Source organism: Lagopus leucura, unplaced genomic scaffold (assembly GCF_019238085.1).
Source record: "Lagopus leucura isolate 7727_CA_CO unplaced genomic scaffold, USGS_WTPT01 Super-Scaffold_100009, whole genome shotgun sequence".
NCBI lineage: Eukaryota > Metazoa > Chordata > Aves > Galliformes > Phasianidae > Lagopus > Lagopus leucura.
The window spans coordinates 17,279,430-17,351,518 of record NW_024962266.1 but is presented as its reverse complement, the minus strand read 5'-3'; the positions used below and the strand labels follow the sequence as shown (position 1 = coordinate 17,351,518).

At 34.8% G+C, this 72,089-nt stretch overlaps 1 long non-coding RNA gene across 1 annotated transcript; it reads right to left on the bottom strand.

The window, feature by feature from the left end:
* Positions 1-40,958: 40,958 nt before the first annotated feature.
* Positions 40,959-44,841, bottom strand: LOC122181036. Its single transcript, XR_006179306.1, has 3 exons — positions 44,804-44,841; positions 44,419-44,522; positions 40,959-41,131 (listed from the first exon to the last, which is right to left on the bottom strand). It is a non-coding gene; the product is annotated as an uncharacterized LOC122181036 (long non-coding RNA).
* Positions 44,842-72,089: the final 27,248 nt, after the last annotated feature.

Here is a 72,089-nt window from a genome sequence, read left to right as displayed (position 1 = left end):
TGCAACTCAGAGTGGACAGACTGTAACTTCCTTTTTACCTGCTTGATTGAGTGATTTAGTACTCCCATGCATTTGTTCCAGTAAGTTCATTGTCAGTGAAGACCAGAGTTAAGGAAAAGAGCTGTCTCAGAAAAGCACGGAGCAGGAGTGTTCAGCATTGGTGAGGAAGGGGAAAAAACAATGAAAACCATATCAGTATGCATCAAGGCCAGAGACTGGGTTGCTAGAGGATGTAAATTACTTACATGTTGCCTGCAAATTAAAGTAAACATTTGTCTTCCTATTAAAATATAGAATTTCCCTTGAGTAGTAGCACTTTCTGTGAATTTGAAAGTGTCAGGAAATACTAAATGGAATTTCAAGACTTGTAGTAAACTCAGATACACTTTTTCAACTAGGAGCATCAATCCTGAAGTAGATGGCAACATGACAATTTATCCCAACTGAGGATTTTATCTTCCCATAGACAGCTAAATACAGTCATAACTTATGATTCTTTTGTTTCCTTCTTTCAGCTCATGCAATTATTTTAAAAACTTTGTGCTTTCAATACGGTATTGCTCCAAATCTGAAAGGAGTTTTCAAAATGATTAATTTTTTTCTTCAAGCAGAATTGTGATATGCATTTAATTTCATAAACTTAGATGACAAGAGAACAATAGACTAGCTTAAAATTACTTCAAGCATTTCTATCACTGAAAGTGTATGCTGAATAAAATATATAATTTTCAAATTTAATCTCTTGAACTCATATTTTTTATAATAACGAGTTTACTCATTGAAAATTAGATACTGTCTGTTTGAAAAAAAAAAAAAAAAAACACTCTCAGAACTTTATGAAATCATAAACTGGAAGTTTTACCCACTTAGTGAGACACATTCTTAGAATTAAGTCATTCAAATGTCTGAAGAACATTGTGGAGATATACAAGATATACAATGAATAGAATTACAAAGACACCCAACTAAGAAGTCTAAATAACATGGAGACTGGAATACCTGTTCCACTTCTACGCTCCCCTGTCTGGAAATCCACACTCACTTGCCTGTGACTTTAGCACAGTGAGTCAATAATGGCTGAAGTTAATAAGAGGCTACTTTTTCTAGACTAGTGGATAGCACCTTATTCCTTTATTGCCTTTTGCCCAGTATATCCACCTTGATATCATTTCTTTTCACAAAGAAATTCATAAAGATATCATTTCTTTTTCTCATTTTATAGGGGCTTTGCTTCAAACATAGAATAAAGAAAACACTCTAGATATTTCACCTTTTAAAAGGAATAGATTTTTTTCCCCCTTAATTCAAATATTCTACAGAATCACATGTAAGTATTTTTGATGTTACTTTGTAACTGATTTGCCTTATTGATATCCACAGACTAACCAATGTTCTGATGTTTAATAATTTTCTAATCCTATTGAATTATCTGCAAACCAGCTCACAATTTCCTATTTATTTGGACTTCTATATAATCAGTGAATATAAAGACGTTATAATTATGAAATAAACAAGAGAGTTTAGCTAAGCCGGTTACAATAACAAAAAGAGAATAGATAGAATGCTTACCCAGGTCCTAGGCTCGCTGCAAAACTCCAGAGGAGGGATCTCCAGAGGAGACCCTTTTCTACTGGTAGTCAGCTCTTAAATGGGTCTAAGAGAGGTGGAGCCAGGCTCCATCCCTTCTGGCAGCACAGGTGAATTGTCTTCACCTGTGTTCTCAGGGTTAACTCATTCCTCACCTCAGGTGATCAATCAGAGGTTCAGGCCATGATTCAGCAGTTCCCATACAACTTCATTTGAGAGCTACTAACTGGAAGTGCTAGAATGCATTGCAAAGATACTGTATTAGACAAAAATACCTCAAACCAGAAAAAAAATAACCCAAGAGAAGCTAGCATTTGCTCGGACTTTGCTTTTAGCATGCAAACTTTGTGTTTCCACAAGATGCAGGCATTTTATATTTCACTTTATGATAGCTGCAGCTGAAACACCTAGTAAAACAAATTACAACTGGAGATACTTATTGTCTCTTGCCTGTTTTCTTCATTAACATGTAATCTGCTGGATTTTCCTTCTTCCATATGGCAAATATCTTCAGTACTGTACTGTACTTTTGCCATTATACAGACATCTTAATTCTAAGAACTAATTCTATCTGTCATGATAGGAAGTAGCATTACAGAATAATGAATACTCTTATTTCCTCTAATTTTTAATAAAAAGTTTAAGCAGTTAAACTGTGCAATCCACGGGTATTCATTAATGACAGTGCATATTTTAATGGTGTATTTATTATGCAGCCATTCAGACAGAGCAGAAAAGATGTTCTGAGGATATTTTTTTATTCTTCAGTTTCAAAAGCTGTAGCCAAAATGTAAAAAGACCTCCTTTACACAGAGATGGTGTTCAGGGAATTTCCAGATGAGCTGCATTGTAAAATTGATGATGTCTCTTTTGCTACTTAAAAATGTCTTCCAAAAACATGGATAAATAGATACTCGGGCTTTTTGCTGGTAGAAAACAATACTGTTGAGAACCACTCCTCCCCTGTTTCCTGGTTGATGTTTTGGCTCAAGCAACCCTGAGAAGTGAACTGGAACACAATCCCTGTTCCTCTGTCACTGACGTACTAAAGTGACTGACCTGGCCACCACCTTTGACACCCTGGTGATCACCTCCTGTTGAATTTACTGGTTAGTTACAACATCCTCTACACTTTGAGTCTACACACTGTAGACTGGATTTGATGTGGTTCTTGCACTGCTGTTATTTATAATGCCAGCTCTTTCAGCTGATGTGGCTCTACTACATTCACCACACTTTGCATATCCTTGGTTACTGTTGCAAAAAGGAATGCAGGATTAGCCCTGACAAACAATTTAGACTCCACGGTGATTTAAGCCTAGGCATCTCTAAGGAAACTTTCCAAAGGTGCCCACAAAAGCTGATAAATTATTCATTGTGAATAATATTTATTCCTAATACTTTTTGCTGGTTGAAAATGACTTCTGAGCCAGGCCCTGTTGTTTTCCTGGATTATCTGCCAAGTAGCCAAAGAGATAAAGTCTCAGGCCCTACTTTTAGTGACAAGTAGTCTACTCAAGAATTTTTTCCCCTCCTGTAGCATGTGATCTCACACATGCCATCATTCAGGACAACTAATCAGATAGAAAACCAAATACACAAACACTTAAAAACAGGCAAAGAGGAAATGGTGAAAGCATGCAATGTACATCCACACATCCACACTGAAATTTTAAATCATCCTTATTTTTGTTGGCAAAACTTTTATGTTTCAGGATCTCCAAATTCAGACAAACGACATGCCACAAGTAACAACAAGTGAGCTTGTTGTTATTGTTCTTGCAAATTGTCAGAATTCGTCTGCATTTTTATTCATCCAGTGGGAGAGTACACTATGTTAGTGAAGTTTGCAACAAAGACAGCCTTAAGGAAATTCTGATCCTTCTCCACTGACTACACTGGTTACAACTCAGAGAGTGGTAATGACTTTTCAGCCACTTCCAATCTGGCTAATAAAACTCAATCCAATAATTCAGATGTGAAAAACTATCCTGTCATTATTACAAAATTCTTGAGTTCCTGCTCCCTCCTGGGACTACTCAAATATAGGTGCATTTTTGGTACCACAAAATGATAAATTGCAGACTACTCCTAGAGTTTAAACATTTCTGAGGGAGCAATTCTTCACTCCCTGCTGTTTACAAGGGAAATTCTGTCTACAAATAATACATTACATTAGCTGTCTTCTTTATCATAAAGCCATGTTGAATACTTGTAACATTTATAAAAAGACACCAACTGATTGCAAGATGAGTGTTACCCTTGAGCAAATTATGAACACATTTATTTCAGTCTTATGCATTTGAAACTAATTTTCTGGTAATATCAAAAGTGTTCATAGAATTAATTTCCTGTCAGTTCAGCAGTATTCAAGTGAATATTTTATGATTTTGCATTAGCTGTATTTGTCTAGAGTTGTGACATGATCGAGTCATTCTCTGAGGGAAACACATTAATAATTAAACTCTGTCCAATGTGGAGTGCTAAAGATGACAGCATAATTGTACATTTCAGAGACCATTTCACAAGGCAGAGAATGAGAATTGCCCTGCTACCATTTAAATGTCAATTTAGAATTTCGTTCTAAAATTAAAAGGGCATTGCAGAAAACAAAAAGAGAGGATAGAAAGACTGATGTCACATTTGGAACCTTGTCCCCTTTCTGCTTTCCCTTTCTTTTAAGAGGTGAGTTAAATGCAAATGGCTTTCCAAGAAAAAAAAAAAGAAGGGAGAAAGCAGATAAGTGATCATCTTTAAGATTATTCCTCCTTTCTTGTGGTAATATTATATCATCATCAGTTGTAACACTAGACATGTTGTGATGATAAATGCAACATGCATAGATAAGCTCTCAAGAAAATACTGCTTCTTAGCACTGAAAGCTTTGATTGGTTTCAGATCTCACACTTGACTCTTTTTTGCCCTAACAACTTCAACAGTGTTTTAAGATTTTGATATGCTTTCCAGGCAAATATCCACAGATAGATCACACTATTATTTCTTTTCTTTTCTTTTTCTTTTTCTTTTTTTTTTCTTTTCTTTTTTTTTTTTTTTTTTCAGCTTCTGAATGTAGAACATTATTAGATTTTAGCTAGGGTTTCTCCAAAATTTCTGAGGCATATATTTTGGAACTTAATCTTTCCCCATAAGAAGTATCTGTACTGTCTTGCATGGACAGCTGGGCTACAATGATGGATTGTGTGCTGACCACATATGAAAGATATGTCTCTACAAAATGGGGGGACATATCGATGTTTCCTTACAACTATTTTCCTTCCTCTCTTCCTCTACAACCTGTGGCTGACAGAATGCCAAAAAATCCCCATTTTGACTAGAACCCAGGTGATGCTTTCCCCACTTACTGCATATTTTGCCATATTATCTCTACAAAAATATGCCTAAATGAGTAAAAGTAGCCAGACAGACTCAGGCAATTAGGAATAACGGCAGGAACAATCTCTTTAATGTCCCTCTGCTTCAGGTCTCACAATGCCGTCTCTGTCTCAAACTTCCACTAATCTTGCCCCACCCTTTAAGAGCTCATTTATTTTGTGTACATGTTCTTTTCAGTTGACCCTCTCCTGACAAACTCTTAATTCATTTTCATGTAAGAACATTTCACAAATCACATCCACTTTCTACCATCTGTGTGTTCACTTGTTTGTGCTAAATCTTTTCCCTCACCCTTGTTTTCCAACTCATCCGTTTAGATTAAAAGCAGTTTAGGAAGTGCATTTGCTTCTCTGCCTATGTATCTCCTCTAGCACAATAGTTGCTATTTGGCCAATACCATAGGAAACATGATTGATCATAATAATTCATTTCATTTCATTTCATTTCATTTCATTTCATTTCATTTCATTTCATTTATTTCATTTCATTTCATTCAACACACTTAGACCTCTATGGTATAATTCAGGAATTATTTAGGGCAAACAGAAGCATTTAATGGATACTAAAACCATCCCTGTGTTTTAAAGGGCATGTTTCAATTTTTATTTTTTTATTTTTTATTTTTTTGCATACAAATGAAAAATAGGAGCATCTGATCTAAACAGCTTTCTGATTTCAAAATTTGATACTATTTTATGAACCATTTAATTGAAAAGAAAGTGAGCAGAAATTTCTATGATGCGAAACATGATTAATACCCTTTATTATTGTTTATGTGTGCCTGTAGCCAGGATCTCCCTAGAAATGCAGTTCTGAAGTACTACTCAATTTTTCATTGGCCAATGATGGCAGCAAACTAAGAGATTCTGACATTATTGTAGATTACTTTAGGAACAGGATAAAAGAGCCTCTGAATATGAAATTCACATGTAAAAAGCTAGCAATTTTGCACCAATCTCTCAACTTGTACATGTATGTACAAAGAAAAGTATATATTCATTACTAAAGATAGTGAATGTGTACAAGTACCTTAAGGGAGGGTATCAAGAGGATGCAGCCAGGCTGTGGTGCCTGGCAACAGGACAAGAGGCAATGGGCTCAAAATGAAACACAAGAAGTTCCATCTACGCATGAGAAGAAAACTTCATCATTGTGAGTGTGACTGAGCACTGGAACAGGTTGCCCAGAGATGTTGTGGAGATATCAAAAACACACCTGGATGTGATCTGGGATAATGTGCCCTAGTTGACCCTGCTTGAAGCAGGGGGATAGATTGGATGATTCCATGTAGTCCCTCAATCATTCTGTGATTCTCTAAATGCTGATGATGCATTCAGGTACCCAGGAAAAAAAGAAAAAGACCATATGAACAAGACAGTGAAGACTACCTATAAAGCTGTGGCATATGGAAACATGATTGGGTTAGGCCAACATATAGTAATGTCAATAAACAAATATTTCTGTGTTAGATAACTAAAATATTGCTGTTTCAAATAAGATTCCATGTCTGATTGTATAAGATAGTTAAATAACTCATAACATATGAAATAATCTATAACACATGGCTCATTTTTTCCTGATGTGTCTACACACTTATTTCAGTACAGATGTCTATGCTATGTAAATTCATGCAGTCACCAAAATACTTCTAAAATCTATGAAATTAGGCAAAGTAATAGATGTTGTTTCTAGAGAATATTTCATATGAAAATAAATAATTTCTGTTTGCAATGAACTTATTTAAGCTAAGATCCCCTTAGTCTAATGAAGTCTAATTACTTGATCAGAAAAGATAAGAAAAAAAATTAATCAATGTGCAACATACCTTTCATTTTTCTGAGCAGAGTTTCATCATGCTTCATACTAGCTTATGTTAGTCTAGTATTCAGATGTTGAAGCTAATAAAAATATTCAATTACTTTTTTGTTTTTTGTTGTGTTCTTTTTGTTTCCTTTTCAAATATATAATTTTATATAACATAAAAATAGACTTTTGAACTGTCATTCATTTGAAAGTGTGTAGAAAGGATCACACTTTGGGATCTGCTCTGTTAGCAAGCTGATAAATTGTTCTATTTTAAATCCAAGAGCAGATATTAAGGAATCTGATTGAGGTTTCATCAGATAGGATTCTTTTGCTTTGAAAGTATTTTAAACTGTCCCCCAAAATTCCTGAGGTAATTTTTCTAGTACTAATGCTCTAGAAGAGTGAGATAACATGATCCTATTGGTATGTGACACGTGGCACTTAAAATTCTACAATTTGTGAACAAAGAGTAATATTCACACCTGGAAAACCTGCGCTCACTAGATTTCTTTGAGCAAGCTGTGGCCCAAAGAGAAAATACTGAAAGCCTGTGAACCAAGTTTAGTAAATATTTATAAATCGTAAGTAGTCATCAGTAACTAAAATGTTAATAATAAAGCTAGAACAATTTCAAGCATTAGGCATGCACCTCTTGGGATTAATGCACTATTAAACCATTCTATGCAGTAAAAAGGACAGTAGCTGGGTTCCTGGTCTCCAGCTTAGTTCACAAGTTTTGATTGTAACTGAAGGAAGATCTATGGTAAAATCAAAAGAGGACTTTGTAAGACTCCACAGTATCTTTATAAAAGCAAGTATTTGTGGGTTTTATTATCCATGAATTTTCAGATTGGAAATAAAACCTCTGTGCAAACAGTGTAGTCCACTGGGAAAATGGAAACTGGCCATATTCTAGGTCAGCTATATATATAAAAACACTCCTTTACTTAAAATAAGAAGAAATGCTATGTCAGAAAAATGCGAAACTGAAATGAACTCAATGATATGCTTTGCAGCACTTGCAATCTAGTACACAAATTGCTGAGCCAGTTACATCAGCATGAATCTCAACATGGGTTTATCTTTTTTCAGTCAGTTACTTTTCCAGTAACTGCTGTTTACTTCATCTGTTTTTAGGTCCATACCAATCCTGCATTCTAGAGGAGAATCTTTTACTCGATTCACATGCAAGAGTTTATTTGCTTGTTCCAGAATTTAACTAATAAAAAATAAAAAATAAAATAAAAAAACAGAAAACACAAAAAGCCTACTTTACCTTTTGTGCAATTGAAACATTAATTAAATGCCATTCTGTGTAATGTCCATGTTGTAGATTTTTTTAGCTCTATCGATATTTTGATATTTTCTCCTTTTCCCTTTTTTTTTTCTACTGTACTCTAGAATTTAGTATACATAGGCTTTTTCATTTGCAGAATTCTATGTACATTGTTGCTGCATTCTTCAATCATAAAATTTGTCCTTGTATGTATAGCTAAAACTTTATTAATGCAAAGGGGAAAACATCTGCTATTATTAGTAACATCTAACACAGAGTGCAGATCTCCACATAGCCAAAGGAGACATGGCATCCCTAGATAGCAATTCAAGGCACTCAGGATCCTACTTTTCTCCGCTCATTATGTAAGAGTCTTAAAGTTCAGCATCAACAAATTAAATGTTCTATTCCATAAAATTAGTTTTTTTTAACAGAAAGGTATTATTTAAATACCGGTTTATATGTAGTATTTTTGCATGGAGAAACTATTACTTTTTGGATAATAGAAGGATATAAGTATCCTTTCAAATTAAATAATATCCTAAAATAGATTCATTTTTCTACGTAAATCAGGAAGCCTTACAAAACCAACAAACTGCTTGTCCAAAATACTGGCTATTTAGAAGAAATGAGTCCTGTAGGAATACATTCTGGATTTTTTGTTTCTGCTAATGACAATGATTATGATGAATAACTGTATTTGTTGTTCCTTTTTCTGCTGATTCTTCAGTTCTTGATAGACATATTGTAGCTACAGTTATTTCTGCTGGTCCAACTGCATAATATGAATAGAATCCATAGAGATACAAACAAGCTCTTCAGCAGCCAAGTGAAGAAACCTGTAATTTTACAAACAGAAAGCAAAATTGCTAGCAATCACCAAATACTGCAGGAGGTATATATCATAGCAGGCCACTTAGAAAAACCCAAACAAGACGCTTTGACTTGGAACAGGTTCTTTAAAAAAACATTTGAAAGCACGTTTAAAAAAAAAAAAAAAAAAAAAAAAGGGCCTTTTTTTCTTTCATTTTTTCTTTTCTTTCTTTTCCTTTTTTTTTTTTTTTTGAAGTTAATTGAAATAGCTAATAACTAGCTAATAGCTATTTAATTGAAATAACATTTTAAAGAAGCAAAAAAGAATATAAAAAAAACACAAAAGCACCAAAAAAAAAAAAAAAAAAACACACCCAAAAAACAACAACAAAAAAAAGCAAACCAGCAAACCAACCAAAAAAACCATAATTCAGGCAGAATCTTTGCTTTATTGGCATCACTGTTTCAGATGTAATTGAGATTGGTATCACAAATGGTTACTATTAGAGCCAAACTGAGTCATGTCTATCACTATTATCTTCCAGTAAGCAATTCCCAAATTTATCTTACAAGCCTTTTGTTAATACTCCAACTTTCTTGCAATGTATTTTATGGCACTTACCATTATAGGGCACTTTTTGGATCAGAGCTATCCTAAAATACTCTGAGCACAAAGCAAATATGACATAGAAAAACCTAATAAAGAAGGGGCAGTAATAAGCAAATATTTTTTATCTAAATTCCCATAGCTAAAAATCTTTCTATCTACAAATGATCCTTCTGATCAATGGAAGAAACTTAATAGATACCAGGGGTTTAAAGCAGGACATGTACGATGTCGTTTATAGGCAGCCTATTATCGTGAAGATCTAGCAAGACACTACGTGTAATAGTATTCTAGTCATTACTTAATAAACTTGTCCTGCAGCACAAAAGTCCATCATTATTGCTATTGATAGTTGTGATAATTTAGGGAATAAATTATAGTGAATTAATGACACAGAGTTAGACTGATAATATTACAGCATGTCTGCAAGTATGTCCAACTTGTGGACAAAGTTCCTAGTGAAAATCAGATTTAAGCACAGATCTCCTAATAAGTCTTAACAGGCTGGAATAGCCTTGGACATAAAGAATCCTGTCTGGAAGAGCTGATTTTCTCATTGTTGTCTGCAGTATGCTGATGTCTTTCCACATGTTAATTTCTAGGGACAGAAAAAAAAGCACTGGAAGTTTTGGTAAAGAAATACATGAACTGTGAGAATTTTAAAAAATAGGAGAAAAGATAATTTCATTTTCACAGCAGTGGAGAAGGACGTAGTTTGACTGTGGATCCAGGGTCAGAAATTTAAAAAATCAAGATTCAAAATGCAGGTTAAGAGTCAGAAGAAGGTCCACGAGGTCTTACATTCAAAGAATATCTCTTAGTGATCAGAAGATTGAGATGGGGCTTATTTTTGTTCTCTTTTTTGATATTTGAGATACACAACAAAAACCTACGATTCTGTCAGAAGCAAATATACGGAGGCCAATTGAGTATGAAATTGGCAAAACCAAAGGGAGATGAGCGCAGTGTGTTTGGGGACATCAGTATGACACACCAGGACAAATTTTTTTGTCGCTCTGAAGAGAGCCAGAGGATTCAGCCTGTTGCTGCATTCTGGCAAATATCTGGTGTGTAAAACTTAACAGAACTCATAAGATCAATGGGCAAAATTGTGGACATTTTAAAAATTTCTATAGAGTCCCTGTAATTTCAGTATTTAAATACTGAAGAATAGCACTTAGTATTAAACATTAATTCAATTAATATTTTAGAAAAGCAACATATTTGGGTAGTAAAGTAAACAGAAATGAAAACAAGGAATTGCTTTTCAGTATAGTTTTAGATACAATTTGTTACCTGGCTTCATACTTTCTAACAAAAATTAAAATGACATGCACCGTCTCCCTTGAAAACAGGTTCTCATCATTAACTGTACTGTTTTTTTCTTCACCACCTGTAGTCTGTGGCAATATTCTCTGTGAAATTAATTTTGAGACTAAACATCATTTGCAGCCTGGATATGTCTAAAATCTCTACTTTGTAGAATGTTATTTATTTCAGTGTATTTTGCTTTATTGTTTTCAAACTCTACATTTAGCGCAGGACAAGCACCTGAGAGATGTAAACTTCTCCTATTCAAATTATTTGTTGGTACACACAGAATGAAAATTAGCAACACCAAACACATGAAAAAATATCTCAGTGTGAGAAACATGCTGCCTGGTCCCATGCCCTGACCTAGCATGCTTCAATTCTCTGTAAAGAAACTGTTTGTACTGGAGCCTTCCCATGGGCTGGCACATAAATCTTAAAAATATCTTTGAAGCCCATCTGCTGTAGTGCTTCATTTTTAATGAAAATGGAAGGTGCCAACCATAAGTAGTTTTGATACACCAAGTCTCTCCCATAATGCCAGTCTGCTACGTCTCTGAGGATTCAATTTAAACAGGCAAATATTTCTAGAAGTTATTTGTAAGCTTATGATTAAATGTTCTTAGAGGTGAAGTAAAAATACTTAAAGACAAGACCCAATAATAGGCCATTTGAAAAATAAAGCTGTCAATGTAAAATTGTCAGCTCAGATATTTTCTCACCAGTGTGGTCTATTTGACTTTCCACACAATTTGGACAACAAATTTATTTAGAGATGAACATCCTCTCAAAGACCAATTGTCATTATTTTTCTTCTCTTCTCAGATGGAGCATGTATTTATTTCCTAAACAAGTTTTACCCAAGATGGACATAACAAGCGAGGTGTTAATGTTCAATAGATTTATTTTCCTGTGGGTTTTTGTGTGGTTTTATACCTTGCAGACAATGTAGTGAAGAAGCCAGCAAAAAATAGACAGTTATTAATACTTCTAATTTTGTACCAGACTCGCTTGTCAGTGAAAGTTAGTGTTTACTATGTATTTCAGTTACAATCCTTAAAAAACACTGAAAAGATTTTCAATAAATGTTTTACCTAGTTATGTGAAAAGTAAAACAAAAATGTCCAGATGCTTTACAGATTGGTCACCATAATGTAGCCATCATATTAATTGTAACTAAAGTAATGTTAAAAAAAAAATTCTAGAATATATTTGGAATAGCATTTCAGAATTTTGGATTTCATGCTCCCCAAATTAAAGAGCATGAGAATTAGAACTTCTGTAACCATTTGTCTCACGGAAGCAAGGAAATAATGCAAAGGTTGTATCTCAAATATTTAAATGAAGTTTTAAAATCCCAGAAGCAAAGTAAATCCAGGTATTATTGATGCATTAGTTGGGTCACTGAAATTATGATTCAGAGGAAATAGAGGTACTAAAGAGCTCTGGAACTGGGATTTTTTTTCAATACTGTCACAGAAGCGTTACATATTTATTACATTATCTGGAGTATGATTATTCAATAATCATTTGTATTCCTCCTATAAATCTGAGAAAAGCTCTCTGTACAAATGATTAGGGGATTAACTTTCCTTGTGAGTAGGTTCACATTATGCATGGTCAAAGTCATATCACAGACACACATGGAAAAAAACATTTCAAGGGTTATAATTACATTCACATGTTGGCTAATTGGGCCCTCAGGGACCTAGTTCCTAATTATAAGAAGGTAGGCAGGAAAATACCAGCAAAAAAGTATGTATAGAACAAGTATGAGATTAAATGGGTTCTGTTTGCTGTATAAAAGCCATTAAACTTGATAGAAAAGGAATGCAGTTACTTGCCAAGTATCTCTAAGCCATAAAGTTTTTTTTTATATTCTTATTGGAAAGAGATGGTAGGATGTTGTTTTGTTTTTGCAGAAGTCTGCAAACATCTACTGTAGCCTCAAGTAAAATTTCTTCATAATTGTAACTATATCAAATAGTGATTGATTTAGATGAGAGAGAAGGGGAGGGCGGGTGTGGAAAAACTTTTTACAGCAACTTTGATATCCAAAGGAGGTGAGAGAAATTTAAAGGAAGAGAGGAAGAAGAGAGTTTCATATTCACATGTATGTCACTGGGATCTATTAAACAGAAACGAAATGCTCTAAATATTAAAGATATTCTTTAATTAAAATTGCATAAGCTTTAATGATCCTGTTTATTAATTTACCTAAGGGCAGTGTTTATATCTCCCATAACTGAAAACTATATTTTATTACCTTGATTATACACAGGTAAAACATATAGCCTTTACTTTTTGTTGCATGTCTCTTGGGAGAAAGCCATACAGGAGTAAATTATAGAACTTTTACAATGTTGTAATTCATTTTATTTCACAAATGGTATCCTTTTGACGTATCTATAAAAGTCTCACTGTTTATAGTGTATGTTTATGTAATATTACATTACACCTTATAACAGAGAAACTGGCAGGAATCCTGAAGCTGAATAAGAACAAGAATGTCTTTATCTCTTAAAAATGTCATTTTAATTTTCCACTCCAGACAGTGCCATATAAGTAGAGACATAAGTTCCTGGTGGCTGTTATACCACAACCTTGTAACATTTTGAATTTAGTGCCTAATCAAATTGCTTTGCTTTCAGTACTCTTATCTTGATTTATATGAATGGGAATATGGTACCTTTGTAAGAATATCCAAGTGAATAAAGTATTTTGCAGCATTCTAAATGCAAATCCTGTTTTCTTATTTATTCTGTGGACAGAGTAATAACACCATTAAAAAGAATTTAAAATGAAATGCAGAAAAATTGAAATGACAATTTTAACATTCTAATGTTTTGAACAACCAACCTGATGTTTCACACACAGCGACAGCACAAAAATTCTGTAAACAAAATTAGGCTTTATGTGCCAAATCTTGCCTTTGTGGAGCTGAAATTAAATGCTTACCTGGAATAAATAAATAAACAAACAAACAAACAAATAAATAAATAGTGTTTAGTTTAGAGTTTGTCTGTAACTTCCAGAACAGAAATCATATAATGCTGTATTTCAAAGCAGTTATTAGACTACTGTATAAAGTTGAGTCTCACTTTCATGGTGCCTTTCAGTCAAATTTAAATTGTACATTTAAGTGTCTAGATCTGTCACTCATTATACTTTTGATTTTACCACACATTATTGAATGTATTTTTGGCTGGCCACAGGTATGTGTCTTCAAGGAACAGGAGGAAAAAAAGGTATTGATGTAGGAGTTAAATAGATCAGATGATTGAGCCTTTCATTTCAATGAGGGACGAGAGGGAATAATAATGATTATTGAAACTTTTGCAAGAAAACATTTCATTAGTCACATTCCTCCCATCCTAAACTAGCAAGTTTTTGTACAAGGACATAATTGGTGCAGGGCATCTAAAAGGCATCCTCTAACACAAAGGTAAGATTGAAGCTGTTGGCCAAGAGTTCTGGGAAGCGGAACAGTATTTCTCATTTAATCGAATACATACCAGGGCAGGAAGTCTTGCAAGAGTAGAAATCCTGGCATTGTTAATAATTTTTCCATCTTTAGATTTTTAGCCTAACCTATCTCAGATGATTCAAAGAACTGAAATGTCATTGTCATTACTTTTAGGCCATCTATATGTGCAGGAAAAAAAGAACAACCATTGTCTTCTCACCTAGTGTGTCTGACTGAAGAATTTCACCACATGCATGTTGATAGAGATGGTGGCCACAGGTTTGCAAATACTTAAAAGCTAAAAGGTCAATACTGCCACCTGCTCATAAAGCCGAGGAAATCAGTGGTGTTGCCAGTTTCCCTTATAGGAATGTGTGAATATAATACCTACCATGATGTATAAAGGAGCAGTCAGGAATATTTGGGGGGCTAAAACTGTTTTCCTATCAAGATGAAAAAGAATGGTTAAGTAGGATTCTTGATATAAGTTTCAAATACAAATGTTAGTGAGAGCAGGCAATGTGTTCCCTTACAAACTTTTTGAAAAAAAAATCAGAGGGTGAGAACTGCAAAGTGAGGTACATAACTATTAGAAATTGAACAAAATAGCTGTGGAAAAATCTTACAAGCTAACTTAGAAGGTTTCAGAAGAAAGGGGAGGAAATCTCAAATATTTATTAATAAACAATCAAGGCAGAAAATCTGATGGCAAAGTTGTTCAGAGACTTTCCAAATACAGTTTTCTGCAAGAAAACATTCAGTAGAATGCTATGAGGAAAGATTATAAATATTGACTAGAAAGTACATCTAGAAATAATCAAAACAGAATCAAATACACATCTTTATAATGAATCAATATATGATTCCTAATTTTCAGATATGGTACCTTAAGCACAAAGTTCTGGTTCTGTAATTTTATATGTATAATTATATGTATATGACAATTATGTGTATAACTGTCCCGCCAGAAAAAAAGAATTAAAAAAAAAAAAATAGCTGAAGACACCTGAATGGCTGAAATTTCCAAGGCATCATAAAGAAGGCAAACAAATAGTCAGTGTTCAAACACTGAGGAAGCTTAAATATCACAGAATGGCCAGGGTAGGAAGGGGCCTCAAGGATCATGAATTTCCAATATGCTGCAATGAAAAGCTGTCTATGGAGAAAATAATTCACAATACAGGGGCAAAAAGAAAAAAAAAAAATTCTGTGTAAAACAAGAAAGACGAGAAAATAGAACAAAAAAGTTCCATTCAAGTTTGGTGATTGCTCAGTAAGTGGCTCAGAACAGGTATTCCATGTAGGATTGATGATACAGAAACTCATACTGAGTAAATCATTACAGTATTAAAAATCTAACATCTAGACATTATTTTATTGCAAGTTATTTTGCAAATCAAGAATTACTGCTAAATAATAGGGTATCAATCAAGGTTTCAGGATTTTGTTTGTTTGTTTTGCTTTTTGTTGTTCTTCACAGAGCCCTGGAGATCAAAATTCATTTACTGAAGACCAATCAACTATCACAAGTTTTGAATCTAGCAGAAAACAGACACTCAGAGAAGTGTCTTGTTAAATTTCACCATTTTCAGATAGCTAAGGACAAGTATAATCTTTCAGATCACGTACTCAGGTTAATGTACTTTTCAGTTTCCTACCTGCACAGTAGACATAAAAGTATTTTTCTCCCAGTTATCCTATCATTTTTTTCTACATTCCAAGATTTCCACATATGTTTCTTACTTCATGGCTGTACAGATTCTAATGCTTATAGTGCTAACAGATTTAATTACAGATTTTCTGATCGCTGTTTGGCTGACTGCAAGGGATTGTCATGTTTATGCAGAACTATCTACATTACTATTTGAAAGTATAAGGCACTTGCATGGTCAAGCACTTTACTTTCAATGCATTCTTTTCCCCTGGAGGATAGAAGAATCTATAGGCAATTTCTTCTAACAGTACAGCATAGATAACTGTGATATGGTTAAACGTATTTCACTCTGAAAGTAATGCCTCCTATTTATATCCATGGAAACTGCAACAGACACAATAACTACAAACAACTCAATAACGCCATTTCATAGATAAATTTTCAGATACAAAACACTATTTTTTAATGCAGTCATCACCTGTATCTATTCATTTCCACCAATGTCAGTGGGAGTCTTTTTTGCCCATATAAAGGAATTCAATGATACCAATCCAGATTAAACTTGAAGAGCAGAAGTATTTCTTAATTAGCTTATGCAGATGTGATATTTTAACTATTACAAAAGAAAATTAGAAACTGCCTTGGGATTTTTTGTAATACAGACATCAGATACAAACTTTCAGTTGTTCTTGCCTGATTTTTTTGATGTTCATCACTTTTTAAAGACTGTTACAGCTTTAATTTAAAAGCAAGGTATGCATCTCCCTCTTAGCATTGCTTCTCAGGGACCAGAGACTCTTGAAGTTATTACAGAATTTGTTCCACTACATAGAGTCTGTCATCTACTGCAGGCCTTGAAGAAAGTGCAAATTCACAATCCTAAATTAATACTTACGTATCAAGAGGCAAATTTATATCTTTCACTGTGAAATAACTTATTTCTTCCATTAAAAGACTTTCACTAGATGTGCTGATGTAACCTGAATGCAGTCTGAATGTCATCACTGAATATGCAGTTCTATGAAACAAAACCACCTCAGCAAATGCTCAGTAAATAACAGGCCTGAAATACCACAAACCTGAATTATATTCATAAGCAATTTCCATTCTATTTGTTTAATACCTTGGTACAATACATTGAACAGCTCAGTAGTAAGAAGCTTTAGGGTATGAAAGTTTTGTCCTTCTGTCTCTGGGTTGTGAGATAACTCAATTATTCTGTTCTCATAATCTGAGTGATTAAAAACAGATGTATCAGTTCAGAGCTAAGTCTATGGTTAATTTTAAATGTTTCTTGATGTCAGGTTATTTTTCAATTTTTTGTTCTATATGTAGAGGACAAGCTATTATTCTGGTGTAGCCCATACCACGGGATCAGTTAATACAACCCTGATAGATCAGCTAAGATTTATATATTCATGCAAGACAGATTTACAGCAATATATTTAACAGAATTACATCTCCTGCTAGATGTCACTTAGTATCCAACCCCTTTAAAACATAAGAATACAGTACAACTATGAAAAGCATAATGGAATATTAGAGTTTCAGAAAGATGGACTTACTTCTAGCTATTTTCTGGTTTTCTGTTGAAATATTAATGAAATCCAAGCTTTCATATCAGTGATTTTTTTCATATTTTTAAGAAAAGAGAGAAAAAAATGTCTTTAAGGAGACTTTAACTGATACTACTGGATTTTTCCTTTTAAAGAATATAATAATCTGATTCTAAATTACTAATCCTGAGACTCCAAATATCAAGCAATACTCTAAGTATTCATTTTCAGCAGCAAATATGCTGTAGACTTTTCTGTTAAAGAAAATTCTCTAAAATATTAATATACAATACAACAAAATACAGCCACTTACATAATACTACCCTCCATCCTAATTGTCTCACATAGGATTTATTAAAAAAAAATATCTCAAAGCTCATAACTCACAGCTGACCTGAACCCTTTTATTACTCCACTCCCAATTAGTCTTAATGAGTACTTCATAAAACTAGTCTTAGGTAAGATTTGCTCTCTTTGTTTCAAAGGCATAGTGAAGTTGTTCAGGGATTTGCTTTATCAGTCTTAATACTACTTTTTTAATAGAAAGGGACGTTTCAATGTCCTGCTTATTTGTAAGTTTGTATGTTGTTCTATTTTTTTTCCTCCCAAGATAATAGAGCACAATATATAACTAATAACTGCAGCTTAAATTCTAGTAGAATATTATGTACAATGTGTTAACAGTATCCACTGTCACGTGTAGTTCAAGGTTTCTAAACTTATTTTACTATAGGTAAAAACTGAAGTAGAATGTTACATTCATATTGGTATTATTCCATAATTTAAAAAAAAAAAATTACGATTTTTTTCCTCTGTAGGATTTTTTTCATACTGTGTACATATGTTAATTAAGGTATTTTTTGCACATGCTTCAAGAAGAAATAAGGTGCTTTTTTTTGTTTATATTGGGCTAAAAGATAAACAGGTTCTATTTTGCTGGTGAAAGGAGTGTAAAATATCTAAGTACACCAGGTTGGTGTGGATCAGGTCTATTCATTGAGGACCAGAAAGATATCTGAAATATGCAGGGTTTTTTTTCCCTTCTTGCACAAGCGGAAAAATCAGGTTACAGAGCACATATCTCACATATTTTTCTGTAAGTACTATACAGTTCTGTAAGCACTGTAAAACTGTAAGTACTAAGAAGCCTGTTAATCATTAATAGTATGAGTTTCTGCTCACATTGTAGTCCAAGTTTTACCCATCCAAGTACTGTAGTAGATTTTCCCATAAGTGGTCTGTGTTCAGGCTTTCTCTTTTCTGGATTCTGTACAATACCTGCCCTTGAAGAAGTTGTATGTGGTCTCCTGGGAAAATGGGGGCAAGGAAAGAAAGTGGATATACTGAGAATATTGTTCTGAAGTCACAGCATGCAAAGATCTTTTTGCTTTTAAAACAAGGCACTGCTGACCTGACAGTTTTAATCTAACTTTAAAAGCAATAAAATTGGTCCCAGAATGCAAAGGATTCAAGCTGCTTTAAATTTGGCCTTAGTACATATTAGTACAGATGATCCTATCAGTTTATTAAAATTCAAAAGTCAGATATAGAAGGACACAAGTAATTCCATTCCTCTTAGCAGAAATATTCGAAGTGTGAAGGTAGCAAGATACAGAGGAAGTCTCTTCTGCCCTTAGGGAACTCTGCACAGTGACCCTTCCTGCCCAAAGAGATCTGACAACACGAAGTCCCAATTTCTACCCTTATCAGGAACAGCGGGGAAGCAAACTGATATCTTAAGGGAGTGCTGGCTTGTGCTTGCTACCCCCCAGTGTGTTTAGTGACTGCAGCCGCCAAGGCAGAACTGGTGTAATTAACATACTTCCCCTCTGAGGTGTGATGCTGAAATAGGAACAATGAAGCAAGAGGCATGGTATGATTAATGAAAAAACAAACAAACAAAAAAAAAAAAAACCAAAACTAAGCTCCAGAATTTGTTGATGCGGGCCTTCATGTGGCTGCATTATTAAATCCACATGTGTGTGTAAATACACATTTTAAATGCATAGTATCCTTTCAGTTCTTATGGCTTGTTATTCATATCATATTTAACACCAATTATAGTAGATTTTGTGTTTGTGTGTTTTGCTTAGTTTTCATACAGGTGTCATTACTTTGTAATTAGTAGGAAACCAACTATCTGACATTTCAATTTAAATCAGGCCTGCCATTCACTTTTAATAACATTCATGAATGTCTGAGGTAGAAGAAATTTATACACATTTTTAGGAAAACAATCAGTGTGAATTAGGAAATCCTTAGTCATGCTTTGTGATTCTTTTAGAAAAGAAGCAGTAATACACAGCTCAGTGTTTTTTTTTATTTGTTTACCTAAACATACATGAATATTAGAAATTTAGGAGAGCTCCTAAGGAAGTAGCATGTTTCTAAAACCCTTAGGCCTTCAAAATGACTTGTGACCTTGGCATTTCTCCATTTTGCTATATCTGTCTGTCCATCTCTGAATTCAACTAGAAAAATGAGTGTAGAAGTGATATAAAATTATTCAGTTCCTTATTCTTCCTGAAGAGAATCAGAAACAACTTAATTGTAATTCATTATATATATGTGATAAGTTTAAGTAAGGGAGTGAAAACTTTGAAGTCATGCATCTCCTCTCTTGCTTAGCTCTTTATTCTGATGTCCTAAACTAAAATCAGAGCATTATAGGATCAGTATAATTAAAACTTTATGAGATTTTCTGTTACTTTTCAAAGAGAATAATAATCTTATTTTCTTGCAATATAATCATTTTAATATTTTTAAAATTTTTAAATATTTAAATTAATGTTTAAATTCTTTTCAAATTTATTATAGTTACAGTTCCCAAAATTCGTCAGTTTTCTTGAAAAAAATCTCTACACCTAATGAGGATCTCAAGTGGTGAAATTCATAGCAGTCCCTTAAAATCACTGCCTATGCTCATAGTCACTATTGAGAAGAATATGAACACCTCCATAGTATCTATTTGCTAAACGACCATCAAATATTAATGCAAGTCCTTCATGAAACCTTGTTCAGTGCAACAGGAAAGTGGTAAATATCAACTAAAATATCACTAACACTAGTGCATTTACAGATGTATCAAATTCTGACAAAGTAGCTACATGATCCTTTCAATGAGGCCTTGATCCTACTTGAGGTAATTGTTGGCTTACAAGGAATTTCTACGTAGCAGTGTTTTAACTTGTGTGTGATTGTCCTTCCTCTTTCACTCTATCACTAAATGCAACATCTTCATAGGCAGGAAAAGTTTGACTATTTCTAAAATTCTTAGATTGCCTATTCCCTCGTGTCAAGAATTCAGAAATGCTTTTGTCAGCCAAGAACAAACTCAGTTCTTCAAATAGTGTGTTAGAAATGTCTTTTTTGCCTTCACTTCTGTAATATTACTGTTAACCTGATGCTGTGGTAAGTTGATTGCAGTCAAACTATAACAGAAATGAAAATCTTAGCAACACAGAAAATGATCAAATACACCTTATGGAGTTTAGCTACAATCGATTTTTGTTACTCATACTGATAAGGAAATATTAAGATGCTATGCATAATTTCTTCAAAACTTTGCGCCAGGGCTAACTTTAATAAGAAATTCAAAACTTAAGAGCTATTTCCTCCTGTTTCTTATAGTCCTGAAATCCTCAGCTGTTCCAGAAAAGCACACATTTCAGCCAGTTTGCTCCAATCACATAAAATGGTTTTCCTAGGTATTTGTTTACAGGTAACAAGAGAATTACTTAAAACAGATATCAGGTGTGTATATATTTTAAATTATTTTGGAAAGCACTGAAAGAAACACCTCAGAAACTCAGATCAAATTTGATCAATACAAACATTGTGTGGGGTGGCAGCACATTGTCTCAAGAAGATTGTCTCAATATCTTTATTTTCAATTCTATTAATGACCTGCAAATAAGTACTTCTGAACTTCCAAAAATGATAGGAAATCTCAGAATTTTCTGTAAGTTGGAATTTTTGTTAAGGTTCCATTTAAATTCAGTAGATTTCTCTGGAAACATTAGGTAAACAAATATAGGTTAGAAAGCTTTTCTCAGAGATCTTTAAATTTCATTGGATGAGGCATATATAGAGGTGAAAAAGTGTAAATATCTCTATTCCTCCTTTTTACATGGAAAACAGGCAAAGGCAAACTACTATAAAACACTGACCTAGTCTGATAACTGCAATGTTTTGAATGGAAAGTAAGAAAAGTATGAATAAAACATCAACAATCTTTTGGTATTATATACAAAAGAGAATCTGTTTTCTTTCATATGTAATTTACAAAATTGGACTACTTTTGTGAACAAAGTATTTTAAAAAATAATTTTGGATAAAACCTATTTACTGAATAGCCAGCCAGTTTCACAAAGAATGCATTTGTTCTCAGAAGGGGCAAAGAGAACGGAACAGACCAGATTAATACTTGGTATAGACAAGGTAAAACTAGATCCTGTGACACTTTTTTTCCCCTATTAACAGTAGTATGCTTACTTTTTTAAAATATCAGGTACAGAATAACAAAATAGCATTAAATACTATAAATACGTTTGGAAGTCTTCAGCAGTGTTGTTTGTCATGCTTTAGAGTAAAGATGCAATAGATTTTAAGCTATTCATCGCCTCTTTGTTGGTTGTTGGTTTTTTTTTTTGTTTGTTTTGGGTTTTTTTGTCTTTACAAATGTATGGCAACAAAGTGTATTGCAAAGAATGTACTGGAGTAAGAGTTATAAACTCTGAGCCTGGGGGCCATGTTTGCCAGAAAACATTTGCTGCTGTGAATTACTTTATGCTTCAGCAAGATTTCCTGAACCAAGGGCCTATCATTCTCCTCTAGTCTTTAAAATTTCAAAAGAGGAGCAGAGACAGTGGACAGTAAATCTAGACTAAAAGATGTATTTAAACAAAGAATTTACATCTCTGGCGTGCTGCATTTGGCAGTTTCACCCTGTTGGTAGAAATGTAGCAGAGACCACAAAAGCAATTTCTCAATAGCTACAATAATAATCTGTAGTTATAACTCTGTCATGGTTTTATGATTTTTGGTCATCAGTATTCCACACCATAACATCATGTAATGCACTGGGGGTGGGGTTTGATATCTGCCGAATGTTCGTCCATCGGAGAAGAACTACATTTCCCCAGGAGACTTTGCGGTCAGCAAGGGGATATAACTCCAAGCAAGGTCACCTGATTTTTCTTCTTCGCCTGCTCTTCGCTATCTGTGCTTCGCTGCCTGCGCTTCGCCATCTGCACTTCGCCGTCTGTACTTCAGTCACTCAACTGGACTGCACTTCTCACCCCAGCATTGTGGTGAGGTCTATACAATTCAAACAGACTCTCTCTCTCTCTCTCTCTCTCTCTCATTGTATTTTACTAATACTATATTTAGTAAAATCATTTGTTCCACCTCAGATCAGTGCTGTTGTTTTCAAGTATTTTGGGTCCCCTGCTTCCCCTTTCCCAGAGGCGCGGATCCGCAGATCCCTCCGCCCTGCTGGTCACGGAAGTGGGCCGGACCAGCCCATAAACCGTTCACAAACTCTGATCTAGCTGTTCAGTTAGAGCCATTGCAGTTGAATTGAAAAGCTCTAGTAGATATATGAGACCACCACTCAGTAAGTATATCCTATTTACAGAAGAAACATGTGTATATCAATGTGATACCTCACTTGATATTAACAGAAAAATCTACATATGGAGACTTGATCATCTGAGAAAAATTACAAAACCTCCTCCCCTATTAAGAAATAGAGGAAAATAATCATAAAAATGTTGTTTAATAGCTTTTCAAATAAACTCATTCTATTTTTCTCTGAAATCTTATGTCACAGTCATATTAAACAATATTATTTTTCAAAGTTTCATACTATGCAAAAATATCTTTTTTATAAAAACAACTGGATGTGGAGTGGTTTGATGCCAGAAAAAAAAGGCTATTTTAGAGTATGCCAATTTTGAAAAATACTAGGTTAAATTTTTGTAAAAAATGACTAATAATATTTGTGCAAAGAAACAGAAGCTGAACTTTATCTCCATAAACTTGTTAATGATGTAGCTGTTTGGTAGACAGCTCTATGGGTCAACAGAACCCGTGGGCTTGTGCTATGCTTGATGGCTCCTTGATCTGCCAGCACAGAATCACAAAGGTTGGAAGGGACCTCTGAAGATTCTGGTACAACCCCATTGCTAAAGCAGGTTCTCTAGAGTAGGTTGAAGAAGAAAGCATCTTCTTCATGGTTTTTAATATCTGCAGAGGAAACTTTGCAACACCTTATAATATTTATTAGCATTGATAAGATCCCCTCTCAGTCTCCTCTTCTGCAGGCTGAACAGCCCCAGGTCTCTCAGCCTTTCCCCATATGGGAGATGCTCCAGGCTCCTGGACTCTCACTAGTTGTTCCTTATCTTTCATGAAAAGAGAAGCCCAAAACTGGACACAGTACTCCAGGTGTGACCTCACCAGGTCAGAGTAGAGGAGGATTACCTCCCTCAACCTGCTGGCTATTCTCTTTTTAATGCATACCAGAACACCATATTGTATTCTTAGCCACAAGGGCACACTGATAGCTCACAATCTGTTGGCCACCAAAACACCTAGGTTCTTTTCCGCAGAGCTTTTTTTCCACCAGGTCAGCCCCTAACCTGAACTGAGATCTGTGTTTTTGCCTCGCAGCTGAAGGACTCTATGCTTTCCCTCACTGAACTTCATCAGGCTTCTTTCTGCCCAACTCTTATTGAATGGCAGCAAGACCTGGCGTATCAGCTGCTCCTTCCAACTATATACCATCAACAAACTTGCTGAGGGAGGGCTTTATCTCTTTAGCCAGGTCATTGGTGGAGATCATAGAATCATAGAATCACAAGGTTGGAAACAACCTACAAGATCATCTAGTCCAACCGTCTCCTCATCACCACCATTGCCACCACAAGCACTAAACCATATCATGCAGCACGTCATCCAGACGCCTCTTGAACACTGCCAGGGATGGTGTCTCCACCACCTCCCTGGGCAGCCATTCCAGTGCCTGACCACTCTCTAAGAGAAAAAGTTCCTCCTTATGTCCAATCTAAACTATGTCCAATCTGATACAACTTGCGGCCATTACCCCGTGTCCTGCTCGTTGCGTGGGAGATGGTGAACAAGAGTGGATTCAACACCCACGCCTGGAAACACCATCAACTACAGGCTTCCAAGTGGACTCTGTGTACAAGTACAATCTGATCAAATATCTGATCAAATATACGCTAGCAGTGTACAGAACAAATAGCATCTTCCAGTATTTTAAAGTCCAGCAGTGCAGCTTTTTTCATTTTTCTGGGAGTATTTCTCAGATATCTGTACTGGCCAATAACATTCAGGTTTCAGTGTCTGGCAAGAGCCAGGCTGGGCTTTTAGACTAAGGGAAAAAAAAATCCAAACAAAGTTGGAGCTACAAAATGTTATCTTGTCTGTCTTAACCAGACAAAAAGACTAATGTCTGAGCTGAGCCAAAGCATTCAGGGAAAGTGTATGCTCTGCTTATTGAGCCTGTGTTAAGTTAAGATGCAGAACCACTGTGTTGTCAACAGAAACCTATCTATGTACAATAAGAGCTCTGTATTTGCTAATAAAATTGACATCATATTACAGTGAACTTCATGTGATATCAGTGCATTTGTCTGCTGTAGTATCTCTGTGCCACTTCCTAGCTCACTGATCACCTGCTTGGATATGTGACTCAATCACAAACGCTTATAAATAAATAACAAGTGAATGTATAACAAGTGAATGTGTCAATTTGATAAACAATTGGAATAAAAAAAGTTGAGCTTTGTGAATTTTTAATCTGAAATATGAAGTACTACACATTCTGATGATAAATACTGATAAAACATCAAAATTGCTTTCCACATAACCTACATGGGCCACTCCAAAAGTAAGGTCTCCTATTTTATTCTGTTGACCAATGACATCAGAATAAGATGTTTGTGGTGTGCCTGTAAAGGTTGAAGCTTCCTGTTAATATTCTATTACATTTTGTTCCTCTGCAACTGATGGCAGCAGAGAGACAGTCTCACAACATGGGGCCTGACGTGGAAGTGCAGACGAAGCAAAGGTGTGTCACTGAATTCTTCCATGTGGAAGAAATAGCACCCACTGACATTCACTCTTATTTGCTGAAGGTTTATGGAGACTAAACAGCGAATGTGAGCACCTTGAGGAGGTGGGTGGTAAAACACCATGAAATGATAGGTCACCTCCACTGACAGTTTTTACAAATGTGTCATGCAGTGTCTTGTTCATTGCTGGCAAAAATGCATAGCTAATGGTGGCAATTCTTTTGTAGCTGAAAATTGGCCCTATCAAAGAATATTCTTGAGCTTTTTGTAGTTTTTATCTATGGTAGTTTTCATGGAAACAAATAGGAGGCATTATTGTAAAATATCTTTAAAGCAAATCTAAATTGAATAACTTACAGTATTTAAAACTAAGAGCGATAAAGTTATCTTAGTTACTCATAGTTAAGAATATCCAACTGCTCTCAGAAAAAAGTTAATTCTACTGTTCCTGGCCACTGAGAATGCCTTCTGGGTTTCTGAAGCAGAACAGCTTTCTTTAGAAGGATAGGGTGCTCACAGCAAACATCTTGTGGAAAGAATTGGTTTGAAGAAATCTTTTACAGGACTGTTTGCTCAGCATTAGTCACAGACTCCTCTGAGAGCTGATGAATGCAGCTCCTTTCTATCACCCCAATAACACTTTATATTTACAAAAGCAATGCTAGACCTACAAAATTAAGTCATTTAAACATTGCTCCCCAGGATTTAAAGGGTTAAATGGCTCCAGCTGATTCCAACTAAGCACACAAGGTTTTTTTTTTGTTTGTTTTTTTTTTTTTTTTTTTTTTTTAACTCTGTTACACATGTTCTACATATACTTAAATGTGCCTTGGAATTTGATAGTTTCTTTGTATGGGAAGAATTAAATCACTTTGGCTCTAAGCAATCAAGAACTGAATAGCACAAGAGAAAATACTTGAAATCTCCTAATCCCTAAGAGGAGTTATGGTAGAAAGTATTGGATCAACTTCATTTCTGAAGGGTCAATAATACTCAAAGGAAAGACAAGTGGTACAATCTAATGAATGTTTAAAACTCCTTATGTAATTAATAGTTTCAAGTGCTACCTTCTGTGTTTTTTGTTAGATTTATTAACTTTTCAAAAAAATTCTTTCCTGTCTCACATTTAAATGATATTTTTAATCAACATTTTCCTAACTATGATTTCCATTTGAATTAACATTTTTTTAATTTGAACACATTTGAATATATATACTTGAATGAATACCCCATCTGTATTTTATAAACAGAAATCTGACCTTCCATTGCAACTGCAAAGAACCCTTCTGAATCCAGGAAAAAAAAAAAAAAAAACAACTAGAATTAAACGAGTCTGGAAGGGATCTTGAGAGGTCACCTCCTCCATTCCCTCTGCCCCAAGGCAGAATCAGCTATACCTAAACCATTCTTGACAGATGTTTGTCTAACCTGTTTTTTAAAACTGTCTGTGACAGAAATCTTACATACTCCCCAAGCAATCTATTCTAATTCTTAACTCTACTTCTGGTTTGAAAGGTTTTTTTTTTTTTGTCCTGTCTTTGGCTTTTTCTGTAGTATCTAATTTAAATCTTCATTGTTATAAGTTTTTTTTTTGTTTGTTTTTTTGTTTTTTTTTTTGTCCTGTCCACCATGGTTATAGAAGGAAGAGTTTATTCCCTTGCTCTTTGCAGTAGAATTTTGCATAGTTGCAAACTGTTGCAGGAGAGGAGGAATTTGGAGTACTAAAAATAGCCTCCAGCAGTGTAAGTGACCAGTAGGGGAGAAAATGCATACAAACGTTGGATGCATTGGAACAGAGCCCAAAGAAGCAGTTGAGCCATAATGATTTGAAAATTTGGCTAGACAAAAGCAAACTTGAATAAAAATCACATACGTGATTCATATTGGATACCCACAAAAGATATGCATGATTTCTAGCATACTGTATTACAAGCTATCTAGTTTAGCAGTAATTACTTGTAAACACTGGTGTAAAAGCTTTAAGAATCGAACTGTAGTTTCTTTAAGAATGTTGCTTTAGTGTTTGGGACGGGAAGATAAATTTTCCCCAGTTGCCAAGAATTATAGAAGCTAAAAACAAAGCTAAAAAATGTATGAGCTTGAGGCAAAAGGTGGAAATTAAAGTGGCTCTAAATTCTAAAGTAATGTAGGTTAGTCAGTTGAAATTCAGGCAACTAATACCTTCAGAAAAACAGCATTAAAAGTAAGGAACTGTTCTGCAAAGGTTGATTTGATTGCATCCTAAGGACAAGAATAAATAAAAAAACTTTAGGAAAATATCCACAAACCAATAATAAAAGAACAACCACATAGTTAAAAGCAAACAACAAAACCACATACACGAAAGTATATTATATGCAAAAAGAGTCTTGGAGAATTTTTGAACTCTTACCACAAGTATTACACTCAAGATAACATTTACCACATTGTAAATAGATAAAAGCTGGGCTTAACAGCACTTCAAGAAATTTGCTATAGAAACGTGTGAAGTTTGAGAGACAATTTCAGAACATGGGAAAGCAAAAACTGTAACTGTACCTAAAATACAACCTATGTTGCTTTCTGCTAATGCAGACAAATTAGCAGGAAACTAGTGGAAATGAAAACCAGCATATCTTCGAAGACAATTCAATTGAATACCTTGATTATATTTCAGATACATCAGCTTTTAATGCCAAGGCTCCTATTTAAGGTAAGTTATATATATTAAGTTATATTATACGACAAAGTTATTTCATATTCTTGAAGTCAACAATGATATTTATTTTGCATATTGCAATAATCATTCTGATTGAAGGAAAAGAAAAATAATTCTTTGTAACAGCACTTAATTACTATACTGACTGCTTTTCTACTTTCTACTGTTTCATCTTCTTACAAGGTGAGTAAAATTTAAATATTCGTTTAAATAATCTCCACGCGTATTCCTTACCATCTAAATCTAAAATATTATTAAACATAAATTATAAGGCTAAAACTTTCAACTTGTAGAAATCTCCAGGGTAAGTCATGACACTGTGCTCTGTTCATTCTTTTTTGCAAACAAATCTAAATGTTTTTTGACAAAATATAAATTTGTGAAGTATCTATATATAAGAGAACATTAAGCAGTCAGCCATCTTAAAATTTTATTTTCTTCTTGAACCTAAATTTCATTCAATAATGTTAAATTCCTGTCAGCATCCTTCCTTTGACATAGAAAAGCATAGCAGAGTGTGATGTTTGATGGTTTTCAATCTTCTGTGTATTCTCTTTATTTTCCACAAGTTCCATATGGGAGGATTTAGAAGAATTTGGATGAATCTAGCTTGCGTGTCCTGTGGTTACTGTGTACAGAATCTACCTGCGTCTGCTGGAAGGGAAAAGAGGGCCTCACTACCTCCCAATGTGTCTCTGCAGAAAGCTATGCAGGCACCTTGATTATGCTACCTTCCTGTAGATATGATGAATTTTCATTGGAAATGAGTCACTTTCATGGTGCACACAGTGTGCATTCCAATGCGTCATATTATCAACTTCTATATAACAGAGCTGGCCAGACACGAAGATATGTATATATTTTAATTTACAATAAAAATAGCTCTCAACAGAGGCCTGGTACTTTCAAGTCAACATACTTAAGGGTTATAGACCAAATATGGAATAAGACATTCTGAGAAGTGAAAATGAATACTGCTTTGACTAATTCTGTTTTTTTTTTTTGTTTTGTTTTGTTTTTTGTTTTTTTTTGTTTTTTTTTTTCTCCTCCAATCTGTATGGTAATAGGATTTACAAATAGATATCAAGGCAAGAACAGAGATCAAAAGTATTGATTTATCCAGTGCAGTAGAACACAAAAGCCATAAAGAGTACAGTGAATATAGAATACAGAGAGATAAAAGAGCTATTACAATAAGTAAACTGATAGCAAAGGACAAACAGGAAAAAAATCACTGCTTTACCATCGTGTCTTAATGGGATGATTGCACTCACTAGCTTTTCTAAATACCGATTTTCACTTACATTAAGCCTTGGGAGTATTCATCAAAAATTGCTTCCAGTAATTAGAATTTTGTGAAGAATTAGAAGACTAACGGTACAGAGCAGCAAGGAAAACAAAATTCTAAAGATTCATTCATGAGTGTTCACAAGCTGAAATATGAACTCAATAAGCAGTCATCTCCTTGGCAGTGTCTCAACACAAGCTACTCTAATAAATCACTGCACTGGAAATGTGAATGTATTTCTACTAACTGGCCAAAAAGATCCCTACTTAATTTATGAATTGAATACATTTTTCTTCCAAATATTCTACTTTCAAGACATTTTCCCCATGAATTTCATGCATCCATATTCACAAATAAGGAGAAAACAAAAAAGTGCAAGAGGATTTTCACATTTTACAAGTTTTATAGTATAGCATGAAAACTCATTTTGCATATTCACATTATACTTGTGGATTAAAGAGTAAAGCTAACAATCTGCTCCTGTACCACACAGGTTCTTTGAAAAGTAGGATTAAATAATTTTTATTTTTATTCTTAACTTCCCACCATTGAGATTTTTAGTTCAGGGGATGAGAGCTATTATTTGTTCTGACAGGAAAGTAAACCCCTGGAAACAGCATGTGTAAGTGGATTTACTGAATGATAGATGAGTGAGGTAAAATATTCTTCTGGTTGGAAACTTATTTACCTTTTGATAATCTGATGATCTGGCATTTTCTAATTCTAGCTGGGGTTCCACATGTTACTGGTAGAAAGGAGCAAACTAAACATGAAAATAAAGGTACAACAGTAAAACAAACAAACAAACAAACAAAAACAAACAAAAAAAAAAAAAACAAAAAAGAACCCTCACTATAGTCTTACAACTTAATGTCTTTACTAACATTGAAAAACAACATAATTGTTAATTTGTGACTATAAACATGCAAATAATTAAACTTTTTTTCCTCCAACAGCATTTTTGTAAAGTTCATCGACGGAGAAAAGAAAAAGCTGTTAAACTAACTGCCTGGGTACCTGAGTGATGCTAGTACAATTTTTACTGTGTGAACTCTAGGATCAACGACTGCTTTCCATCTCCTCATCTGTCAGTTCCCTTCTCTGATTTGCCTTGACCCAAGTGTTTTTGTTTGCTTTTCTTAGTGCATTTGGAATGCTGCATGAGGTGTTTCATTCTGCAGGGCCCAGCAGCCTGTGATGTGTGCTGCTGGAAGTCCACAGTAACACACAAAGGGGTTTTGACAAAAAGGATTGGAACTTGGGAATACTGGCAAGTCATAGTATTTTCTAGGCTTGGGAACCCCAGTGGCATCCTGGACTGCAAGGACACCATGCACAGGCTGAGAACTGTCTTTGCACAAGGCAGGTGACAGCTGTGTGTCTTCAGGCTTCACTCCTGCACACAGGGTCACGTGTAGCACAGCCAGAAGCAAGATCTGAGAAATCCCTAAAGAGAAATATTTAGCTGCCTCCAAGCCAACACTGTGATAAAGCAGTCCTATTATTTGGTAGCATCTCTCTTTTAAAGGGCAAACTTTGTGTTTAACCTTTACTGTAATATTTCATATGGTAGTCTACTTTTGCAAGTGAGAGAAAAAAATTCACTGCACTCTGCCAAATAATCGGCTAGGAAGGAAGAAAAGGGATATAGCTGGTGATGCAGTTATCAGAAGCAGCGAACTGCTAAGGCTGTCCATGCTTTTACAGATCTCATTCCCAAACTTATTCTAGATGAGGATTTTGGCAGCTTTGCAGAGCAGTTTATGCTTCATGTCAGCAAGATGACATGGATTGTAGATTTCCTGCTCTACAAAGATTAATAGGTTTTAAACTTTAGGTGAAGCATGTTCCAACAGGATGCTTGTACAAAAAGCAAGCTGTAACCTGTATTTTGAGCAATATTAATCCTGCACTCTTATATGCTCACTACTTCATCCCAGTAATGAAGATAACCTGCTTCTCTTGTGGCACGGAATTAGATCTTCCCAGTGTTTATAAAGATAGCAAAGGACCCTTTCAAAAGCTCAGCAACATTAACATCAGTATCTCTATTTTGATGCTCTTAGAAGCTTATGGATGGAGGTCAGCTAAGGAAGACTGGCAAACTCCCACCAGTTCTCAGCTGGCACAAATTCTACTTCGGCAACATTTATCAAAATAGGTTCAAACAAAGAAACTTGCATATTTACCTAAGTTGCTTTCACTTCTTTTTGCTTTGACTGACAATCTGGAGGGACAAGCTGCCCAGGCTTACACATTCCCATTTAATATAATGCTGTTAGAAGTGTACTTGTTATGAATCTGTTCTCATAAATTGCATTTACTAATTTATGTGCTGATGTGTTTTGGAGCCTGGAAGTCATGACTGCTTCAGCACTATCCTGTGATGGACAGGAAATAAATGCTTCTCTTTATGCTGATGGATTCTGTGAGTTGGAGCCGGACAAATTTAAATCAATTTGTGATAAAGACATTGTATACCAACACATGATCTGGAGTATGCATAAATATAGAAGAGAAACAATTAAGGACCAGCTGGGAATACTGACAAAGAACTCTGAAGTAGTAGGCTTTCAAGCCATCAAAACTGCAGGATTAGTGGGTTAGGGCTAAATACGAATCCTTGTGGGTTATATTTGAACTCTTGGGAACTATTTCAATTCCAAACAGTTTACATCTTTTATAAAACATATATAAGCTAATACACTAAGCTTCACATGTGTGCACTGATGAGGGCACAAGAGAACCCTCTGTCTTCAGGTAAAAATTAAAGACAGTCCAGAAGGCACCAAGCTGGCACTTTTTGCACTTACAAAACAAAGAAGAAAAGGGGTTAGAAAGGGAACAGCCTTGAGCCCAATCTCTCTACTAATCTACAAACTAGCCTTGGCAAACAGTGAGGAAAGACAACTGCACCCAAGAGAGCATAATTCCCTTTCAGGGCCTTTCTTTGTTCTTATGTGTCAGAAATTTTGCCAACTTTATTACAGAAAATATGCTTATAATACTTAAAAGATTAAAAAAAAAAGAGTATTGACCATTTTAAGGAACTTCAAAGTTCCTATTTTGGGGTTCCTATAATTTTTCTGGCTTTCAGCACCATAGACATATGCATTAGAAATCTGTCTACATAACAGATAATCAAATTTGTTAAGATATGTGTCCTGTGGGGCCTCCAGATACTGTTGCAGCCTGCAGCAGGTTTTTCCTCACCTGCATCATCTATGGTTGCTCCTTCATGGGCTGTAGTACTAGTTATAGCAATGCAGTACTACTCATGGAGATATTCCTTTAGGGAGGCCAGTAAATGTTCTTGGTACAGTCATAGGAAGTCACAGGGTTTTAGGCCATCAGGTGCATCTGGACGCTTGAGATTATGGGGAAGCTTGGCTGCAAGACAAACAGCATGAGATAGGGATTGTGCACTATAGAAAAACCTTTGCTTTTTACATGTTTCCTATTCCACAGGTTATTTATGTATTCCTGAGGCATACCTGAAGTGTATCTGAATATCTGAAGTAGGTATACTCTCCCAGAGCCAAGAAAAGATAAGTATTGACTCATAGTTTCTAGAGCTGACACTGATTCCTGGAGCCCACAGACGTGGAAGCTATGGCCATGCCCTCTGTACAGCTTCTCTACAGAGGGAAGAAGAATCAGATCATTTCATTCAGGGCAAGTAAATCCTCAGATCACGGGAAAAAGTGCGCAGAGCCCTGCCAATATTGTGTGCTCATCCTGGTGATGCGCCTCTGCAATCTGGGAAATACATGCTTTCAAAAATAATTAAACTACACCATAAAGAGAAATTTTTACAGTCTTCCTCTTCAGTTTTTCTGCAACCATTCCCAGACAAAAGAGTCAGGGCTGCAAGGGCAGCTGCTGAAGGGGGCTTGAGGAAGTACTGTGTCACCAGTGAGCAGTCACCCATGCAAAGTGGCAGTATCTGTGATAGCACTTCATAAGTTCTCTGTCTCCTACCTCTGTAACACCACTTCTGCCTATGGTGATGCTCCCAATTGTAACCTCCACGTTATGATCTGTGAGGAAGTTGTGGGGAAGCACAGGGGACCTCAATAAAGGTAAGTCATGAAAGAAAAAGGTCTAAGCAGAAGTAAGGAGGGTGGAAAGAGACCTGAGTGCACTGACTTTTGCTTGTCTGAGCATCATCTTTCATCTAGGCTGGTGTCTGACAACCTCCAGTTAGGAATGAGGCATCTGGAACATGTAAGTGTTAAAGGTGCTGTTTTTCCTTGGTCGTATGCATCCCAGCTATGTTCAGAGCTCGCACAGAAGTGGCTTCCAGCCTAACTCAGTCTAGCCCTTCTCTAATACTGTTTTATTTTCTTTCTCCCTTCTGCACCCAAGCTACCTGCTTTACTTCTGGCTGCAAAATCTAGCAACCCTTTTGTCACTTGCCTAGTCATTACTGTGGGTAAAGGTTTATTACTGGCTTTAGACTGCTTCACATCAAGACTTCTAGCAGTTTTGAAACACAGAATTGGAATATCATCCTTCAACAAGTTACACAGGCACCGCTGCTGCATAACTAGCAACTAAATCAGCCTCAGTTACCCTGGACCAGAATCTGATCTCTATTATTCCTCTGCAAATCTGGAGGTGGCTGGAGAATTAAACAGAACAATTCTCTGTATAAACCCAAACCAGAATTCAGTACTTTATGCTCCACCAAACAGATACAATTGCACTACACCTTTTCTACTTTCTTACATGTATTTACATTTAAGGATGTCAGGAGAAAATACCATCAACAGACACATTCTGGCAGATTTCTAAAAGCATGCAACACTATAAAATATTTATTTTAGAGAGTGAGATACTTAATTGTACTCAGACACCTCTGGAATCCACTCTCATTCATTTCTGTACAAAAAGCAAACAGACAAAAGTCTGGCTGACAGCTTGCCAACACACTAATTAACTTTCAGCTGCAGCACTCTCAGTCAGACTTCGCTCACAACCTATACACCCTGCCAGGAAGCACAGCAACGAAATGCAACTTTAAAATATAGAGCTGGACAGAAAATAGAGAAGGACTTGATAGGAAATGAAAGTGTTCCACGTGTGGACATGGGTTGTACCTTCTTATTATTTAAGGAACGACTTTTCTGTAGATCACTCATGGTTTGAGAATACAATATTAATTACACCTCCTTAATTCTGGAACTTCAAAGATCCTTGTCCAAACATGCTAGTCTCCCTTTTATTATTTTCCTATCACCTATATTTCCAAGTCTACCTTGGGAAGCTGAATACAGCATAGATGGAAACATAGTTTCTGGTATTTTAGAGACAAAACTTGGCTGAGAAACTCTTACAGAGCTGCCACTTTCAAATGCTTTTTCAAGTGACATTCATATTTTTTTTTCCTCTCTCTTATGCTCTGCACACTATTCAAACTTTACTGTAAGACACAAAAAGTGAGTTTATGGGAAAAAGATTCTAAATGTAAATTACAAAATTAATTAATATTTGTCCTCCTTTGTCTTTAACCAAAATTAGCCCTCTCCCTCCCCCACATCTGCTCTGTCTCTGGTCTCTTTCCCCCTCCCATCTGCTCATGCTCTCTCTTCCCTCCTCCCCCATCTGCTTGAACATCCCTAACCCTCCAGGGATCCCTTTTCTTCTGTTTGACTCCCTGCCTGTCTCCCAGCTGGGCTTTCCTTTGCTATCTGAAAACAAAATGATAAAAACAAATGTTTGTGATGGAGAAAGCAACATGTATACTATTGTAAATGAATTCCCCCAAACTTTTTTCTACAGTGTGCGCACACGCGCACACACAAATATAGAAATTTCTTCCTGAGTTATCAAGCAGAATCATAACCTACCATTTCTGAGACAGAGAGCTGGGGCTCCATTAATGGATTCTGTTGAGGGATTGATTAGACAAACACTCCAAGTGTCTCACTCAGAGTGGGAAGCTTTATTCTTTTGTCTCATTACCATGCCCATCATCAGCTGTGGCAACTATCAAAAGCATCTCCCTAGTATTTGGTCAGACAGTCCTTTTGCCATCACTTCTGGCAAACTCAGCTAATCTGGCTTTGATAGCTGCAGGTTCAAGTAAAGATGATGCTTCAATTGATATCAAGTTGCAAAGGTCTTTGAAAACACTGCATTTTCCTCACTATCCATTTTACTTGGATCCATTGATTACCCTGAAGTTACATTGGCATGAAAGCAGTACAACAGAGTAGAGAGTAATTTCAGGAATAAGACAACTAATTATTTCATTGTTACTGAGTCTTTTCTCATATACGGTGTAATCAGTGTAGCAGACAACATCATTGCTTGGCACTTGCTAAGACAAATCCTGCAAAGCATTGCAGTATTTTCAGGTATGCATCCATGGAGCACATTTCAGCAACATCATTTCAGGAAATGTTTGTGTTGCAGCTTAAAGCAGTATTTTATTTTGACCAGTCTTTCCAAGGACGTATTAATGTGCTATACGATTAGAGGAAAGTTCTGTAAGGAATTACTGTACTGTATTGCAGAAATCAGCCTTGAATTGCTTCTCCTGGAGAATTGTCACTTATATTTAACAGAATAAATAAACATATTGTTGCAGGTTGTCTAGCTACAGAGCCACTGCCTCACTTCCCAAGCCAAAGTGATGTCAGTAGGAGTATTTTTTGAAGCATGCAGAATTGAACAAATTGGTATCAAACAAACCAGAAGCAAAAAGGAAAGGGCTGAATATCTTGCCATAGTACTGTGGTCCATTTTATTTTTAGTTTGAACCTTAGAAAATCTTAAACCTCCCCTTCAAATTACATCATTTTAAATTGCTTTATTGATAAGCTTTTTCAAAAAACTTACATGATAGATGAATTGCATATGATAAGTTCTGCATCTGTCAAATTTCTGGCTAGCCAAGATTTAAAAGTTCAGCAGGAGCTGAGAAAAAAGGTGTTGTTGCACACAGTCTCCTATGCTCCAATGTTACTCTTCATTCAGGAAGAGGACGACATACTTTCATAGAAAAGCCAAATAAAAACTACATTTATTGGGAAAAAATTGGTCTGCTAGGTCCACGCTATCTTCGGGGATTGCAACTGTGCATTTTCAGAGAACATATACCAAATAGGTAAGTAGAAGAAAAGACTTTTTTAGCAATAAGGATACCAATTTTTATTGTTATTAAACTGATTTTCCCTGAATTAGAAAGATAAAAATCCTTCCTAAGAAAGAAGTCCATGAATAATGATTTTTTTTTTTTTAACTTCCTGCTTCTCTAGCAAAGACAGGAAATATGAAATTCCTGCATGCTTAACAAACTTGTACATATCTTTCACGCATAAGAGAACAGGATTATGGAGTACGCACAATGTTTTCCACTTTTAACACAAGTTTAACTACTTCTGTTTTCATATGGATTTGCAAGTTTTTCCATGAATATCTGAAGAGACACTTTATGGATAAAGTGAATAGGACAGAGAGAAAGAAATCTAAACTAACCTGCATATTACTTACAAAATATTGTAAGAGCAATTTTAATATCTCAAAAATCCTGTAACAATTTAAAATATTTAGTGATTCCTTACACCTTCTTAAAGAAGTCAGTGTTTCTTCCCTCATTCGATATATAAAAGAAAAAAATATATATATATATGCTGATTGAGTCTCCCAGGAATTGTTCTAACTCTCATTTAAATAGATTGGGCCTGATTGGTTACAAGTGATTACACAGAAAAATCTAGAAATAGGTCCCAGTTTACACTATTATTAGTCCTACACTTTCACATAAGGCAGATATTCTAACAGAGGCTCTGAGTCGAAACAAGATTTATTCTGACAATGAAAACTGTTATAGTAAAATATCATGAGGTGAATTTTCAGAATAGAAATCAATCTGGCCTTAAAAGAGAAATGTATTTTTAAACACTAATTTTAAGAATTCATCTGTTTTTTAATAGATAATGAGTTCAATAAACCCAGACAAGATGAATATACACAATTTTTAAAAACGGCATAAAGAAAGAAGAAAAATTTAACTATATGAAGAACTAATGAGGATACAACATGAGAATTGTTCCATTATTTCATTTATTACGTCTTTTGTTTGAATAAACAAAACCACAATATTTCCCAGTATAAAAGAACAATAATCTAAATACAATCAAATGTGACTAGAAAGATTTTTTTCACTGCAGATGGATGGCAGATTTCAGTTCTACATGAGTTAGAACATCCTGTTAGGATTCTGAAACCTTAGCCAGCACTGCAAAAAACTATCCTCTGTTTTTCTATACTGAAATGGTCTCAGTATTTTGAACAGTTAGTGTTAGCATCCATGTTATTATCACCATGCAAATGTAAAGGTACTGTCATTTGTAAGTGTTCTCTGCTTTCAAACAATAAGGTATCTTCAAGTATGTATATCACTAATGCTTGATTTGCTGGTATTTTCACTTCATAATTTTATAGCAAAAAAAATGCTATATAATGTAATTAATAGGATGAGCTTGGAAGAGGGGGAGATAGCTGCTTATTAAGTCTTTAATGATTAGCAATCTTTGGCCTTAACTCCAGAATTTCGTGACAATGAACTTAAATGTTAATTCATAGTTTATAACAGGATATCAGTTTGACACTTCAAGAATCCATCAATTTTAATGAAGTACTGAATCTAAACAATCCATAAAATTTGCCATAGGAGAATGAAGTAGTGATGCTAATAGTTACTGTTTTAGAACTATATTTAAATGACAGAAGATTGAGTTTTGTACTTGATGTAAGAAAGTCAAGAGATTAAACCCGCATATATTTGTCTATGCTGCTGTTAAATAAGTAAGTAGAGCTCATTTACTTGCATAACCTGATATAGCTCTAGTCTATTTACCAACAGCAATATAACCACTGAGGTAGAGAGCTAAGTACAGGCTCAAAATCCAGCTGGGAACATGGGCAGGTCTTTTTGCTCGTTCATATTCATGCAAGTTGAAACATTGCTTTTGACAACCGTGGAGATATATCTAAACATTGTAAAACTTCAGATAAATTCAACCACATCAAAGAAATGAGATTCCTGTCATCTATAGTTGATACTGCTGGATTCAGCAGTAAGACTTTTTTCTAAACTTGGTCTTACTATATAGGGTAACAAACAATAAACCAATCATTACATGTTACACAATCAACCATGCATCACAACAAAGCTGCTAGTCAAAAATTCACACAAGTAATGTAAGGATGCGTCTGCTTAAAAGAGCTGGAAAGGTAGCTGCTTTGGGTATTAAAATATTGTGTCTCTCGTTCCATCTATCAACACTGGAAAAAGGATATTTAAATAAGTCAAATAAAAATATAAATTAAGTCCTTGAAGAAAGCATTTGAACATTGGCATGATGTTACGTACATCAAGGGAGTACAAAACAAACCTTGCAACAGTTCTGTGACCCACATTTTCTTGTTTCCTCAATGATGATGCTTTCTTAAGTGCATCAGTGTCAGGAGCGGAGATTTTTCCCTACAGTTCTTTAATTTTGCATATTAGATGAGATAAAAAACCAATGTGTTTGTATTTGGTTGGTTGGTTTTTGTTTCATTTTAATCTGCTTTTAATTACAGCTGTTTCATTATTTTCTTAATTTATGAAAAACCAAAAACAAATAGCCTCATGCCATAAAACTAGTTTATGACTGATGTTTCAGTTTATGAATGACAGATTTTTTTTTTATGGTGGAATGGCAGACACACTTAGTGATCCTTTGATGTTTACAGTTAAAAAACATTTCTGAATAAAATTTAAGGTGTCTGCTCATTGACACTCCAGAACTCAAAACAAAGTTGCAGTAAATTATTCATTGTGAATTATTTGTTCAGCTCCATTCACTATACCTTTGGTTAACTTGATTACTACTAAACAGACTTTTCTGAAATATAATATATTCAAGGACTGAATCAAAAATAGGAAGGTAACCTCCACTGATACCATGAAATCTAGGAGGGCTTGAATTACAAATTCTTAATCATCTCTTTGCATGGATCATATACTTTTTTCTTCCTCTAAATTTTGTGTTTTCATTTCTTTTTAAAAATGTGTATATAAGTCAATGTCAGCAATCAGTGAACTAACTTACAAAAAGAATTTAAAACCTCCTGATTTTATGAAATAAAGATCCCTTCTAACTCTTAATTTTCTGAGTATGAGGTAAAGGTTTCTCTCTGCATTTTCAAACAGTAAATATAATAATGTTTTAACTTTCAGCTGAAAGTACATATTAGACAGCTCTGCCACAAGAATCAGAAAACTCAGAGCTTTGGAGGTTATTACAGTTGTTGACTGCACAATACCCCTATTTCTCACATTTTAAAGAATAATTGCTTTCTTGTAGGAGCAACAAGGCTCTTTCTAATTAACTTATATGCATTTTAAAGGAAAACTAGAAGTTCTTTTTGAAAGGAGCCAAGATATCTCCATATGGAAAGCCTGCAGCAGCTGGTGGCAACCTAGTTCAAGATGCTGCATTTAAACCTGTGGTTGTCTGTCATTGTCTTAAGGCTGACAGATCTGTCAGGAGTCAAACTTTTTTTTTTTTTTTTTTTAAAGTCAGTTGTTTTGTCTCTGTCCTGTAAGATTTCCTCCCCATGTATATAATATAACAAGAGAAGACAACATTCTGAAGGTGACTCAAAATAGCAATTAAGAATAGTTTAATATTTTTCTCTTTAAGCCATGTTCAAACACATTGATTTCTTACAGTCACTGGCAGAAATGGAACTTTTACAATTTAGTGAGCCACTGGAATGCTGTTTACTGTAGGTTGCCTACAACACTTTATAGACCAGAGAAAAAGACAGACACCAATCCTGAATTCTATATGCCCTTCCAAACACACTTTGAGTGGAAAAAAAAAACAACCAGTCCAAGAAAGAGCAGAAAACTTTTGTTCAATGTTCCATGTACTCAAGCTCTTTAATTTTAATATTTTTGAAAAATATTATAAAATGCTGTCATGTGATGATCTGACTTTTGCTAATAGATTGTATATATGCATTTTTAAGAGCACTGGTATTAAGACTTATTAAATAAGCAGATCATTATTAATAAAAGATCATTAAGGTTTGAAAAGACCTCCAAGGTTATCCAGTCCATCTGTCCACCTACAACCAATATTGCCCACTAACCATATCCCTCAGTACTACATCTACCAGATCCTTAAATACCTCCAGGGATGGTGACTCCATCATTTCCCTGGGCAGCCTGTGCCCAGTCACTCTGAGAAAGAAATTCTTCCTAACATCTAACCTGAGAAAATTATGACTAAATATGTCCATTAGCCACAGTTCCTTTTTCTTTTTTTTTTTGATCTTGTATTAAATGCAGAGGTTGGTGGCCCTGCATGTGGCGGGGGGGGGGGGGGGGGGGGGGGACATTCATGATCTTTGAGGTCCCTTCCAACCTGGACCATCCCATGTGTGATTCTATGCTGAGAAGTTCCAGATGGGACACTGCTCCCAGTTTGAATGCACCTGAGAAATGCTTTTCCAAGCTGACACAGAGAGAGGATGAGATCTGCATTTCCTCGATCATACAAGCAGCCCCTGGAAGAGATATGTTGAAGGATCAGTAAAACAAGTGTGTTTGCTAAACTGCTTCGGCAGGTGCTGTTGATCAGTATTAACTTAATCATGGCTGTTTCTTGAGGGCTGCTGAAATCACTGTGTTCCTTCCTGAGCCTGCAACCTGCTGGGAGTGACTCTGTCTCTGTGTGGGGCTGGCTGTGCTCCTGCCTTCTGCTCTGGGCAATGCAGTTTGCACCATGACCCTGCTACTAATCCAGTGAAATAGTTTGTCACTTTGGCTTCTGAGTAATCAAGAAAAGATGAGCATGCATTTTCTGCCTAAGGTACATACTGTATAAGAATGTGTTCATATTGTTCACTAAGACTGCTTATTTAAAAAGTATATAAGCATCTTTTGCTTCTAGGTTTTGGGGCTTTTTTTCCACTTGATAAAGATTTTGTAGAAGCATTAACAAAGCTGCTGTCAGTTACTGACTGAATCTGTGTTTTACATTCTGTTTCCAACTTGGCACAAATCCTAAAATTAATAAAATGATGTGGTACTCCTCCTAGTAATTAAAGCAAGATGATTATTCTACAGTGATAATCCTCTTAAATAGTGAGGCATATAAAAAAAGGAAGGATAATTCTTTGGTTAACAATGAGTATATTGGTAAATAAAAAAATAAATTAGTTTTGAATTGATAAACAGGTAATCCTGTTTGTTTTAGTCAGAATAATGAATTACCATTCAGGTAACAAATGAGCATTTGGTTTGTGACCCTGAAGATATAAAGTGGAATTCAGATAGTCCATGTGTTCTGAAATGACTGTTTTATCGACTTGCTGATTCTGAGCCTAAAGCATGTAGCTGAGGATAACAATCTGTTTCATCCTTCTGACTTCATATGTTCTGATAAATACTAAATAAATAAAGGGGTAGAAAATATTTCATTTGGAAATCTGCTTTTCTTTTGAACTCCTAAAACTTGTAGTAGAGCTGACTACACTATAAATGTTACACAGATCATGGATATTTTTTTTTTTTTTGCAAATGTATATTTGATGCTTGTTTTTATCTTACGTGAGCAGAACAGCTTTCTTAACACAAGCAAAATTACCTCTAGCACAGAGGCAATCAGCCTTAGGCATGAATATGTCTCAGCAGCCCTCTGGTAGAGAAGGAGATGAAGATGCCACTGTGGCATGTCAAGTATACGCATGCATCCTGCCACTTGGTTTTAGCTAGGAAAAGTGTGGCAGAGAGAGTATTAAAGGACTTAGATCCATTCACCCAGCTCATGCAGCTCACAATGTTTAGGCTGGTCGTTGTGGGGGCATTAAGAAATTTCCCTCTGCTTCATGTGTAAACAAGATGGCAGAAGTTAAGATAGATGGGTAACAGGCAAGTGTTGTTTGGCAACAGCAGTATTCTAATTACCAATCGTACTGAGAAACAGGTGAAAAATTCATATTCAAACTAACATAGCAGGAGCTTTACTACAGAACTAAAGAGAATAAGTTTATCCCTAGCATAGCATTGCCTACCTAAGCTTTAAAACTTTTCCTCTTCAACATAAAAAAAAAAAGCAGAGATAACTGCTACTTTCTTACAGCTCTATTTTGAAAGTAAAAGGCAATACAGTGGGAGAGAGTCAAACTGTCACCTGGAAATCTACACTTACATATCTATCATTTCTGTGTAGCTATTCTTTCTCCTTTGCTTATCTCAGATTACTGCTTTTGGAGCAAATGAACACATTTGTTCTATCCATTCTCAGCTGAAAAATCACACCTAGACTTTATTCATACAACTCTAGAATATGTTAGGGTACATTATTCGAACAACAATGTTCAAGTTCACACAAAGCAAGAACAGATAACCTAAGAAACCATAACCTAGAAAATCTCCTGAATGCTGAAAGATCTTATTATAATTCCTTATGCTGTTCCTCACTTCTGAGCAGATGTTTCTTCAAAAGTGTGAGTGTGGTTTGAACACAGAAATGGACATACCGTCTCTCAACAGGACTGACTTAATCCAATTTCTGATGCTATTAGCACTGACAGCTTTTAGAGGAGCAGCTGTAGTTTTGATTTGTGTTCTCAAAGAATTTGCTCTATCAAGGAACATTTCCAAGTATGACAGGACACACAAAGCCTTCACAAAAGGGATCCCTTATGTAGCATAAAATGATAGGATCAAGGGATTACAGGTGTTCGACACATTTCTATTTTAAAACAATATACAACTTCCTGGATTCTTAACTACATTTTGTCTATTCCAATCAGTCATAAACTCTTGAAAACATTCTCAGAAAGGTAAGTAGGGGGAACTTCATAGGTGAACTGCTAAGGGAGCAATTAGATTGATCAACTTTGTATAAGTAATTTAGTTCTGTATTTAGATTCTGGCAAAGAGTATAGAGGGCTTAAATGTTTCCATTAACACTTCGCTATATGCATTAAAGACTAAAAAGCTACTGCTTATTTCTTTAACTAAGTAAACTTGACAATTATATTGAAAATTACAGTGTATCAATGGTAATTCCTAAACCAGAGAAGAAGAATAGTCTTAATAGGGTACATCACTAGCAGCTCCGTGTGATCACTCTTAAAAAGATAAATCATAAAGCTGGTACAGTAGTATGACTTACAGGTCAGTGATAGGAGGCCTTGGAGATAAGTTATCTTCTTCATAGAAATCTTTCAGGGAATACCATGTCACTATTACAGTGCAATAAATACAAACTGAACTCGTGTCAAGACCTAGTATAGAGATTTTTACTGTATAGAGGTTATAAGCAGTAGTGCTTACAACATCATTATCTTATGGTCTTCGGGAATACCAACCTCTAAACAGTTTACATTATTCCAATTCTCTTCACTGAAGATATATAAATAATACTAAGAGGCTTTGTTCAATTGATCCAGAATCAAATGGGAATAATTTATGAGATTATTTCTTTACCCTTCAAGTGAAGGGCTGCTCAGAGACCTATTTGGCCACATTTACATTAACTTGCACTGGAAGTCAATTGAGATACTACCATGAATTTATAGTAAAACTGGGTTTACTTACTAGAGATTGACATAGTTCCCCAGGTTCTGGAAACCAGAAACTGTTTTTAACTGCCTCTTTGTGCAACCTTGAAAAATTCATGTTTTCATGATCTCAAGAATTTTTTTGTTTTCCTACTCCAAAATAAGGCAGTAAGACTCTCAGGCAGGCAAACACTAGAAACTAAGTTTAAAGAACCATGAGTCTAGATGAAGTGAACTACAAAAGTACTTCCCAGAACTTTTTGACACACTTGTGTTCTCACCTTATTCTGTCACTCAGTGTGACAAATCCAAGACTGGTTTGTGGATCTGGACATGATAACATCTTGGACATACTTCCTTACTGAACCCAGAGAGGTGTTTGCTTCTAATAAGAGAAAATTTACTTTAGCCTTTCCCAGAGCACAACACATCTTTTCTTCACTTACATTTCGCTGTTAGCAACAAGGCTAAAAATTGATGAGACAATCTGTCTTCTAGACAACTAAGACCAGCCATCAGACAAAATTTGCAATAGCAGTAACAGACATAGCAGATAGAAAAAAAATATATACAAAAACAATACCTTAAAAAAAAAAAAAAAAAACACACACACACAGGCACTGTAGAGCAGTAGCAAGCAATAAAGGAAAAAATAAATTGGCTCACCCAACAACCACTGACAACTTCAGAGAAGTACAACTTCCATCTGGAAAAACACTGCTTTTTTAGCTGCTAATCCTTAAATGAGGTTGAGAAGAGGTGGATCCAGGCTCTTTACCTTCTGATCATTCAGGTGTATTGCTTGCACCTGAGCTCACTGGGTTAGCCACACCTTCCCACCTGGTGCTCAAGAATTGGTTTAGGCTGTGACCTGGCAATTCCACTGCACAAGAGAGAGCAAGCAAGGCATTGCAGGATTTAAGGCCTAGTATTTTATCTGGTAAACTGTCATAAAGGATGAACGCAATGTATAAGACAGTATACTAAAAAGTAATTGTAACTTTGAGGTTAATTTTTTTTTTTTTTTTTAAACTAAGGTCAATATGAAAAAAAATAAAATACTTTGCCCAAAATACACATTCTGATTTGTTAGAATGTTATTTCCAACTCTTTGATGTTATTCCAGAATTGCTGTTTTTCATTTTGAATGCTTCTTTGTAAAATTTTGGCATATTGTCTGTCTATAGGTTTAGTTACAGTAACAGATCACAGGCTAGAATGACAGTAAAATTGCAGTCTCAAAATAAAAGAAAGTCCACCCCATGCCCAGAAGAAATTATTTTTCCTGGATGAATGCTTCAGCAGACTTCCCAGTGGTACCTCCTCAGGCTGCTACTGCCTGCTAGCACGCTGAACTTGTCAAGTGCTATTGGGAAATGTCATAGATTTCTTTGACTTCTCCTTGTTCGGATCCTCAACAGGAGAAGATGCTTCATCTAAGATTAAACAGTTGTTCCATATAAAATATCTTAATTACTAGAAAAAACAAAATAAAAACAAAACCAAAAAAAACTTGTGATTTGCCATGGAAACTACGTTGACAGCTAGTGAAACGATGTTTAACATGTAGTATGACTGAATCCCTTGCTCCTATTCTGATCAAGATGGAAAGTTTGATGTGAGACATAACTGTAGAATATCTCTTAGAAAATCCTTTTACATGACAGCCTTGTTAAATATCTTGTTTTGTGGTACATTCTAAAGGTTTTAAGTTAACTTTTCGGCTTTTTTATTTCATGTTAAGAGTTTCAGAAGGAAGAGAAAATAAGCAGTCTGTGAAGCTCCAGATCTCCTTATTCACTAAATAGGTGTATGTGATAATTAGTTAATTTGCTTGTAATTCTGAATATGGGAAGCTGATATATCAACCAGAACTGTACAAAACAGAATGACATATTATATATACATATATATATATAACATATAACATCAGAAAATACAAAACCAAATAATAACAAAATAAGAGAAAAGAGAATTTTCAGAATAATAATTAAATAAATAAGTTTAAGGATGAATCTGTCATGAGCCAGGTTCAAATCAGATATCAAAGACTTACATATGTATTTTATGCTAGCAAATGTGCTTAGAAATGAAATGTATCTATAAGAGTAAATATCAAAAATGATTCTATTAGCATATATGAATAGGAGCAGATCTATAGAGAGCAACACTGTTAAATATGAGCATTCACACTAAACAGAGTATCAATATCTTCACTCTATCTTCTGCTGAGGTTTTCTCTTGGAGAAATTCAGAACATGTACCCTAAAACATCCCTTATGTGGTTTTTCTTGTCTGACTACTCCTGGAGATACTGCTTCAGAAATTTAATCTCAATCCAGATTAATATGATGATACACTTTTTGTGTTTGCAAAAAACCACTAAAATAGACACTGTGATACCTTTATTTTCCAGTATTGTCAGTTACTGATATCTGAGGCTCAAAATATAAAGCCCTCAGACTGAAGGGTTTGGGAATATTGTCATTTTTTATTATTTTTAATTCTTAGTGTTTTTCTCTTATTCTTTTAAATATTATGTGAATTATATGCTCAGTGTTAAGCAGTAATTTCATATATCATGAGTATTTGTATGAGTAGAACATGATCTGTGGGAATTAAGTTCAAAATACTAGAATGAATGAAGTCACTGAGATTAATTCCCAAGAAAAGGAGAAAATTCTGATACTGAAACAGCCTTAAAATAGTTTATGGTACTATCCTTACCAAGCACAGTTGCCTAAATTAGTTACTATGCTAAATGTAAAAAAAAATAGGATACCTATTTAAGCATAACTAGTGTAATGCTATGGATGTGCTACCAAAATGTCTCAGAAGAGCATCTGGAGGATGCTTGTGGGGAGCATATGTATGAGCTTGAAGAAGCATATGTATGAAGTGAATTTTTTTGCAGAACAGATGTCAGATATGTTGAACTGTGATACAATGTAGATCGTTTTATTGGCTTCCTTGTAAGGGACAGTTTTTAAAAGAACACTGACTAATCTCTTTTACTTTCTTGTACATCATCAAGGGAGAGAGATAAGTCAGTGACCAACTTCTTGAAGGGATGAAGAACTCCTTCGAGGTGAAGGGAGGCCAAGAGAAAAAGGCCACTTTCCTTGAGGCAAGGTAATAAGAGGGGGGGGGGGGCATCCAATCATGGGTTTGGAGGACTTTTTTTTTTAAGCTCTTGACAACGGAGCCCTTGACATTTCTCTTTTTCCTTTCTGAGGCCCTGCCTCCCGGAGGGGAAAAAAGAGGATGAAAAAACTCATAGGAAATGTAAGTGATCTTTATTGACCTGTGACTTTTGTGTAACCATGGCCTCTGGCATGTGACTCGATGTGCATTTCTTGTCAAAACAGGTAAGGGAATTGTGTGCTGCCCTGAAGGAATGTATAGTGTGTGTCTGTACAGTGCTGAAAGGCATAAGATTGATGTGAGGGCTGAGGTGAGAAGAGGAGGATACAAGAAAATGTGAGAGGAAAGAGTGATTATAAAATCAGTTATTTTTTGTTTCCTCAGTACTGACAGCTGATAGAGGATTCTCAGAGTTATTGAGGTATTCTTTTTGTTTTGTTTTGTTTTTCTAACCCAATATTATTCTTGTTTTATCACTCAGTGTGTGGTGTGTTTTAGCAGTGGTGATGGTTGCAGTAGGTCACATCTGCCTGTGCAGATTTTTACGAGTGCAGCATGTAGTTCATCATTGCATCTTGTTCATCACTGGCACAAATGCATGGCCAATGGTAGTGACTATGCTGAAAAATGGTGTTTTCTACCTGAGAATTTGCTCTATCAAACAGTGTTCTTACGTTGTTTGTATCTGTTGCAGTTTCCATGGAAATATGTAGGAGGCATTACTTCCAGAGTGACCGATGTAAATATCTGAGTTACACTATACCTTTTGGATTGAAGAAAGAATGAGAAGAGAGCATTTGAAGGAGGATTTTAGGAACTAACTTGAAAAAATGAAGCATATGAATAACATTAACACAGGAGTTTTATTGACCTTTTGACCCTTTTGAACGAGTATTCTGTGCACTACTTTCTGAGATTAGTTGACACATTTACAGACCTTGTCAAAGAGAAAAGGAAAGAATGAGAGTGGTGGGAGGGGAAGACAGTTCACTGGTCCCTGATGTAATACCATCATCCAATCCCTTTGTGGTTACTTTCTCTGGTCTCACTTCATAGAAACATTTCACAGAAAAAGACAATTTCTCCTTGTGTTTCAAGCTGACTCCTGCTCCCTTGCATCAGATTTACCTAACTGTTTCATCCTGGGAGCAGCAAGATCAGACCTGAGAGCTCATGTCAGCAGCAGCAGTCTCTCTGCCAGATGTGCCTATGGGGCAGAGAACAAAGTGTTTGCAAGCTTGCAGGGGCTTGTTTTCCATCTCTCAAAAATGCTCACTTCCGAATAGCTGACACTAGCAGCTCTACTAAAGTGTCCCACAGAACAATCTATCTGAATTGTAAAATATCCCATAAAACTGCTTTGTTCCCACTGGTATTGCCCTCTGCCCCAGAATTCAAACCTAATTTGAGGAACACTTTGAGGAATGGAAATTCAAAGGAAGTTTCAGCACAAATATATTGAAGACTGATTTATAAATCACAAAGGGTGCCCTGCTTCAGTGCTCACCCCACCTTACAGAGTAAGGCACTCTGGGTTTTGTGCCTGTATACTTCATGAGCACATGCTGCATTAGGTGCTTCAAGGTAAGGTATGCAAAAGGCAAGGAAAAAGGAAAAAAGAAAAAGAAGGGAAAAGAAAAGGAAAAAGAAAAAGAAGTTATAATAAAAAAAGTTATAAAAAAAAGAGGGCTCAGGTGTGAGTACTGCACATAAGAGCCTGTAAATCCCTCTCTTCCAGGTAGGATGTACAACTGATAGGCATGTACTGCAGTTTGGTGAATAACCCACACCACACTTTTCTCACTAGAGTGAGAAATACTTAGGGATGTTGTTCATTTATACTTAGTGAATACTCAGGGATGGCTGTTCACTTTACAAAATTAGTAGGAGCTTTTACCTATATTAACAATCAGGCTTGATTCCATGGGTTGAAACTGGGATTTGGTGTTAGATCTCCCACTTCTCATTTAAGTGTACTAAGTATTGGCTTACTTGGAATTCCGTCTCTCAGAATTTCTCTCCTATTATAACTATTCCATTTTTTGTGTAAACAATAAAATATTAATTAAGCTAGAGGAAAAAGAAAGGAGGCAAGATTAACTCCATAGCCTAGTGATTAGGGCAATCATGTGGGAAAGTCAGATTCACGTCCTTCTTCACTCAATTATTTATACCAAATGGAATAGTGTCAGCTGGAGAGAGTGAAAGATTTACCTCTGACCACGCTATAGCCTAATGGTTACAGTAGACTCTGAGGAGGTTGACAAACCAGACTTAAATCCCTTTGTCAGTCAGAACAAGGGAGGGTTATGAACCTGGTTCCACAGGAACTAGCTACTAAGCTGTATTGCCTGATATTTTAGGTTTGTTTATTAGGTTACTTTGGGAAGTGTTCGTATAGATAGGAACCAGAGGAATGTTTGGGTTTGTATGAGTGTGATGTGTAGTGGTGTTTTTTTGTTTTTGGTTTTGTTTTGCTTTTGTTGTTGTTGTTGTTTTCACTATTTTAATATAACTGCTGACTAGGAGGTCTTGTCATACGGTGTTTATATTATATGGTAGATAGACCTGTTTGTTTGATCCAGGAACAAAGGAATTTCAGAGAAAAGGGCAAACATGCTCAAGAATAGCTAGTGACAGTCTGGCAGGGAGGTATTTTGTAACACAGTGCTTTCTATCCACTGTCATGTAGGTACATTATGGCAGAAGAGGTAAGGAACCTAATACTTCCAGAGAAGGAAGTTCCAAAGAAGAGACATACAGGTTTGGCCTTAGTCCATCTTATATAGGTCATTCTGAAAGTAGTGCCTCCTATTTATTTGAATTACAAATTCAGATTTGTAATTACAACAGATACAAAGAAAATGAGAACACTATTTGATAGAGTAAATTTTCAGGTACAAAATACTATTTTTCAACATAGTCACCATCATTACTTTTGGGGCAGCCATTGTAATTTGTCTAAGAGAAAAATGCTATATGACCTTAAAGAAAGCTGATTTTTGACTTTCAAAGTTTTTCCTCCAGACTATCAAATCTTTGGAGATCATGCCTTCATTTTGTTTCTCACTGCATGAGATTGTACTTTTGGGTCATCTAGCACTGTAATAGTATTTTAAAACTGCAAGTGTTTTTGGACCTTTACTCATATGACAATTGCCCAATTTATCTATTGTTTATATTTTCAAGAAAAATGACATGAGCATTTTTATGCATCAAGTATTATGAGAAAATATCTGTAAGCTGTACTGGCACTCACCCTTCAGGAAATGGATGTCCTTGAGATAGCCAGCTACTCTGACTTCCAAAATCCTCTCCAGGCTAATTCATCCACTGTCTCCACTCCTAATAATTCATATTTATACAACCACAATAACCTGTAAGGGAATTAATGGATAAATTAAAAAAATAAAGAATATCACAGTATAAATTTACCTTCCTGGATATAAGTTGAAATTCTTAAAGTTTGTCACCATTACCGTACTTATATTTCACGTCTGTCTGCAGCAAATCACAGGTGTGTGGTATATGTTGCAGAAATTATCTTGCAAATAAAATACAGCCAAATAGATTGTTTTACCTATGAGGTTTGCTTTTGCAATGGGTTAACTTCCACATTTGTTAAGAGAAATATGGGGGAAAATTCACTTCTAAAGACAGAACTGAAGATGCTTTGCTGTAAGACTAGGGAGAAATGATTGCAGACAGATTTTGTCAAGAATTGTGCATTGTACAGATCTGGAAAAGTGAATGAGAGAGTTTAAAGCAGATCACTGCGGGAGGAGTAATATTCTTGGGAGCGCTTATCCTGTCTGCAACAGTTGTAAGCAAAGTTGTTGAAAGACTCCAGCAGAGAATAGAGAATTTCCAGAAGTAGAAATAAATAGAAATACTGTGTTTCCTTGAAAACTCAAAATACTCTCTTCCAGTATATAGTGCCTGCAGTTTCTTCTGGTGAACTCTGCTTCATTAGAAAGAATCCAAACTGATCATCAAATGACAGTAGATCAGATATACTTAGGTATCTTACTATTATTCTGAATTCACTGATATTATAAACAATACTGCATGATTGGATTTTTTTTCTTTTTGTTTTTGGACAAGTGAAAGTTAGATAAAATTAACTGATGAATTTAGGTGATCACTAGGCTGCCTTGGGGACAGACCTTTTGTTATCATCTTTAGAAGGCTGCTGTGGAGGTATTATATTAACCTAGGCTTTTAAAGTCAAGGCTAAAGTAGAGAACTGAAGAGAGAATGTTCTTTGAAAAAAGAAGAAATGTATTTTGTATGTCAAACACCTGCATATCAAAAGTTTTGAGAACGTTATCTTTACATGAAAGGAATGAACTGTTGGTATTAAGACTATATGTACAGAGGCTCATAAATCCGACCTCAGCAAAGTGTACTATTCTTCCTCTATAGCTTTCTGCCCTTCAGGATTTCAGAATGATTTAATAATGGAAAAATACATGAACGTATGAAAACAGAAATTGTTTCAGATTTTATTCCTTCAAATCCACTTGAAACTTAGGGACAGAGAAAGCAATGAACACAGATCCTTAAATGGCAATTTCCTATCAATATATAGAATGAAAAATGTCAGACATGGTCCACTGTGCTCTGTCCTTCAGCTTATGAAGAGAGTAGTTACACTAGAGACAAACTAATGGCCTGACCCAAAGTGCACTCAAGTCAGTCAATATTCAGTTTGTTGATGTGCTTTGGATGAGGCAGTGACAACGGTATGCTATTTTTCAGTAAATCTTCTAGATTTGGATCAGTGAATCTTTTTGCCTTTTTTTTTCTGGACCAAGTAAGAATTAATATTTTCTAACAGCTATTATGTATACTTTTCCTATATGGGCATGGATTTCCACCCTCAGATTTCAGACTAATGTCTTCTTAGTTCATAATTATAGAACTTTTTATTTGGTAGAGTCTTTATAAAGAATGAAAGCCAAAACTTGAAGTAGCAGATAGTGAATCACACAAGTAATATGAAAAGGTAGGGTTCCTCCATTTCTGTGGGGATATTCGTGGAATCATGACTCATTCTCTCAACACTGTCCGAAACACTCAAAATCAAAAATTTCAGGTTAGGCAAGAATCTTAGTGATAGCAGCAAAGATTATTCATTACTGCAATAATGGGCTCACGCCCCCTATTGGCAAGGGGGAAATTGCGCACTGGTCTCGAAATTCATTCCATTATATACCCTAAACCTGACGCAGGCAATGCTCTCCTGGCACTTGCTCATTGGTTGAGAGTCTTGGGCTCACAATTTCCCCTATGCTGTTGCTATGGTACATTTCCATATAAGGCCCCTTACCAACCTGTTGTTTCTTGGGTATGTTATGTAGTCTACCGTGAAGATAGGAAGGCAATAATTACAAGAATGAGCACAGTTGTTCTGTCCTGTGCTAGGTGCTCTCTCTACTCTGCATATTTGTCTTATCTTGTACCTGGCTCAATTCTACACCAATCAGAGCACCCCAAATCTTAACTTTTTACTCTGTTCAGCAACTTTTCTTAGTGGAAGAAAAACAGCTATTTCACAAGAGGGTTATAAGTTCAGTAAAGGCTTATACTACATACAGAAAATGCTGGAAGCTTCTACTGCAAAAACACAATCTACTTCTCACAATACTGATCCACTATAATGGCCACATTCCATGATCAGGCAATGATTTAAGTACATAAGTATGTGTTCCGTCCCACTGAAGAAATTTTATATTGTGTTTCTAAGAGAAAAATGAAGAATAAAGAAAGCAAAATCTATTTCAAAAGCAAGTAACTATGGTAGTTCGCAGAAGAAAGTAAAGGCAAAATGTGACCATCTGAAAAGTAAATAGGTAAATGACCACCTAGAGCATCCTCAGATTTCCAAATATTTGTGTTTCGAGATACGCTCAGAATTCTACCTCAGACTTGCAACAAAATTCACTGTTTCTTATCTTCTCTATTGTGAAAAACAAGATTTTCCAAATTCCATAGCTACAGTCTTCCCAGATTTAATTTTGTACAACTTGAAGTGATGTGGTGTTCAGCAGCTGTCCCAAATGAATGTAACTGTACATGTATATTAATGCTACTTAGTACTTTTTGCAACTAGCCCTTGGTAACGTGTCAATAGTAATTAACGTCTTTGGAACTAAAGGAGAGTAACAAAAATATGATGTATAAGTACTGGTTTATAATAGTAGAGGTACTGAGATTGTGGAAAAACATTTATCTACAGAAAAGTAAAAAATCAATTAAGCTATTTTAGAAGTAAAGATTTTTTTCCAAGGTTATGAAGATACATGTTAGGAATCTAAGTATTGTTAATAATGCACTTTAATAATATATAGTACTACATTCATGGTTCTCGCTAGTGAAAGCTAACTAACGTGCAAAACATTGGATGAATATAGATATTCAGTTCTGAAAGAAAAAAAAAAGATTTTATTCATTTTGAAGAGCTATGTCATTGATGAAAAATAAGTTGCAAACAATCTTCAATTACATGTTGTATTTAGAGTACATTTTACAAAGATTTCAGGAAAGGTGTCACCTTGAGCACATAATTTGCAAAGATAATAAATGCATCCAACATGTTCATGGCTATGCCTTCCATAGGTGCTTTGCATTGCACAGCTCCTCTCTACACATTGCCTAACACTTTTGGCCTCAGGCTCTTCCTACTTTACCAAGCTCCTCTGTCCCCTTCTTGAGTCATACACTGACACAACCAATAAATTCCTATTCTCTTATTCTCTTTGCATGACTTCTTTTTTTATAACACAAAAACCTCAGTTCTCTTGTTCTGCGTTGATTATACCTGATACCTACATTATCACAAAACACTATGTGCAATTTATCTTCAGGCATATTTTCAAAGTACTATGGTGAAAATATATTTCTTATGCCCCTACAAAAACCCGGTGCCTTTTCACATGGAAGTATGAGAAGTGCACTGGATATGTTCTCAGGGGAAAATAATTGTTTGTTTGTTTGTTTCCATTCCAAGACTCTTAATTTGGTAAAGTCAAGGAGAGCCTGCGAAACTGTGTGGACTTTCCCACATAAATAAAGAGATTCATAACTACTGATACGACCTTATAAATAAATGTCTTCAGGTTCACTATAATTACTTACTTTCTTTTCCTTTCTCCGTGAAACATTTGTCCATAGAAACATAGTTTGATTGTCATAGACAATAGATTTGCCTATTAATGAACAGTGCTTGTGCAGGCTTTGTTCCCCTTTGCCATGTGAGAATGAATATACATTATTTATAAGGATAATATGAAAATACCATATTTTTGGATAGCACAAATAGTCAGAAAAGTATGAAATCTGTCTTTTGTCAATGTATTGTTTGACATATTTTAATATGAAAATTAAAGCATTACACTGTTTTTGACATTTTACGACCTCCACCTTCATTATTAAAAAAGGAATTTAAATTTATTTATTATCTACATCATTTATAATTTGTCTTAGAGTACACAAAATAACTTTAAGTTATACTGTGATTAATGTTATCTATTTGGGGAAAGGTCATTTATTAGTTCCAGCTTATGTATTTTTTTGTGTGAATTGTGTTGAGAATAGAGCTACATAAACTGATATAACTGATTTACTTTCTTTCTTTTTTTTTTTCCTGGTTATTTTTTTTTTTATTAGTCTGTCATGCTTTTTTTCTGGTTATGTCACAGAATGGATTATTTTCAGGTCACTGAAAAAAAAAAATGAGATTCCCTAAAACAAAAATAAAGCAGATCTAGCAGAAGAATTGCACTAACAAAATTACCTGCCAGTAGAGCAGAGGTATCAACTTCCTCAAGTTCCCAAGATGGGTTACATCTCACTGCAAGTTCTTGAGTTGAGTGCTTGGAAGTTCCAAATGCTACTGTTGTCATGGATGAAAGATACAGGTACGGTCTTCCTACAGAGTAAATGAATGTGCACATGCAAATACATTTCAAAGATAATGTAATGACAATCTTCCAAGAAACTCTGATTAAGCCACCTAGGATATGTCACCACTTTTGCCCATAAAAATCAAAGCAAAATTCTTTCCAACACCATGAAAATACTGGAAAGAATGAAGTTATACTGAAGAAGTTAAATGCTGAAGACATCTGATGGAGGTCAGAACTCCAAATATTTTTGAGATAAATGATTTCAAACAATTGAAGCAAAATGGAAAAAAAAAAAAAAGTAGTGTCAGAAATAATCAAATAGTTGTCTTCTGCCTTAAAACTTTCAATTGTCAATAAATAAATTTTTTTTTGTTTGTTTGTTTCCATATCTTATTTAGTTGAATCAGTGGGGAAGGTGGAAAATAGATGCAGTATAAGCTTGCATATATAACAACAATAACTTTGTGTTTCCATTTTCTGGACATGAAAGTGCAAAGAATTTGCTCTATGAGATCAATGTGTAACATAAACACAGCAAAGATCAGCTTGAGTTGCACACTGATTTGCCATACACCTTCACTTTTGACATTCTTTTTTCATGATCTGTACAGTTTTAAAAATTCTGCACTTCAGTTCTGTTTAAGGTTTGCTCACAAGCTACCTTTTTAAAGCACTTTATGTTTTCATCATTTCATAATATTTAATGTATTACCTTGCTTGATTGCTTCTGCTTCAATTTATTTGTGTATATTATAGTTTAACATCACAGCTGGATACATTTAAGAGCTTTGATATTGAAAATACTTTTGTATGCTTACTTCTTATGGCAATCTTGAATTAGTTTCACACTGAAACACACATTACTTTCTTATTAACAAAAGGAAAAATGATTAGCTTTGATACACAATGGATGAAAAAATTTTTTTTGGATTTTTTTTTTTTTTTTGGATTCCATTAATTTGGAATCAAAACTTTGGGAAAAACTTACCCTCAGAAGAGTAGACTTGTTTTCTGCAAATGACTTTTCAGTTCAATAAGCAAGCAGCACTTAGAACTTGTCACCAGCTGATGTTAGTATGTCTTTTATGTCTTCTAACAGTAAAATTCTCCTTAAGAGCACCAAGTATTAAGTAGGCCCTATGTGGCTGTGCAGCTGCTCCAGATGTTTTGTTTGCAGTGTTGGATGGTGGACAGGAAATTGTAGTAAGGAAGGTTAAAGAATGCAAAGGGCAACATTTCAGGCTGAGATAGCATGTTGTTTTTCCATTGCAGTCATGCAAGGCAGACGTCACATTACAATGTGGGAAGGTAATCCTTCTCTTTATACTCTGTATCAAAGATTCCTGTGGTTATTTTTACACTATCAACAAGGTACAGTAAATCAAGGGTGGACACAGATATTTTTTAAAGAAACTCCCATACATAGTATTTTTCAGGATGTTTCCTTTGAACTAGCCTCCAGTACATTAGCTGAACTCTCAGAGCACATTTTTCCCATCTGGTTCCATGGAGCAATTCACACACTCCAAGACCAGTTTACTATGTAAGCAGATAGCACATAAAGAAGGATAAAATTATGTTTTCCAAGATTACTTAAGAAAATAATAATGTCAACAGAGCCCAACAGATCTGCATTATTCTCAGTCTAGTAGGGACTAGCTCGAGATGGCAGTCCAAATTTCCCAGTTCCTCATTGTTTTTTTATTGTTTTTCTTTTTTTCTTTTTTCTTTTTTTTGTCTTTGTGGAAGTAGCTTTCTCTCTAGACCATGATTAGTGTATTAAGTACTTTCTCTAGTTTGCAGCTTCAGATGATGCACTTATTCACTAGACATCTTTTCAACAGTAAAGTCCCCTAGGAAGCAATACACTTAAGAAAACATAGACCTAAGATTTTTCATGGGCTGGTATTGAAAACAACTACAAATGTGAAATATCATCAAAAGTCAGTCTAAATGACTTAGCAGAGACATATATATATAAGAAGTCCACAACTTCCATCTCTCACAGAATCTATGTCACTTCTCTTTAAGTTATCACAACTGTTCTCTTCTTGACTGAACAAAACATAGATCTCAAGAGAGAATACCTCAAAATCTTTGCTAGATTGTCCTGTGACATCCAATAGTGAATATTTTCAATTATTTGAAACAGATTATTATTAGATAATATCTATCTAAGCTATAACTTTACTGAATTTAGTTACTTTACCTGAGATAATACCAAGATCACCATCACTTCACTCAGTTTTCAAGTACTTGACTGTGGAAAAGCTGTATGTAATTATTAAGAATAATTCAGTAAAAAATAAATCGTTATAATACATATAAATATAATCTTTAAAATGTGAATAGATGGTATTAATTTTAATTGATGGTTTGGGTTTCTTTTTTACAATATAAAGTTGATATTGGTCTGAAGGAAGCAATGGCATTTGAAAATGACTGTTATTCTCCTTAAAAGTCTGAAATGACATTCCTCTCCCTAGGCTTATGCAGTAACAAACATGCTTCTTTTATTCCTGAAGTACAATGAATTAAAACTGATTCAGAAAATAAATAATATTTGAATGATATTGTCAATAGCTTAGCTTTGCTTTTATATCCATGATAAATGATAAGGTTTCAGACTGTGAGAAAAAATTTTCACCACTTAGTAAGAAAGCTCACCTCTATTGCTTCAGTATATATGTATCTACAAAATATATATGCTTAATGCCAAGTACAATAGCTAATTGTCATTAAGTGATTCAGTGAAGAATAGTGTTTAAACTTCCTGATAAAATTAAAATATCAATAGAAAGGAAAAATATATATTTATGTTCTTTTTTTTTTTTTTTTTTTTTTTGTACATAGTTTAAAATTACATCAGAGTAAAAATTCATGAGTTTCATCCGTTTCTATATATCCTTGCAAATTTCCCTACAGGAATAAGAAGTTCCCCAAAGATCAGAAGTATTTATTCCTTCTTATCCAAAAGTCTTGTGATACCTGCTGTAAACATTACCTACACAGCCTCTCAGAACACAAGTTTTTGACATTACTGGTCACCATAATAGCTGGCATAAATATGATCCAATAATTTTGGAATTAATTGTTGAAAATGTCACCATTAAGCTATTCTGAGGCATGTTGGTTTCAGATTTAATATTTACCATTCGTTAAATGACTTTTTAAAATCATATGCAAAATTTGTGATGGTTTGCACCTCTGTGTATAAATTTGCATCAGAGTTATTGATTTCTCTTTACTAGGACTGAAGTTGTGAGAAAAACAATGATTTAAAAGAATACAGCTCTCCTTTCTAAAATGTCTAAGTGAAAGTGAAGTTTGCCATTGAAAATAAATCCCATACAGACGAGTAATTTTCAAATTTATCAGGATTACTAGCTCTCTTTCCATTAGTGTGAGGATGAAACAAAATAGTTACCAAGAATAAAAGCTCAGCTGAACTGCAGCAGCCCCGTTTCTAAGAAATAGAATAGAAAATTATTCTCTTGAATTTGAATGTCAGAAGAACAGTTAAAGAAATATAAGATTTTTCTATCATACAAATCTTGTCAGCACAAATTAATTCAAGTACCTAATATACCTTTTCTTTTTTTTTTTTTTTTTCATATATAGGACATAGGACATGAAAAGCAAAAGTTTTACAAATGTTTTTCAAAAACAATATAATCAATCATTTCCAAATGCAGAAACACTTTGGGACTTTGTCCCTGCCAAAGATATTTTTCACAAAGACCTATTCAGTGATTTAGGGAAATAGCAGTTCCATTAGCTCTTCTGCCATTATCTTTCCAGACTTGTCTCTCTACCACCCTCCACAAATTACATTTGTGAATTTAAAAACAAGAATAATTCCTGCTCATTTCTTTTGCTGTCTGGGATACTATTATTATTTCCACATATTATGCTGATTATTTGAGTTACAGTAGTCAAAACAAAGATGAGGTATTTCCCTTCAAAGATTGCATCTCATTCAAAACAAATTTAACCCTTGTGTTTTGAAGTAGTTGTGAAGACTTAACTGTTGGAATATTGTGCCTGACGATATTTCAGTTACATTCCAGTACAACTGTATAACCTAGAAATTCCAGTGCAATTGAATAATCTCTTATCTGCTGAAAACAGCTTAATTTTAATATGCTGCAGTTGACTTAAAGGTTAAGCGACCTCTTAAAAGAATGTGAATTTGTGAATAAGGGAGTTCTTATACTCTCAGGTGGCATTTTATTCACCACAAGAAGTAACTGCTAATGAGCTCCCTAGCAAGCAAAAGCTAGATGTAAAATATGTAAAACTTGAAATGTCTGGTGTTTCTGAAAAAAAAAAAATAGACTCAGTGAGCTTGGCTTATTAGATAAATTACAGTAGATCAAAGAAGGAAAGGGTAAAACCAGGTGTCAAAAGCTGAGACTGACCAGCCAATTTATTTTCCAATGTTATTTTATGGTATACCCTTATTAAAGTATTTAGTTAATGCAATTTGAAAATAAAAGATTACTTCATCTAAAAAGTGTGTTGTATTAACACGAATTAAAAAAAAAAAAAAAGATACGATGTCTCAGTATACCAAAGTACAGGCTCATTATGTAGGAACCAATTTATTTCTTTTTTTATTGCTCAAATCAACCTTCCATCAAAGTGAAGAGTTCTGATTTGGAGTACCTAGGCTAAAAAATACATTTCCTTTAAGAGTTCATCCTTGAGATAAGAGGAAAGGGGATTATAATAAGAACAATGGAATGATCATACTAGAAAGCTAAATCACTGACAAGTGCAAGAGATAACCTCAAAGGACAAAATGCTTCTAAGACCAGTAAGGTTTCACACCCCTGCACATAGCCAGCAGTGCTATTCTGAACACTAAGGTGATCACTATTTTGAGTCTCTAATTTTGGAAAGTCCTATAGAAGTATGTGATTGTCTATTCCACAGAGTAACCAGGCATGTGCAGAGCTATTGGCTTCAGTGATTCTTAAGCTGTTGGCTGTCACATACCCAAAGTAAGTCTGTGCTTAAAGGCAGTTGAATGTTATAAAGCCAAAAAATGTAATATATTTTATAATATATATAAATGACATATATATCTGTACAGGTTTATATTTCTGTGTAAAGTCTTCTCTATTAAGTTAATTTCAATATTAACATTTACAGTTTGTTGAAACTATATGACATGAAAATAAATGAGTATTCAAAGTATAAAGTATCAAATATAGCTAGAACACAAGTCTGATCTTGAAAGACTTCAGGCAAAAGAAAGTATAGAAACAGGGTTTTCAACAGCTGAAACTGCAATAAATAAAGATCATTACCTCCAACTTAAAATAAGTTTTGTTAAAGGAGAGTTTCAAATATGTGTAACAAAGTGCTTTCTCCACCTGGAATGCCAGTTTAACTTTAGCTGAGCTTTAGCTGATTCTTAAAAAATCCCCACTTGGGCTTGAGCAGCTTCAGAGGGAAACTTGCTGGCAACAACTCTGCTCTCCATCAAACAGACTAAATTTCACCTATGTTCCTGCTTTGTTTCAAGGAAGAAAGCTTCAGTGGTGTGCAGGGATTAGAAAACTGCACTCTGGGATTTCGTTTCCCATTTTTTTTCTCAGATGGCCTGTGGATTTGACTCTTGCATCTGCCAAGTTGCTGGAAGAAACAAAGCAATATTAAGTAGGAACTCTCACAGCAGATACAACAAATTTTAGATGCAACAGTTGATGTCAATCTATCATTGAGTTCTATGATAGGCTTTTTAATCTGGTTTATTGCTAAGCTTACTAATTACTAATTACAAGCTTGTTTTAGTCTCCTGGTATGAGAGATATGTACATACAGTGATGCAGTGCTACCTGTAGTAGATTGTACAACCTGATACAGAAGTCTCTGAATTGGAAGGTATTAATTGCACAGTTTACTTTAGATAAACAGTGAAACAGTAATGAATCTTTCCAAAATGACAAGAGAGAGCCTGCTGCTGAAATATATATATACTAAACACTCATATTTCTTTTGTCGTCTATTGATGACTAAGTCTTATGGCACACAGGAACTTAGTTTCATGTTTTTGTTCTAAATTATACGTAGTTTTGTAGTATTGTAGCTGATCAGAATTGGTTAACAAAGGGCTCCAGCCTGCTTACAGTATCATTTGGTATAACTATGTCGTGATTTCAGAGTGAGATAATTTGGAAATACAAGGTATAACATAGCTTTAGACTGCTACTAATTATATGGAATAAGTGATAGGCGATTCTCTTTTGCTTAGTTCATCAGCAGTAAGGTTTCCCTGAGCAATAACTGGAGGTCATGAATGGTTAGAAGAACTTTTAAGTTTCTGTTGCTGGTGGTGGTGCTGCAGCTCTTGATTGTCAACACAGACAGCCTGGTTTTAACTTTCTATTTGTATGGCGCATCTCCTTATAATGAATTAATTTCTGAAACATTTTTTCTCTTAAAATCAATATTGTCTTAGATAACAGTGCTGTCTTAGTACATGCAATCACCTTTGTCAAAGTAAGCTTTTCACTACTGCCTTGTACTATTTTTGTTTTGTAACATGCCTTTGCTCTTTCAAAACTATTAAACTCACACAAATAATGCTGTCTAATAAAGCAGAAGTTATACTGTTAATTTTATTGTAACTAAAAACATTCTATAATATCACTTTCAGCTTGTTTTGTGATTCATGCAAATGAATGTATTTGATTCCTATTCTCTAGTTTTTTCTACCATTTTTTTCCCTTCCCTTTTTTTTTTTTTTTACTAATTGCTAGCTAATCCTATTGCAAGATGGCATATAACTCAGGGGCCTCCATTATTTTATCTATGAATATTCTTCATTTTCCCAAATGTCTACTGATGAGCAATTTGGCTTTCAAGGTGCTTGGTAAACTGATATTATTTGCATATACATTACCCTCAAAGGTCTTCATCTAGGGAGCACCATTACTTGTACTGCATACTCACTGCTTTAGGAAGCGTTTTGATTTTTAGTCTTTAATTACACAGCTACTATTTAAAAATGTTTTTACTGTTCAGAAAGAAGGGTAACACATAACTGGAGGGGGGGGAGGAGGGTGAAGCACAATGGAAGACAATGTAAAGTTAGCATATTTGTCTGTAAATCTCTGTTTTTACTCATCAACAGCTGCAGTTTAATTAAACTCAACTGTTTACAGGTGTTCACAAGAGAATATTGTGTAGATATGTACATACCTACACAATGCAGCTGAAAAGATTTACCTTCATAAAAAATCATAGGCTTCTAACACAGAAGCACCTTTCTTTGTATTCTTGTGATTAATGCTCAGATTTCTTTCTGATAAGTAAGGATGAGATATTATCAGAGAAAAATCCACAAGAAAGCACTATAAAGCAATAAGGCAGGAACACCAGCTGTGCTCATAAATGTAGACACTTAGTATAGATGAAAACCGTTATCCTTCCTAGGATTGGTATTATAGTGAGGTGAGTTTAGTGCATCAGACAATGTGAAAGGATTTAATATGTATTAAAGAAGTAAATATATATATACATATATATAAGATTATTAAAGATTAGAACAGCTTTAGATGCTGTGTTGATCAATAGCAGTCTCATCACAGGTAAAAGTTCACTAGATAGTATGTTGAGCTGCAAGTTCGAAATGTCAATAAGATGGTGCAAAACTTAAAAGCAGGACATAGCTTATGGGATAGTTGTTGTACTTAACTTTTTCAGTTCTTATACCTCAACTGAGGTGTTTGTGAAAGCTGACATGAACCAACACCGCTGAATCATTTAAAGTTCATTTGTTGTGCGCTGTCTAATGATCTAACCCAAGGAGGCATTCTATAAATACACATATACCCACAGAGATTTATATCTAGGTCAGAATGTTGCTTCCACATCTATTACTAATTAATTAGGTGCAAATGGCAGAAGTACCTCAATGACAAGATCTATCATCTCAAAATTCCTGTATTACTGTGGCTAAATTTGCAGCATTTGCAAGTGCTCCATTTGGAGAAAAAATAAAAATAAAAAAAAATTGAAGGATTAATTTTTACAGATTTTACAACACTACTACACAGTATGTGTTCATTTCTGATCTCTAAACGATGCTTCCAACACTTAACTAGATTAAAGAGTATAATTAATTCTTATGGTCATCCAGCAGCAACTCTATTAGGCTGCCACAGATTCAACAGATTTTCCCATGAAACAAGTTGTTATAATTTTTAATTTGAAGAGGTGAAGAATCATAGATTTTCTTCTTTATGATAGCTACTTTATTAACACAACTAGTCATGGTAAAAGTCTAACTCTTGATATGAAGTGACAAATACTGCTGAAATTTAATCAAGTTATTAGACTGATGAACCCAGGATACAGCATCAATCAAAATTTATCTGAAAGATTTTTCGATACCATGACAATTGTGATCTATATTTTCAGCCTGGTAATTAATAAATAGACAAACTCTTTAGAATAGTAACATTTGTATAATAAATTTTTTTATTGCCTAGATATGTGTCATGGTTCTACGTTTTTTTTTTGTTTTGGGGATCAAGCTGGATCTCTGGCAATGGCACCTAGTTGGCGAGCTTCATTACCATCCAGAGACAAGCTATTGGCCCCACTGTCCCAACAGCGAACCAACCAGGAAACAAGAGTTTCATTCGGGTGCTGTGTAAACTCCTTTCTTGAACCTTGGATTTCAGTCATCTTTAGAGGCCGGCGAATAGTAATAGAGACTTCCTCTTCATCACTCTCTTCTGCACGTCTCTTAGTTTTTCCTTTTGCCTTTCACAATGGTGGTGGTTCTGAGGAGAGCCCCTCACCTGGATCTTCCTCCACCTCCTCCTCCTCTTCTTCTCTTTTTTGTTCAAGACGCAAAGACACTTGTTTTCATTTCTTGCCCTCCACAGGAGCAACTGGTATTGTTACTGATGTCTCCTTTAATTGATTAGATTTGACTTGGAAATTTTCCCCTTTGGCTTGAACCTCAGCTCGGAAACTCTCTCTCTCTCCCGAATGGTATTATATAGGGCACAGTAAGCACAAACCAAACCCCAAATAAGTTGTACCTCCTTAGATTTATGTAAGCCGCATAGTCCCTGACTCAAATACTGGCTTAGTTTCTCAGGATCCCACAGGTGTTCAAGAGTAAAATCCCATGACACTGTGGGTCCCCATGCTTCTAAGACCTTTCCTAAACCTCTCCATATTCCCTGCCAGTCATCGTTCTCTAGTTTTGGAGGAGACTCCTTATTATGAATGCGTTGGAGTACATTCAGGAAAATTAATGACATGCACACCAACATGAGTATTGATGACACGCACACCAAAAATCTGTCACGAAGTCGACTAGATCAATCTATGTCCTTGACAGAGGCAACAGGCCTCTGCCCTTCCCCCACCCCAGTCCCACAAAAAATGGGAAGGAAGGAAGGGAGGAAAAGAACAGCGGCAACAATCTATGGAGGAAAACTTATTTTACTATAATATCGGAACACAAGATAACACAATATATACAATTTAATTGAAATTGAGATTAATAAATCAGACAAGATGAGAGAGAGAGTTCCCAGGACCGAGTCAAACCTGAAAAGCTTGTAATGGCTAGGAAAGCACCCTCCAGCACCCACTGCAAGGCAGCAAGAGAGCGCTCCCCCCGGAAGGGCCAGATCCCGTGACTTCTGTAATGTACAGGGATAGTCCTGGAATTGGGGCATTAACACTTTAATGCCCTGTACACTACATGATGTTTTGATGCGGAATACTGAAACCTCAAAACAAAAAAAAACATAGAACCATGACAATATGAAATATATTACATTCTTTCTACTTGTAAATAGACAGACTTAGGAAATGGAGTTTTAATCAAGATTATTTTTAGGGATTTTCTTGTATTCTGGTGGCTTGTTTTGTTTTTGTTGTTCTTTTTTTTTTAATTTTATGAATGTCAACATTTTAAGATCATAAAACAAACTTTCATCTTTAGAATATACATCAAACTTATTTTTCATCATACAATAAATTAATATTTGCTAAGGTTCATGACACTGATGTTTATAAAAATATATGGAGACATTTTAAAGATTTCTTCTTGTCAGAAAGACCTATAGATAATAATATACAAATGTATTACCATTTACGGAAATAGAATTTTTATTACAGTGAAATCCTTAAAATTAGTGATGTTCTGTATTTAAAGGGCTAACATTCATGTCAAGATGCTTGAGTTTTGGATATTCTATCATTATCAGCAACCTTTAAAACCTCTGCAGCTTTGGCTGTACTGACAGTAACATTTGTCTACATTCCACATAGTCTATTTTACTAACTTCACAGCAGCATTATTTCTGTCCACTTCCATAAGGAATAGACCAAGGAAAGAACAGGGAAATGGCAAAGGGCACATCTGTAACTCTGTAGGAGATAATGTCAGCCTTTCAGTTCCAAATTAGCACCGAAAAACATTTCAACTGAGTCTCTTTCTGCTTTGTAAAATAGCATAATTTAAGACCTCTAGTAACCCAGAATTTCCTGGAAACCTTATGTAAAAAGTAAAAGTAAAATGAATAGAAGGTGTTAGTTCTGAGTATGATGGTAATGATAAGAAATCACCTCTTCAGTGGGTGCCACCTTGGCCAAAAACACTGACATCAGAAGGAAAGCACTGTGGCCTGTAGTGGCCAGTTATTTGTCCACTAGCTCTGACTCTAGCGTAGAATATGTCTGGAATTGCCTGCCCATTTCCAGAAATGTTCTGTACATTTTCTATAAAATAAAAGCTAAACCTAAGAACCAAATCTATCTTGTATTAAATATGATTGATGAGAAAAAAAAAAGGTGTTAAGATATATCTTAATCCTCTTAAAACTGTGCTATTAAGGAGTTGATTCAGCTCATAATGCCTAATGTGACTGTGAAAGTAGTTCAGAAAGGTGCATGAAGAACTTCTTTCACTGGAAAAGGGCTGCTGTGGCTTTACATAATGTCGTATGTAAACGAACAACTGAAGGCTTTCCGGCCTTAGAATACCTAGATTCACAGATTCTCAGCTGAAATCCAAACAAGGAATTTTCTTGTGACGGTCTGAAGACATGTACCTGTTACAATAAGGAGATCTTCAATTTTTTAATTTCTATTTTTTAAAGATAATAGTAAAATAATAAGAATCCAATTGGGATGTGGAGGTATCTTTATTTCATCGAACGAAGGATGATTTTAGTTTTCCAAATTGGTTTGACTATAGAAACACAGGTCAGTGTTTCAAGCCAATGAAACACTGTTTCATTGAGAAACCAGTGTTTCTAACCCAATCTCATCCACAGTAATCTGTGTCTGATGGCTGAAGACATGCTTTCTCAAGGTAGATGAAGAGAACTTGTCTTATCCTGTGCTTTCAGTCTATCCCTCCTGATATTCAAAGACAGTAAGGCCACTACAAAGAGACACAGGAAAAGAGATAGCAATTATTTCCCCTAAGGCTTACCTGGCAGAGTAACAATGAAATAAAATGAAGATATACATGAGCAGGTTTGAAAGAACAAGGAACAGTAGAAAAGAGCTTGAAGGCTGGAATGTCATTCTTGCGTGAGAATAGATGGTTCCCTTCCTTGTGCACGGTCCTTTCTGTTTCTTCATTGTACCTCCTTTGGAAAGACATCCAGGTAGTGAATTACTTCCTGTTTAGATCAGTCTTATCATTACAAACACACTGAAATGTGACATATAATTTTGCTATTTGAAACTGCAGTAGCTGGAAGCTGTTTAGATGAATGTTTTTTTTTTTGGGGGGGGGGGGGGGGGGGCTTTTTTTTTAAGAACAGTGATAGATAAAATGCATTATTTTGATTCAAAAAAATTCCAGTCGAACAATGTTAGGAGCAAATCTGTTTCAAGGATGTGAAATAACTTTGTATTGCATCCACAAAGTTTTTTTGAAAGCTGTGGAACAAACTGAGAAGGTTGTAAACAGACTTAATACTTGAAGCATACTTGGATTTGTGATCTACTCATATATCTAGCTATTTTCCCAGATATAATTTCCTGCATGTTTCAGCTGAATTATGATGAACAATTGTGTTGTTTTTTAAAGAATTTAGAAAAAAATCTTTGAAAGTGGTCTTAATGCATTTGCATTTATTCTGTCAGTTGCTAATTCAAAGTTGTGCCTTTTGAATAAAGTTGGATTCCATGTTAAAAAGGTGACTGCAGTTTGTTCATTCAAATTAACTATGTGATCCATCACCCTGTAGCATCTTTTTCAGAACAATGTCTTAAGTGATGACTTATTGCCTGTTTGCAAAGCGGAGCAAATGGTACAGAAAATGTAATTTACTTTTATGCGATGGACTGAATTTATTGTTTACTAATTGGAATGTCATATACAATGAATTATTCAACAAAAAAGACAGTCACAAAGAATGTCAGTAATGAAAACCAAACAAAATCATTGAATCATAGGTTCAAGTTCAAATAATCTTAATTGAGCTAAGTATTTGCATTTGTGGATGACAAGTAATTATATTTCAAGTAATCAATTGTAAACCTCGTTGAAGTTATTTTCTCAATAGACTTTTTTTTCTAAAAGAAATGAATCTCACAGATGGTGGATTCATTTTTATATTCACTAAAAATGTTATTGTTCATAAAAGATGTATTAAAGTATTCTGACTGACATTATGACACAACTCTTGTCTTCTCATTTTCTTTAAGTAATTTTCAACCACCACAGTTTGCATCCTTCTTCCTGAGGATGTAATGCGTATTAAATTTGTATGGGTTTTATAGGGAGAATGAATGAGGATCATGAATACATTGAAAACATACAGAAAGAACAGAATGACTTAATCAATATCACTTTAGTTGACAGCATTCTATATACCATGTGAGTACCTCCAAAATTAATGCCTCCTGTTTATTTCCATGGAAACTCTACCAGATACGAACAGCACAAGAACACTTTAATATAGCACATTTTCAGCTACAAGAAACTGTTTTTCAACATAGTCACCACCATCATGATGGGTGCATTTTCACTGGCAAAGAACAAGAGCTTGAATCCTGCGTTCATAAAAATCTGCACCAGCAGAGGTGACCTGCTGTCACCACTGCTGAAATGCACCAGTCACCACCTCACTGTGCTCACATTTATTGCTTGGTCTCCATCAGTGTTCAGCAAGCACCAATGAATGTCAATGGGTACCATTTTTTCCATATGGAGGAATTCAGTCCCACTCATTTGCTTCAGCCTCACTTCCACGTCAGACACAATTCTGTCACACTACCCCTCGGCTGCCATCTGTCACACGCCAACAAAATGTAACAGAATATTGGTGGGAAGATTCAACCTCTACTGCCTTTGTTTATTTTTGTTGTTGTTTCATCTCTATCTGTAGTGTGCATGTGCATATAGTGTTGATTCAATTTTTGAAGAAGGTGTCTTTTCTTGCAATAAAGGAAATAAATTCACTTTCAGAAGGTATACCTAATTTTGTAAGAATTTAGGATACAGGAGATGCTATACAGAATATATTGCTTAAATTTGCAGATACTGTCTGCTTAATAATGCTAAAGGGAATTAAAATATATGAGTTTTAAAATTCAGAATGATGTGGACAAGTCAGGAAAAGGATCTCACAAAAGTGAGACAGAGGAGTTGCAATAGGTAGAGCTGCAACACTGTAAACTTCAGAAGCAATGGAGAACAATTAATTAAGAAGAAATTATACACAAAAAGACCTGAGGTTTATGATTTATCACTGGTCATTTATCACATGCCTTTATCAAAAACTATGTCTCATACTTATAATTACTTAGTAGAAACATATATAAAATGAATATATGTTGGTTTTGTAGAGAAGTGATAGGTAACTTGTTTTCCTTCTTTTAAAGCAAATTTATTTATTTTATTTTCCAGAGGAAAATAAATTTTCTCCTCTTTCCGTTGCCCATTTTCTTTTTATCTTACCTCTAATTCTTCCCACCTGTTGGGATTGGACAGACATTTTAACAGATGGTTCCACAGAACCAAACCCAATCAAATCAAACAATGAAATTTTTAGCAGAGTTGTTTACTGGAACAGTACCTGTGGGATGCTCAGGGTAGTCCTCCAGCTGTATTCAGAAAGAAAAGAACCTTAGCTGGAACATTATTTAGACCAGCTGAAGAAATTAAAAAAAAAAAAAAAAGAGAAACAACAACAACAAAAACAAAGTTCCGCTGAACAGCTGAAATAACTTGCTTAAATGATGTACATAATGGCCCTCAGGCATACAGGCCATTGCATAAAAAAGCACTGGAGTAAATGGTTCCACTTCTAGTGAATAAGATAGGAAGTAATTCAATTGAACCATAGCAAAGAACATTTAAGTTGGATGTTACAAACATCTTTCTAATAGCAACTGTTCTTTTAATCATTGCACTAAAACAATAAGAAATCTTCCCCACAATAACTCAACTGAAATTATAATATTACATCAGAAAACTAGAGCAGAAAAGCATCTTCAGATTTGACAAGATCACTTACTTAAAAGTACTTTAAAGATCTGTCCTGTCCTAAATAAAAGCATAAAGAAATCTAACTAATAATCACTTGAATAGCATAGTTTTGTTGACATTTTAAAAAATAGTTTATTAGTGACAACAATGGAAAAGGCTGAGGTTCACAAAAATTTTCAGAAAAATCCACTTGACATATATTGTCTCATTTTTTACTCTGTGAATAAATTCTCTAAGATTAGGGATGACACATAGTATAATTAATACATAAAGAAGAGGATAAATTCTAGCTTTCATTTATGGAATCATAATCAATGCATTAGTGTGCAAATCCCAGTATGTTAGGAAGCATAGTTTAAAGTACTTTGGGATTATTCTAGCTAAAATGTACATGAAAAGCAAAAATCATCATTAAAGCATTTATTGCCTACTTCATTAAATATGTAGTTTGTTGTTTTTTATTTCAACTTCTTTTTAATAATATGTAATAACCCTGAAAGGTGCTATATTGATATTTGAAGAGAAAAAAAGATCTTTGTTAAGCTACAAAATATTCGCAGAATAAGAAGGAGAAAAGTGCTGATTCTGTGATATAAGAGATTATCTAGAAATTTTCTTTGCTGAGGCTAGTAACAAAGATGATGGTCCTTCTTGACTTGGGTTTATTTATTGTTACCAAAAACTACATAAAAAGAAAACAGCATTTTATCAATTTTTATGATTTTTCATTTTTTAATTAGTTTGCATTCAGAAATGACATTGGAGAGAAAAATAGAGTGGTTATTTTTAATGGGTTGCAAAATAATTTAATTTACCTTATTTTTGCACTTTTTCATTTTAATATTTGCCACTGGTGGAAGTGGTAGTCAGCATATAGTACTGTCTGCATGCTTTCCAACTGTATTTTTAGTTCTAACAAACTAGTAAGATGAAAGATAGCTGTGGAACAAATTTACAGCAAACATCAATCATCACACTGATTTTTCATCAATTTTATACTTGGAACCATGCATAAAGAACTGAAAACTTTCCACGATTCTTTTCATATTTTTAATATTCTGATATTAAATACAATTTAAATTGTTTGACTTTCAGCTAACAAAATCTCAGTATCATGAATATTAAAAGTTTTATAAATATTCATTTAAAAGTATTATTTTTTTCTGTCATATAATCATTTTAATTTTTTTTTTTTTTTTTTTTTAATTAAAAAGCAGTTAAAAAAGGAAGAATCCATGTTCCAAACATTAAAGTCAATGGTCGTTTCCATGTTCAGTTTATACCAGTTTTTAACCTGAGCAAATCTGTAAATCTTGTACTAGGAGTAAAGTATTTGTGACAGGATTTGAATTTTTTACCTACCTTCTCTCTTGCTTCATAGATTCCTTAGTTTTTACCTTTCCTTCTATCAAAATTTTGACTGCTGGTGATAATCAAAGTAGAAATTGAATTCACCATTTGAACAGGGATGTCAAAAACATTCACACTGATCACAAAAATCCAATGTTTGCAAATGATAGGAAATATCTCTCTCTTTATGGGAAATAATCGTTTGTTAAGGAAGAACTGATAATTTTACTGGAGTTAACTGTAGTGTATCAGTGAAATGGAGACATGGACATTCCAATAATGATATATTGGAATATATACACTGTATATTATCTAGAGCAGATAGGTACCTGGAGACATATGCATTACTGGTAATGACTTCACAGGAAATATCAAAGAAAAAAATAGTCTTTAACAAGAAGAAATAGTAACATGAAAAATTATTTTTTGTTAAATCAGTAAAACCAGACTGTATAGTTACAAAGTTTAAGTGGACTCACAGTTAAAAGAGCTGGAACAGACATACATGCTTACAAAACTGATAATGTTTCACGCTTGATTTTCATACCTATATCTCACTGTGTTAACATGGACTGCTGATATTTAAAGGATAGGTCAAATTCAAATTATAACAAATGGACATAGAAAAGCTAGACACAATGATGTTGTTCATGTAGGAACTGTGATCAAATGAATCTAGCTAGGATTTAAAAATCAACATAACGTCATCTGTGTTTAGGTCCCACTGTCTAAAATGTAGACATTAGTAGTGAACAAAGAAACTGTGTACACTGTTATTGTCCAGCTTATCCACAGGATTACACTGATTGACAGAAATGTGTGACTATGAAAGCATTTCAAGATTTTCTGATGTTTTTCTCCTTCTTCTTTGGTTGACAAGAGTTTGATGAATGAGATAAGACATCCAAGCTGAATATCTTCGTAAAACTACCTTCTAGCCACAGTAAACCCAGTGTATTCCATACTGTGAAAAACTAATCTAACTGGCAGTGCAGCTTTTATTACTGGAAATATCTTCTTGAGGACTTGTGCTCATGAAAAATATGATTAAAGAAAG